Here is a 72,089-nt window from a genome sequence, read left to right on the forward strand (position 1 = left end):
AACATATGGGGTTCTACGTAAGACGGGTGAACTACATCCATCGTAGCTGCGGAATCGCGAAGCACTCGGCACTCTTTCCCGTTCACGAGGAGGTCTCGCATGTAAGGCTCGAGAAGCTTCATGTTCTCGTCAGTGCTGCCTATTGAAAAAAACACAACTTTTGGTGTTGTTTCTGGACACTGCGCCGAAAAGTGACCCGGCTTCTGGCACGTATAACAAACGCGCGCTTGCCTCATCTCGAACCGCTTTCTGCGTTTGGCTGCCGCCGTCTCTTTACGTTTGGTCGGACTGCTTTCACTCGCATCCTCCCTACGCGTGTCCCCCTTTAATCTCATGGGCGTGAACCTCGGCCTCTCAAACTTCGAGCCAAATTCACCCTTTTGACCGTCCTTAGCTCCGCGAGCCCGACGCGTCACAAACTCCTCGGCTAGCTCAGCGGCTTTAGCCACCGTACAAACGTCTGGCCTATCCAAGACCCAGTATCGCACGTTCTCCGGTAACCGACTATAAAACTGTTCTAGCCCGAAACACTGCAGAACTTTATCGTGGTCACCAAACGCTTTCTCTTCTTTGAGCCACTCCTGCATGTTCGACATAAGCCTATACGCAAACTCTGTATATGACTCACTTCTGCCTTTCTCATTTTCCCGAAACTTCCGACGGAACGCCTCCGCAGACAGCCGGTACTTTTTTAGAAGACTCGATTTCACTGTGTCGAAGTCCTCTGCCTCCTCTCTATCCAAGCGAGCGACTACGTCGGCCGCCTCGCCGGGTAACAAAGTGAGCAAGCGCTGTGGCCACGTTTCCCGAGAGAACCCCTGCTTCTCGCACGTTCGCTCAAAGTTAACCAGGAACAAACCAATGTCCTCTCCAAGCTTAAACGGCCGCATCAGGTCAGTCATTTTGAACAATACGCGTTCTCCTGCACCGTGTGCCTGACTTCCATTACGAGCGCGTTCCATCTCTACCTCAAGACGCTTCATTTCCAAAGCGTGTTGACGGTCACGCTCTTGTTTTTCTTTCTGTTCTTTAAGTTCGCGCTCTTCTTTTTCTTTTTGCTCTTTAAGTTCGCGCTCCTGTCTTTTTGCAGTCTCCCTCTCTTCAATGGTCTCAAGGCATTCCGACAGCTCGTCATCCTCAGCCTCTAACTCAAGAATAGCCTTTAGCAGTTCAGGTTTTCTGAGTTTGTCTGAGACATCCAGACCCAACTCTCTTGCAAGCTCCAACAATTTCGGTTTGCGCAACGACTTCAAATCCATGGCTGCTCTGAATGCTGCTTTCTCTACTGCTTACTATTGTCTTGCCGCAAACTAACCCGGCAGCAACGACAACCACAATTACCAGCTCTGTTTCTGACACTAACAAAAGCCTGGCAAAGCTCAGAAGAAGAAAGTCCCGCACTCACCAAACCTCGCAGGCAGGAATTCCGCGCAGTCGTTCCGCTGCAGGCAACCAGTCGTCACACAGGGCTCGTTGCACTGCTCCCGGATCGTCGTTGAGCTGCTCAGCATACAGTCAACTGCATCTCTTCGCTGCTGGCCTCCGTTGTCGCGATCTCACCGCTGGCAGACAGTTGTTTGAAGTCGGAGGCGATCTCACCGCTGCCAACCAGATGTTTGGATCGGACTGCTGGTACGATCGGTTGTTGGGAACTCGGCGCTGACGCCCGTGGTTGTACCTGGGTCGCAAGCCCCAAGGGTAGCGTTGGCCTGGCGGCCTGGGGTACAACTGGAAGCATCCGAAGGTCCCGGCAAAGCATGAGTCGACTGGTAACAACAAAACAACTTGTTTATTTTAACATCGCAAAGAGTTGGCGGTCAGGTTGACCGAAGTAGAGAGACGGGAGAGCACTTTACTCAACAGAAGAAATCGGAGCCCTCCTTTTGGCGTCCGGGGCAGCTGTTTTTATACTCTCGCAGTTGAGGGCAAGAAGGAACCCCTCAAAAGACGAGCACGTGAATGTACAATGGGCTAATGGTGACGCACACTGTCGTAGCGCTGCCGTAGCACCAGGTCGAGCACGATCTCGTAGCACCCTGTCGTAGCGCTGCCGTAGCACCATGTCGAGCACGATCTCGTAGCACCCTGTTGTAGCGATGCCGTAGCACCATGTCGAGCACGATCTCGTAGCACCCTGTTGTAGCGCTGCCGGTCGGGCACAATGACTGTAATGAGAGGATGATCCCTGCTTTCGCAGCGCCTGGTTCTGGCACAATGACTGGAATGCGAGGGTGATCCTTTGCGGTCGCATCGCCGCAGTCGCGCCTGGAAACACCTGCCGATGAGCGTTGCGGCGACGACGATCGGGCCAAAATGTCTGCCGCCCCGCCGCAGTCGCGCCGGCAAAACCACGTGTCGCAGGCGAAACGCAACACCGAGCAAGAAACTGGCTGGATGCGACTTTTCATGCGCAATGGATTGGAAGGCACGGGCTTTTATATTATGAAAACTCCTCTTTGAGTCCTAGCCTACGCGCGGATGTTCTATAGCATTTATGGCCTCAAACCCTCATGCTAGCGTGCGGGGACGTGGCCGCCCAGATACCAATTTCCAAGTCATCAGTTCTGAGGATTCTAAATGACGGCCTTTCACCCGTACCACCTTAACCAGCACCAATGCTTAGAAGATAGGGACCTGTAGAATCGTCTAGATTTCTCGAATTGGGTCCTCACAAAAGCCGATAAGCCACCGGACTCTTTGAGCAACATCATGTGCACAGATGAAGCCAATTTTCGCATAAACGCCTAGGTAAATTTGCTTAATGCATACTATTGGGGTGACTCCAATCTACACTGGGTAAAGCGCAATTAGCACCAGTACCAGTGGTCCTCAATGTGTGGTTCGGAATCTCCGCCGATGCTATAATCGGTCCCATCTTCTTCGATCACGCACTGACTGGACAGCGTTACGTGGACGAGATCCTTGAAGGAGTGGTGGATGAGTTTCTCAGCGAAGTCCCGCTGTCATGCCTTCCACTTCCGTGGTATCAGCAAGATGGGGCCCCCGCAAGCAGCAGCAGCCGAGCACGAAACTGGCTGGATGCGACTTTTCATGCGCAATGGATTGGAAGGCACGGGCTCGTAAATTGATCGGCTAGGTCACCTGACCTCTCTCCGCTCAATTTTTTTCTTTGGGTTTATGTGAAAGATCGTGCTTACATGATCGACATGGAATTCAGATTAATTCAAGGCAAGGATAACGTATGTCTGCCTTGGAATTGCGGCATCGGTCATCAAGACAGCCACTGAAGAGGTGATAAAACGGACCCAGTACTGCGTAGCTGCAAAAGGAGACGTATTGGAACGCGTCCTGTAGGCTGGTGTTTAACGGACCTTACGAATTCATAGATTTTAGGGGCACACCGAAATGTGACGGTTTTTTTTCTCTTTTTTTGTTCAGACATCCTGATTGCTAAATCGGCTCATTTAGAAGTGTTGTATTTACTTTCTTGAACGCGTCGGTTTTGCCTTCTCTACACGTTGGTCGTTTCCCGTTCTGTTTATTTCGCTTTTGTTTTTTGCCACGATCCTGTTTTTCAGGCCCGTATACACTTTCGCGAAAGCTAAAACCGTCACTTTAATTTGGGTTTGGTCCGAAGCAAGTTTCTGGCGCGAAATATAGCTTCGCGCGCACTCTTTCGATGAGGTGCGAGCAAACCCGCGGAATTTTGAAACGTTCTATGCCTATCAAATTGCTTTGCATTTCTTGCGTGGTCAGAGCGGCGCTTGGGCCGCGTTATTAAGGGGCTTTTGTTAGCAATGTGATCGGTAGGTCTTGAGAGACGGATAATAAATGTGATGTAGAAATGAGAGGAAGGAATAGCTGCGAAGCCGCGATACCTGCTCTTGGTGCTCCTTCCGTACTGTTGTCAAGGTGGTGCGTTCTCTCTTGGCGTTCGCGACATCAACGCAGTTGCTTTCAGTCAGCTTACTTGAGGGCGCTGCTTTATGATGCGGGTAGGAGCACTCTCGCGTGATATTTTTCATACTTCGTGAGCTTTCTTTGCCTGTCGGAAAAAAAATTGTACCTAATTAGTACGTTGCTCAAGATACCCCAGTTAGATGTCATCTTGGAGTGCCTACAAATGCCTCATTAGCACTTTGAAAATTAGGACTGTACTTCTCGAGCTGAACAATTAATTGTAATTGCCGAATTAAATCTCAGTAACGAAAGAATTACTGGCGACTATTCCACTGTACTGGAAACAATATGCACAAGGTTTTCTTCGAGTAACGCAACTGCTCTTCTTTTAAGTCTTGGACCATGATAGTTGGGGAACACTGTGTAATTTACTCAGTAACCGAAATGTGGCCAGGCCGGATTCACTCGAAATAAGAATAAACAGCAGTCATGCGCAGCAGCGCTTGTACTCGGACTCACAGAAAAAAAAAATGGCTGTGGCTTAGCTAAGGTTAAGCCCAGGATGCGAAGCATACTAGCCTTTATTTTAGTTGTTGAACCACTGTTTAGCCTGGTGAACTGCTGTTGCTTGGCTATATTTGGTTCGGCTAGACGAAGAAACAACTCATGCGTTACTCTGCTTCGCCTTCAAGAGTGGAACGCGACAGCGTTCCCATCGACCCGCCGACAATGGGCTACGGCGCAGCGACTACGCGCCCCGCATTGGACGCGGTGAGCGTCGAGCAACGCAGCGTTCGGCGAGGCAAAGAAATGTGCGCCTGAGCAAGCGACGCACGCCTGAGCCTTAGAAACAGCTCGTTTCTAAGGCAACACCGCATTCACTAGAGGCGCTTTTGTACCGCTTTGAAGCATCGTACTCGTGGCTCAGTGGTAGCGTCTCCGTCTCACACTCCGGAGACCTTGGTTCTTCCCACCCAGCCCATCTTGCAAGAGTTGAGCCAAAGCCACCTAGAAACAAGCGCAGCTGCTTATATACCGCCGCGACGCCGCGAGTTGGAGCCCCGTTTCTCCTCTGTCGTGACGTCACGGTGTCACGTGGTCAGCCTTGAAGGCGACACCGCCGCGCCTGAGGAGCTGGGTTGAGCTCTAGTAATATGCTTCGCATAAAACAAAAAGAGCGAGGCTGCAGGCTCGCCGGAAATGCGAAGCAACGCAATTACACGAAGGAAGATTACACCACCAAGAGGGCTCAAGCTGTGAAATTGAACTGTCTCCTACTAAGAGGTCATGTATATACTCGTATAATGCCGTCACTTCAGCGCTCAATTCTTTCGGGTCACACGAAGTTTCTTCAAGTGAAGGAAAAAAAAATATGTATAGGGTTCGGAAAGCTGGTCGCCGCCCCCCCCCCCCCCTTTTCCGCCGGAAAAATGAAACCTCTCCGCCTATGGAGCCTGTTGTATTAGAATGTGAAGATATCCGCCCAGCGGTAGATTTAGAAATCACTGGCCTCCTACAAGTCGCCCTTTGGTTCAGCGAGAGCAGGGGGAAAGCAAACATGTCCGCAATAGAAATTAGTAAGAGGGGTTTGGAACATTGGTAGAAGTAGGGAAACGACAAACAACGGACGCATACAAAAATAGAGTTTACAATAGGGGTTCAGAAACTTTAGTTATGGGAAATCATCGTGTTTTTTTTCTTTTTTAACATAAAATAGCAAGAGCTTAGTGGAGCAGCCCCCCGCCCAGTTCCAGAGGGGACGCTTATGACATCCACCCATCTTTCCATCCATCGGCAGTCATCGGCTGCGCCGCGACAAAAGCGTCTCGTTCGAAACTATGCTGCCCCCGCACTTGAAATTAGTGATGAGGACTCGAGTTAAGATTCCGAAGATGGCAGCAACGCGGATTCAAGCTCTGACGGCGAGGATGTTTTGAGTCAGCCTGGGACATTCGCAGTTGTTCACGGGCAAGTTTCGTTAACGGCTTTGATCGGTCTCCTTCCTTGTGCGCCGATCTTCTTGCGGGACCTGAGCGCTCTAGTGATTAACTTCAGGCTGCATACTTCGCTTGGTCATGATGTGCCGTCACCGGCAGCAAAGAAACTTCCGTTCGCGCTAACAGTGGCGTACCAACTATTTCTCGAGTAGGGAGGGGGGGGTAAACCCAAACCGCAAACGATCTGACATTTCTCTCTCTCTCTCTCACACACACACACACACACACACACACACACACACACACACACACACACACACACACACACACACACACACACACACACACACACACACACACACACACACACGCGCACACACACACACACACACACACACGCGCACGCACGCACGCACGCACACACACACACACACACATATATATGTAGCGAATGAGTGCTGCAAAATGTCGCAGTTTCGGGCCACAGGTGAAGCATCGGTTGTGATAGCAAATTACAAATGAGTATAGACTGCCATATTAAGAAGGACAGTAGTTTTATCGGTCGTATAAACTTATAACACTCGCTCACTAACTAAAGGAACAAACATGGTGTCACCGCGCACAGGCAAACATGCACAGATCACACTCGATGACCGTGGACACTCGCTGTGAAAACACTGACGTAAGGAAGCAGCAGCGAGTGAAGTGACCTTCGTGCTCTCTATCATTTGCAACGCAAACTGAGCGGCTAGATCACAGCACATTCAAAGCTACGAGCCGTCGACCCACCTAATAGCTAGTCAACCGAGCGAGAAGAGCAGTTAAGGCCGCCGGACTCCTGGACTGAGAAGACAACCCCCTGCAGAACGGAGGAGCTACCTACGCTCGTGTGCTCCTTTACTCGGGACGTCGTCACCTTGCGGGAAGGGGAAACCAGAAGGCGCTCAATGGCGGCACGGTGACGTGTTCAAAGATGGTATCGCCTTTGCAGCGGTGCTCTAAACGGTTTATAGGGCAGCCCGTGAGGTTCAGTTCCCACTGGCTGCTCCCAGGCTCCCCCTCTCCAGCCGTTCCTTCATGTCGCTCTCCCTCCCTCTCAACGAACGTGCCAATCTTCTTGCTTGACACGCTCATTTTCCACATAAACGCAGCGTCAAAAGTGATAAAAATCGTGATATCGACACGGGGAAAACAATAAAGGAAGCAAGTCTGATAAACAGGCCTATCACATGACGGGTCGTGAAGTAGCGATGCGTACTCTGGCTCGCTTGGGTAATAAATGATATCAGCCGTTTGCACCCAACTGGTACTTCTGTCAGAAGCTTTTCTAGTCAGAGAAATATATCGAGTCACTCTTTGAGTCTATGGGCAAGGATTTCATTGTGTTCAAGCTCATCTTGTTTTCCTTCCTGCGCAGGCAACTCGTAATTACATTCGCAGCTTTACTTAGAAGTCTCCTCCTTCTTGCTCAACTTCGCTGCTTTTTCGAGAGAAGAGCAGCCGCGCCGTCCTGGGCACGTGACAATCGTCGAGACTAAGCAGAAGAAGAAAAAGAGCATGTCGCCGCCGGGCTCTCGGGAACCGTTTCACTACAGAAGACGTCCGACGAGGCCACGAAAGCCGCGATGGCGTCCCAGAAGCGCCAATACTGAAGACAAGACAGGACAGGAGGGATGGGGTAGCCATGGACAACAGGCGCGGTCTCCCATTGCCCAGGTTCACAGCGGCAACGCCACGTCGCAGACACCCACGCCTACGAGGTCGGAGATATCGGGAGGCAGAGGTCACTTCTACAGCGGGCCAGGTGGTGGTCAAGATGAGAGGATTGCCAGCGAGCAGGTGGTCATGTCGCCCTCCCGGCTCGAGTCCAGGATGGCATCGAGACGCAGGATGATGTCGAGGCACCATGCTGGATCACGGAAGGGACACGGGCGCCACCAGGAAATGAATGCCGTGGATGCATATTTCGGGGCTTTCGAGGACGGTGAGATGCATGTTTCCTTTTGCGGCTTTTCATCGGCCCTGGAAATGCTTTGTATGGTCTTGTGTGCTCGCACAGCTTACATTGGTCCCTTCAGGTGCTAATGTGCGTCCATATGAAGAAACTGCTTGTTCTTTTTTGTTTCGGGGGGCGGTGAGGAAAATTAGTAAAAGAAGAGGTTTACGGTGCACTATCGGGCATTAAAGAAACCGCACAGTGAAGCGTACAATGCAAGTGTCCTCCGGTTGAATTTTCCGGGTAATGGAGCCCAGTCCTCCTTGCTTTAGCGTGCATTATCACCTTCAGTTCTGTCATGACGTTAGGCGATACGTTGCTAGAAAAAAAAATTCGGCAGTACCCATCTTACGATGAATGTAGACGGTAATGCATTTAGCATAGAATCAATATAGCGCCACAAGGTATTGTCACCGTAGAAACGAGTTATGTATGAGGCGTGTACTGCAGTGGGATTCCTCTTTCGCACTTCCCTAAAAACACTGGGCGCCATCTAGCGCCTCCGCCGCGAAGCCTGAACGTGGCCTCTGAAATGCATGGCACGCCAGTGCTTACGAACATTGAGAAACACGTCATGCGGCAACCGGCCTCCTCTCTTGCGCTTCTTTCTGTACACGCTGCGGCACCTAGCGGTGCTGCCGAACAGTGCGCGTGTGGCCTCCTAAAGCGGCGATTTGCTATGATTGAGAAAACCTTGGGACGAGGGTTCGATTGAGGCAGGTTGCGAACGTAGTTCCCGCGCCTACTAGGGCGCCCCTCGCGGCGGCGAGCGCGGAACCGGCAGGATACGACCGGCCCGCTTGCGTTCGGAAAGCCTGTCTGTGCACTGTTTCGCGCGTAGCTGTTGCCTTTTCTGAGCAATGCCGAAGTGCAACCCGAGCTGTTGAGTAGTGGGCTGCAACAGCACGTACACCAACTCACGAGGAACAAAGTTTTACAGGTTTCCAAGCCGACCGTATGAAGCAGAACGGCGTCAACACTGGATAGCGCTCGTCCGACGGCATAAGCTGTTTTATGTTCCGGCGTTATGCCAAGTGCGTTATAACGCTGAATTCTTTGCTTTTACAGCAATGATGGCAGCAACGGGACACCTGCAGCCAGTGGCGTAGCTAGGTAGGTCGTCTGGCACCCGGGGCCCATAGATCTTCTGTCCCCCCCCCTCCTCCCCCGGGTTTATTCGAGGAAGGCGAGGAAGGCGAGGATATCAACAACTTCCCTGTGTCTCCAGACGTATATGACCCCCCCCCTCCCCTGTTGCTACGCCACTGCCTGCAGTGCGTACCAGGATATGCAGCAAAAAAGTAGTTTGTTCCCACACTTTACCGCAGTAAAGCTGTGGAACTCTTTCCCAATCCTCTCCCATTCAAACAGCGCTAGGGCTTGCTGAGAGATTTGAGGAGGGGTTGCAGCCGGCTGAGCTGGCATACACCCTTCTGCGCCCAGCATATCAACGAAGGGGCAGTTGAGATCACCAAAATTTTTGACAACGTGGTTTATTGGAACCTCCTTCGCACGCACTGAAAAATCGCAACATAAGGCGCCAATACACTTCGACGTGACCCGGCGCGCGCGCGCGCGGTGGTTGCGCTACGTCACGGCAGGTCGGCTACGCCGCGTCAGGCGTAAATCCGTCCCCCTACAGTACAACGCCGCGCCCCTGCTGCAGCTGTAGTAGCGCATGCGCAGTACACCGCGCCGCTCCGTGGCGCCTGTCGTGGAACATCGAAACAAATCTGTCGCGCGCTTCTCAGTCGGTAGCGACCGCGGGCCGGACTGTTGCTCGGCGTTGGCACGGATGCAGACACATTCCGCAAGACGAAATTAAGCAGGAGACACACGGTACGATTCGGCGTCCGATCCGACGTGCGGCATACTACGATTCGGGGCACACGGTGCGTGCATCCGAAAGATTGAGCGGCGCGTAAGCTCCGCCCAGATACAGCCCCCCAGCTTCACTTCATATCCACACCGAAAAACACAATACAAACAACTCTGCACAACACTGCTTTGCTTTACGCGAATACTGTCAATAAAATTATGCCCCTGCGAGTGACGGAACACTTCACGACGGCGCGTTGTCTACTGACGGCTCCGCCAACAACCAGTGATAGGGCCGGTAGGCCTAGCTAGGCGGACGCTGCGGCCGACGGCGCTGGCGATCCAACGCGAGCTCGTCAAAGAGCGCTTATTTTTGCTAAAACAATTAACACTTTACATTTAGGTCGCCCGTAATTAAATACAATGGTTTACTAGACGCAGTCGTTGCGAAGGGCAAACGTGCAAGCGAAGCGAGCAGCCTCGCTCAGACGGTAGGTGTGTGCTGTCTGCCCGTGAAATGCCCACACGTCGCGGCTCCCGATCTCGCCAGTAGCTTGGTGCTAGTGTATTAGGCGCTGCTTTGCATAACAGGCACACGTTCGAGATAATTTTACTGAAGTGGTAACTATTTCGTGTCGGAAACAAACTGCAGCAGGCAAGCAAAAAAAAAAAGGACTGCGAGAAACCGGCCAGCCAGTGCCGCCTCCGTGGAGGGAACGTCAGAGAACGTCACATGCCAGCCACACTGTCATTGGCTGCGGCCGAGTAGTGAGTCTCTACCTCGACGAGAGAGGGCGCTAGGCGCTAACTTGCTCGGCGTGGTCGGCGCGAAATGCAGTCGGTTGCATTCGGCGCCGGACGACGTCCGAGCGCGCCGAATGCCGCCGGCCGCGTCGGCGCCAGATGCCGCCGGACTGTAGGGGGTCGTGTTTTCGCCAACGTAACGTCGCCATGACGAGCGCGCGCGCGCGCGCGCGTTACGTCGGAGTGTATTGGCGCCTTAACAGTATCGCACTTCCAGTAACTTGGGCGAAAATATTTTCCCAGCGTAGTCTAACACACCTGGTAAGTTCATCCCCTTTTTTGTGTTTGGGGAGAGCAACGTTAGAATACCTCTGGTAGGTCTTACGAGTCGTTCGTACGCCCCACGTTCTTGGATGAGATGTTTTGGATTCGTATTTGCCGTCCTGTATGTACAGGGAAACTACCGCGGCGTCCTTGCACTTCCCTGCGATGCCAGCACGGCTATCGCAGCTCCCCGCTAGGATTTGTCTGCTGTCGCCGATCTTCAAGAATCAATGTCGCCTATAATTTCACGCGTCCACACCGTAGATAACGAAGTAACTTACGCTGAGCTTCACGCATCTCGCTGGTGCATTATTTTTCGTTTGCGGAATAAACCTAGCAGTCACTTCCGATCAGCGCGAGTTCAACACTTCCCTCACGTCGTAGACGTGCCTCACTTCAAGTAGACGACTTCCTTTCTCTAAATTCTTTTCACGAAAAAAGCTATGAAGATCTTGTAATTCCCGAAACCCGGTTAAAATCAATATCGGCACGCTGTTTCGTGCCGTCGCTACCGTTTGACAGGACGACAAATACGCAGCGCGGGCTGCTGACGCCGTGAGTAATCCTACCACATTCGCGCAACTATTCGTCAGATGGCGCTAGGGGTCGGGAAGACAGGGCGCCGCCTAGCACTTGCAACGTGGCCATAGGAGAAATTTAAGGGCTATTTTTCGTCATTGTAGAGCAGCACATTCCCAGTGATAGATACTGTCACGGTTGGCGTGTAACACCCCGAGCAAAAAGGATGGTCGAAAGACCCTGCTCAACCGAAACGGAGGATGGATTCCTAATTTGCCATAATTGTCTCGTGTGGCGGCCGGTCTGGTACGCGCCCCGCAGCGATAACAGGCCCCTTTGTGTGTGCGACCAAGGGGAGACCCTTTTCCACGAACTATCCAACTCTAGGGGAGAACGCTTTCCGCGAACAAACGTCGCCTAGAAGAAAGGAGCAGCCGCAAAGCAACAATGGGGACGTGCAAACTCACCTGGGAAAGTGGGAGCGGCCGCCAAGCACCGTGGGACTCAGTGCATGTCACGTGACGTTGACGTGAGCGAGATCCCGCCTACAATTTCAGTGGGCCTACTTAAGGGGCCCCGCAATGTACTTTTTTCATCAAATCATTCATTCTCTTCTTCATATCCTTCACCAACCATTGAATAAACAGTGCAAGTTTCGCACTAGAAATCGTCTCGTCCTTGCCTGTCGCTCTGGTCTACCGGATGCCTGCAGCCCGCCGACGACGCCCCGCTACCCAATAGTAACGTCGGTCAAGCTTGGAGAAACGGGCGTCGCAACAACACCTAGTTACCCACGTTGGCCTCAAAGACGTTCATTGAAGACCAGCACAGACCGAGGGGCACATACCGAGCGCATGCTCCAAGTCGGCGTCAATGAGTTTCATTGAAGAGATCCACAGTGACTCGTGCCGAGGTGAAACAGGTTCGTTGAAGAACGGCACATATTTTTCACATTGCCACATGCTCGGTGACCTAAGTTTGTCCAACAGTTGGTTTCGAACCCTGTTCCTTGAGCACAGCAGTCCAATGGGCGACCCATTCGAGTCACTATAGTCATTACAGTCATTTTAGAATATCCTTATTTTAATTAATTCCGGGGTTTTATGTAGTGGGGGACTCCGGATTAATTTTGTGCACCTGAGGCTCTTTAACGTGCACCCAATGCACGGTGCACGGGCTTTTTCACATTTCGCCCCCATTTAAATGCAGCTTCCGTGGCCCGTATTCGATACCGCGCTCTCGGGCTTAGCAGCGCAACGGCAATGCCACTGCGCCGCCTTCCTCCACTACTTCCTCCACTATGTGGACTGTGATGAGGAGCACGCCGCGTACTCGCGTTCGTGCCAATCCTGGAAAAAAGAAAAGAAAGAAATTGTGACAATGAAAGTAAAATAAAAAATATACAATTGAAGGAGGCACGCAAGCCGGTGTCCTGCCTACCCAGTCAGTTTTGCCGAAGTGGCGCGTCAGGGGGCAGCGTCACAACGGCGCCCAGCGACTGCCCGGCCCACACAGTGTGAGCCGGCCGTGACGCCATCCGCCCTCTCGGCGGCTGCAGCTACTGTTGCTCGGCTGGCGACCCTTGCGGCCATCAGCTGGTGATCGCAAGGGTCTCGACCCCCGAGACGAGGCCTTCACGTCAAACACAGCGTTCGCAAGAGCGGGTGTCCAGCGCCCCGCAAGAGGCGATGGACACGACTCCCAGCCAAACGGTGCAGCTAGCGCCTAAGGACGACGAGAATCTCTCGACCGCTCCAAAAAAAAAGAGAGATCTCGAATCACAGGACCGGTAAAGGCCTCTGTTAGCTAACTCTCTTTTCTTAAACATACAGCACAGAACTCTTTTAGTATGGCCACTCAAATAGTTGATTGGAACTTCAGAGGTCTCCTCCACAATCTCGATGACGTTAAAGAACTCCTGCGCTAACTTAGTCATAGGGAGCTGTGTGTTCAAGAAACGCACCTCAAACACACACAAACAAATTTTCTTCCACAATATACAATTTTTTTTAAAGACCGTGATAATGAAGTCGCGTCACCTGGCGGTGGGGCTATTATAGTCGATAAATGTGTAGCCTGCCATGAAAAAATGCTCCGTATGCCTCTAGAGGAAGTTGCTGCTCAAGCGTTGTTGTTTAATAAGCTAGTTAATATCAGCTCTATATACATCCCTCCCAACTCTCAACTTCATTAAACCGAATTTCAAAATTGCATCGATGAACTCCCAGAGCCATGCACTGCCAAATTTAATATTTTTCGGGGAGGGGGAGGGGGGGACACAAGGTAACTTTTCTATACAAGTGAGAGGGTGCATCCTTACAAGTACAAATGTGAATAATTCCCACCGTTCGCCATAAAGTCGCATAAACCCACAAAAGATAAATCAAATAAGGCGTATCTCACAGGTACGCCTGTGAGATACACCTCTCCTTTACTTGGCAAACGAGGAACCACATCATATGGACTCGCGCAGGCAATAAGCGCAAGAATAAAACTGCCAAGAACAAGTAAACAAGCGAAAGTGCAAAATAGAGATTTCTATTTGCGTTTTTTATGAATTAGCTGTGAAAGAATTGTAGAGAAATACGTATTTGCGAAATAATCACAGTTCTTTTGCTTCCCTCGTTTACTGCTCTACGAAGTTAAGTGCCAAAACCGACTCGTATTGTTATTTGGGAAGTTGCGTAACCATGCGTGGCTGCCAGTCCCTTACAACCGCGTAGAGCGCAGGACGCTGCGGTTCTAGACGTACTGCGCCCAACGAGGAAGGTTAGAAAAACACCTACATAAGCACAGCAGATAAGTGTATTTGTCAGGCGGCTCGAGTGATAACTGTAGGAGCGTCATTCAAAACACACGGAATCATTCTCCAGTTCTGGATGCGTTTTATCTACTTCCCTTTTAAGTAAAAAGATGTTGATGCATAAATATACTCACTAACAACGGTAAAATTTGTTAATTTTCACTTTTCCTTCCTGTTTGGCTGTTGCCTCGGCTCTCTCCCTTTGTAGACCGCGTAATTTCTCAACCCCTTACGACTCTTGTTTCCAGTTGCTAATTTTGCACGAAAAGTGCTCTACAATTAGGGAGAAGCCAGACGAAGTAACGGGTGACATTCATATTTCTTGTGGGTTTAACGGTTTTTGCAGGGTTTGATGATGGATGCTGTTTCGCTTGATTTTATTTTGCACCTTATCTAACCGATATCACGGGCATATGATTCCGAGGATCTGCCAGTGTCACGGCGGGCCGCCACTCGAGGAAATGAAGCAAATGGAAAAGTTAAACGCAACTGGCGTGTTCTCCGGCCGCAACTCGTTGCACGAGCATACAGACCAGCTGACTACGAACTGAACCCCTTTCCTGGTCCCTGGATCGGTCTAAGCAAAGAAAGTTGAACTAACGAACCTAGGGCGGTGCGCGTGACCGTTGCAATACACGGTGGCGACTGAACGGATCTCGAGTTAAATGCGCGGGCACGGAATCGATGAGAAAACTGGCCTTCACACCCCACGAGATTCCGAGAACTACCGCCATCCAAAAGGAGTGAGAAACCCAGCAAAATGTCAACCGCCGAACAGTTGTCAAGTCTCCAGATTTATTTGGAGGCGCTTAAGGAATGTGAGTGAGGTTTGGCGGCTTGGGCATAGGGGGGTGTATGCCGCTTAATTCAGCCCCCCCCCCCCCTTGGGTACGTGCCTGGTTGTCGGAAATCTAAACGCCAATAACAATTTGTAGGGAGAGTCCCGTTTCGATAGAAGAGGACGCTTAATATAAAACTTTCCCTATTCATCTGGTGCATGCTTACTCAATAAGAAGGAGCCAATGTACTAAAGCGCTGCGCACAACATCTACGCTTCCATTGACTTAAGCATAGTATCCAGCACTCTCCTGCCGTACCTCGAGTGGAATGTCCTTAAGGAAGTGACCACTTCCAGATAGCTCTAAATCTTACAACACAGGATGAATGTTCCCCACATCTCCCTCGGCGAACTGGGAATTATTCCGAGAACGTACACGTTTAGACAGGGAGGACATTGCTGGTCTTAATGTAGACAATGCCGCGGCTTACCTGACAGGTTTTATAATAGATGCTGCCACAAAATGCATCCAGCAAACGAATGGACTGTCTAATAAACAACGCATCCCGTAGTGAAATGATGGATGTCAAAAGGCAAGAAAAAAAAATTACCGACGATTACGTTACTTCCTAATGCGAAATTTGAGCGCAGCAAATAAGCTGTTTCACCTTTTCGATAGATTGAGGCAACGAAATCGAGCAACACATGTATGCGCTATCACAGAACTTTTTTTTTTCACACGTATTCCTTTAACAAAGACTCCACTAGGTAAGCTTCTGCTTCGGCGGCACGCACCTCTGGATTCTGACGGCGACGGCGCTGGGCCTCTGCTCTGGCAGCTCGTTTAGCAGCAGCAGCAGCAGCAGCAGACGGAGGACTTCCATCGGTCGTCTCGCTCATGGCTCAGAAAGAACTGGCAGATAATTTCGCAGTGGCGAACGGCAGCGGCAATTTCGGCTCGGGCGGTGCACATATACAGATCCGCCGCCACCGATCTGGCTCTCTGATTGCCACCGCACAGGGCGAACGGCAGCGGCAATTTCGGCTCGGGCGGTGCACATATACAAATCCGCCGCCACCGATCTGGCTCTCTGATTGCCACCGCACAGGGGTTGCATTGGAGGAGGAGCGAAGAAAGGAACTAAGTTCGAGCCGGCGCTTTGACAACCGGAGACTCGCAGGAAGAGGGGGGAGGGGGGCGGCGTGTACACCCAGCGGCAAACGATGGGGGCAGAAGCGCGCGCAGCAAGCGGACAACACGATAAAGGGAGGAGGGAAGAGATAGCAGCGACTGACTGATGCCGCTGACGCCGATAGTTAGTCAACCCCAGCTGCGGAGTTGGTTTCAGGGACAACGCCGCCGATGCCGACACAAACAATATGATACCCTCGCTTCCGCAGCGCTAAGAACCAGGTCTAGCCGTGGGAAGGTGGTCACGTATTCGCCGACGTGCCGGGGCCTACGTGAAATAACCGGCGCGTCGGCAACTGAAGAGCACCCTATCCGCCACACAAGAACAGGGGGGGGGGACCCTTTCCTCCTCTTTCTGCATGGCGGCGATGGTGTTCTATGCAGTCACGTTATCTTGACTCTCTAGCGGCGTCAGCGGCATCCAGCGGTATCAGTCGGTCGCTGCTAGCGCTGGGGGGATGAAAGGGGGGCGGAGCTGGTTACGAGGCCGACGACAACGCCGACGACGACGCGAAACCCAGGAACGGACGCCAAAGAGCTGCGCTCTAAAAAAACAAAACAAAGTTTGGAACTACTACGTGACTGCCCAACCGCCGAAAACCTCATTAATTTTAAACAAGCAAAGTCGTAGGGCAGAAGAACACGTCGACGAGCTAAGAGAGATACAGTTGGGAGTAGTATATATCCAGTATTAATGTATACACTGATGAGATAAAGGTATGGAACCGGCTTAACAAATGAAAAGGCTGTCAGTCTCATTCTCTACCCCTAGTAGATATCGAAGGAGACGGCCTGAAAAATAAGGCAGACTTTCTAGGTGAGCACTTTGAACAAATTTCGAGTGCATAGCAGTACACACATTTTTCTGTGGTTCAAAGAAAACGCACAGCGATGGCACCTTGAACGCAAATGTGGAAGAAATGAGGCGTACAATCGCCCGTTCGGCTTAACTGAACTTCAGGCATTTCTCACTTGTTGCAAAGACACGGCGCCAGGTAGTGATTACAGTGGTTGGTCCATAATCGTCAGTATCTGATGTTTTGCAGCCGGAAAAAAAAATTTCTGCTGAGGCATACACAGCCAATGTCGGCTGTTATATGTATCAGGAAAACCAACCTACCCAGTGCCATCATATTCACTGACTCTTTGAGTCTGGTAAAGACGTTAATGTCATTCTGCAAAAACAGAAATCCTGTACTCAACGAGCTTTATTCATTTCTGTGAACTACGTTTATGTCAAACCAGCTTGTTGGGATCTGCTGGGGGCCCTGTTGGGTGCCCTGTTGAGTGTTGGGCATGTGGCCCTGTTGGGTGCCCGGCCCTTGATGCCTCTGCAGAGGCATCATGGGGAACGTGTTGGCAGACCAGATGGCTGCATATGTTACAGCGAAAGCGAGCAAAACTTTCATACCTGTCCCTGTGAGAGACTTGAAGCCTTTTCTCCACAGAAAAATTAGGAGATACTGGCAGCGAATCTGGAACACTGAAACGTCGAATAAGCTTCATTTAATTAAGCCTGAGTTGGGTAATTGCCGACCAACAACGGAAAAACACGAACTGAAGTAATTATTTGTTGACTTAGGACAGGCCATACCTAAGGGACCCACTCTTACTTGCTCACTGCTGGTGAACTTCCTGTCTTCGTTAAATGGGGAGGGACGCTGACCGTTGTACGTGTCCTGGTGGAGTGCCATGAATCATAAGCTGAAAAAAAAATCCTCTAGCTTACAGACAGGATATTGCTCTTCATACAGCAATGTTGCTTCATGTGGACTCAAGCAAATCACTTTTAAAATATTTAAATGATGTTCATTCATTACAAGTCCCACGCCCGATAGATTCGTAGCACGACCTCTTAACAGAGGCTACTGCTGCGATAGTAGCATTTGTATGGCACATGCCTCCAAGGCCTTGTATCCTAGGTTGCTGATGTAGCAGCAGTGCCAATGGCACGTACGCCCACGAGAAGAAGTATACGGACCGCGGATTGCGCGATAAAACTAATTTGCTCCTCAGTCTGTGAATCAAGAGACTTGAGTCCATAATTTGTATAACGAATTTTCGAGCGCAAGCGTCAGTTTCCTCTTATGCGTGTTAATTACGAAGAAATTCTGTTTTTTCGGTGACCCTGTGGTTCGTATACTTTTGCTCACGAGTGTACATATCTTAAAAGACCATTCTTTCAAATCTTTTACGTTCACGGGAAACTTTAAAACCATTGTCATAACCTTAATACATTTATGTGTTACGCACTGCACAGTGACTATATTTAGGCCTATATACAGCCGCATTCCATCAATGCTTTCCACTTCATTGTTACATCAAATACTCACAATCACTTGCATGGCGTTCTTTGGCCTGACCTGGCCTTTGTACCATTAAACATCGCATATCATCATCATGGGTACGATTACACCTTATTTCTAAGTGCGCGCAAGAAACTGTCTGCACTACATACATCGCGTTGTTGGTCGTTTAGCATTTCTTGTTTTCATTTTATCTGTTACACCTTATACATTAGACATATGTTTATTCGGATCTATTTTCTTCGTGAACAAAAACTAAAGTTTATTTGACATTTACCGTTTGCTTTTTTTAACCCAACTTGTTGCGCGTGCTTTCACATTTTGGTTTAAACCCGCTACTAGCGTGTGGCTATGAGTGTAACCGATGTTTGCCTACTTCATGTATTGTATAATACAAAGGAACGATACGTTTCCCTTCAACTTGCAGCCTTCGGGGAGCCCTCGCCAGCCGAGATAGGTGTGCTGGCACCCATCGACTTGGAAAGTGGAGCTGGGGCGGTCACGGCTGCGCTGTCGGTTCGCGCAAACATTGGTAACATAACCCTGAAAGGCGGCGCTGGTGGAGCTAACGGAAGGGCACCTCGGAAGCCTGCGATCAAGCGAGGTCCCATCTCTGTGGAGTGTTCCGTAAGTGCAAGTCACGGTCGGTTTCCTCTATTACCGAATTTCCACACACTTATAATGGAAAGCATGTCAGCAAATTTGAAGAGTCTCTTCCGGAACGGTAGCTCCATGATGGCTCCCTTGGTTGCTCCTGCATAAAGCAGGAAGCGCGCCAGCTATGTTCCTTGAGCAGTTTTCAAATTTGCATTGCCACTGAAAGGGCGCTTTGGCTCTTATTCGCACGCAGTTATACATTGTTTCCCGCGCACTACATGCCCTATACGGTAGCGAGACTACAGCGAGGGACCATCGTTGAAGTAGACAACACTGTTAACGTCTATTCTTACTGACAACTGGCGCAAATTGGAGGTGGCGTTTTTTGCGACGTACCTACGCTTCTGTGTTTCACACAAAGAACGAATGACATTTGCTGTACACGCAGAGAGTGATAACAACCTCAGGCAGCAATAAGTAAATGGTTCACAAGAAAAAAAATAAAAAAATATGTCGCAGTTTCACCCGAAAAGGGAAGCACCGATTACGATAGCAATTTATTAGACAGCTGTACGAAGCAAGAATATTAGTTTTATCGGCCGTATCAACTTGAAAACATTCGCTTACCAACCAAATTAACAAGCATGGTATCACGCGCGCACAGGCAAACATGAACACATCTCACTCGATGACCGCGGACACTCTTTGTCAAAACGCTCGCTTGACGAACATCGGTAGCAGCAGTTGTCCTTCGTGCTGCTTCTCGCTTCAACGTGAACTGAGCTGAGCGAGAACACAGCGCACACGAAGCCATCAGCCCTCGGCGCATCTAGACTCTGTCCCGACCGCAGATCGCTTTCAAGATAGGCCCCGCGCAGCCGCAGTCAGCCGCGCCATACGCAGTCGCCGCAGGAGTAGACGCCCACCCCCCACCCTTGCTGCCTTGCGCGCGATGGAAGACGGCGCGCTTCCTCCCTTGCACGTGTGAGGTCGAGCCACCAGCCTTCACGGCTGAGCTTTACACGCTTTCACTCGCACCCACAGCATACTGCGCGTGGCCGTGATGTTATCGCACTTCGACTTTATACGGAACATTGCGGCGACGCCAACGATGACGACGATGTCGGTAATGCCTCTGAAGGGTCCATATAATTGCTATGGCAACAAAAGACAGAAAATACTGTTACTGCATTTTTTGGCTTACCAGAATGTTTGTCCGATGAGTCAGCCATGGCTGTAGCATTTGCATTGTCTGTAGTTTACGAATACCTTCCAGCCGTATACGCCGTGCCAGAGTTACACATCATCAAGTGCGGAATGTATATGCCCCGTCCTGCTAGTGCTGCCACTGAGTTTATTATTCATTGCTGTACAATATTGTACACAACTCCACATTGCTGTACAGCACTCTACAGGAACTCAACAACGCACGTGGAGGCTCCAGCGCCAGTTGAACGCACACTAGACCACCTTGCTTGCGTAGCAAAGCTGATCGAACGCAATAACCAAATATGAGGAGGCTTCTGCATTCTTCCTGACCTGACAACTGTTGTATTCGGGAGCCTAAATAATGCAGTTGAAGACTCATACAAAAAAAATTGCAAATTATTACTTTCATTCGCGTTCCTTGAGGTGCTTCTTTAAAGTTTCGCATAAGAATGCTCAAAAGCCATTCGAGCACTTACTGATGCTTTACATCCAAACAAACACCAGTGATCAGAGTGTAATTTGATGCATCACGGTATACGTTGCGACTTCTATGTTTTGAACTAAAACGTTAAACCATAAAAAGTCGCAGTTTCGTCCGAAAGACGAATAATCGATTGCGATAGCAAATTAGTAGACAGCTCTACGAAGTAATGATAGCAGTTTTATTGGCTGTATAAACGTGAAAACATTGACTTACTAACTGAATTAACAAGCATGGTGTCAGCGCGTACCAGCAAACATGAACACATCACACTCGATGAACGCGGACACTGTATGTCAAAAGGTTGGCGCGCGCAAGCGAGGCAGCAGCAGCGAGTGAAGTGACCTTCGTGCCGTCTATCGCTTCAACGCAAGAGCGGCGAGAATACACCGCGCATAAAGGCATGAACCGTCTGCAAATCCCTTTCAAGATAGGGCGCGCCCGCGCGGCCGTGCTAAGTACGCGCTTGTTGGCAAAGTCGAAGCCCCCCTCCCCCCTCCCTCCCGTGCTGCCTCCTCGCTTTCTTACATTTATCGCGTGCGTGATTGAGCCGCGATCGTCAGTTCCCCTTGCGCCCGGTCGCGAAATGCGCAGTGGCTGCCGTAGCTCTACGCCGCCACCCCTCCTTCCCTCCCATCCCGCCACGGCCTTTCCTACGATGGAAGAAGGCGCCTGCTCTTCGCTTTCTTCCTTCGCGCGCGCCAGATAGAGCCACGATCGTGGGCTTCCCTCGCGTGCTTTCACTCGCACATACAGCATCCGACGTGCCGCGGCGGTGTTATCGCCCTTGGACGTTACACGGAACATCACGGCGAGGCTGCCGACAACGGCATAAGTGCGCCTGGACTGTCCTTATAATTGCTATCGCAACTATATGGACACATGAGCACATTTATAGCGGTAACGAAAGAGTTCAAGCGAATAGATTGCCTCCTCTCACACGATAGCAATCTCGCAGCTGGGGAGAGGCGAAGAGCGTGCCGATGTGCAGAGAGGGTTTTAGTGGGGCCTAGCTAGCGGAGTGTAGGTGGATCACCGGGGGAGGAGAGTTGTGCCTGCGCCGACGATAGGTGCGCGAGCAGCGCAGAGTCACAGAGGAGATGAAGAAGTGAGCAGGTGGATCTGGCGTCTCCGATCGGTCCGCTTGCCCTTGCTTAGCTTGCGATGGCTTTTCGACGATCGCGGTGGCGTGCAACGCGTGCCAAGAGCGCCGCCCAAAAGGGATCCTCACCGAAGAAGAGTTGGCAAAGCCACGTCGTGTATGGGGTGCCGAAAAGGCTCGACAACATTACGCTGCCAAGAGGGGTGAGACGGCAGCAACGTCTGTATTAGACGAGGAAGCTCCGTGCTCAACGCCACGAACGGGTAAATCAGCAACCATCTTCAACAGCTGCGCTAGCGATTACTCCGATAAGTACTTCGTTAACGCCTCTTTCAGTGCGGTAGGCCTGGTCAGCTGTGGTTTCAGTGGGACACTCAGTATAGAAAGATATTGAAGAATCAAATTTTGACTAGTTATTGTAGCACAAAAACCTCTGTTTTCACTCGTCCAAGACATTGCACAACTAATTCATGGATTTACAATGGACGTTTTTTAAAGCCTTAAGGGACATATCTTCGGACTCTTTCTAATACACCCGTTGCATTTGAGTGATCCACGGACCATTCAACGGAATAACAGCTATTCGCTTATTTAGATATTTTTTTTATCTCCGATGGTTTCTGTATAACTTTTTTCGTTATAGCGACTTAATTTTTTTGCAGGAGCGCTTAATAAATGAGCAGTTACGTGCTACTGGAAACGACATTTCATATATTTTTAAAGCAATAGCGGTTAGCATATATTTCGAAATAAACGTAAACACTCCGATGTTTACAGCCGTAGCCATATGTATATTCGTTGGTTTCGCGTCCATGGCCTCCGAGATCGGGCGGCGCACGCTGTCACTCCCTAGCCGTTCCATTGAGGCGCTCCCCAGGTGTTCGAGCGTAGTAGACGCTAGTTCGACAGCGCACGCCGCCTGACTGGCTTTGGGGGCCTACGGTAAAACCACAAATGAGGCAGTGCAAGATGGATTGGGCTTCTTCTGAAGTCAGAGAAGCACGGAGCAAGATTGGTTTTGAAAAAAATGACTAAGGAACATGGATGAAAAGAACTGACCAGTCTTAGGATTGCAGTAGCCAACATGTTGTTTGTCTCGCGCAAGCGTAGAATGCGAGAACTATGCAGGGAAGATAGTTGTGATCGTGATAGTGATAGAAGTTTTTAATATGAAAGTTAAGATCGAGATCAGATAGGCAACATACGTAATAATACAGTATAGTGACAGAAGTTTTAAATATGAAAGTTAAGATCGAGGTCAGATAGGCAAAAGGCTAGAGGGCGATAGATGTAGTAAAACCCGATGATATCAAGTAGGCTAAGGTCCCCGCCCCGTTTCAAAGGGAACGCCAATAAACATTATTATCGTCATCATTATCATCTGATCGACATTACGAGGCGCGCTGCCTTTACTTGAATTGGAGGTCTCGGCTTCCGTGGTGTACATTCGATCGAGAAGAGTGTTTGCTGCAACCAAGTGGGAAACCAGGGGCCGAATTCTCAAAGCTCTCCGTTCGTAAATGCTTTCTGTCATTGGACGGCTGCCATCGCTAATACTATGTCCACCATCACAGTTAAGTTGTCAGGCTGAAATTTTCTCTTGCGAACTTTGCTAGCGTAATATTCTTTTGTGAATACGAGCCTGTAAAAACAGAAATAGGTGCGCAAACACTGTTTTACGTAACTCCTTTGAGCACGGGCGTGGGCTAAATAAGTGTGTGGTGCCTGCTCATGCGCATGAGCAGTGCGTACATCTCATATTGAGATGGGGCGCTTTCGCAGTTTTCGTCACTTCGCGAGACAGACAAGCGAAGTGGGCGTGGCCCTGAAATTTGTAACCAAGCACGGAGTGCTAATATAATGCTAATAATAGAAACAACTGGAATGCATTTTAGTTATAGCGACCTAGATCTCCGCAAAGAGAATTCACCCCACCTATGCGGCGATTCTTGCTAACGTGCAAGTGAGAAGCGCACTCACTGCTACTTGTTATGTCGTTTGCCTGTTGAAGTACCCCGCTCATGAAAGTTTTCCCCATCACAAGCACACTCAAGGAAAATTGCCAGCTTTGAACGCAAATCCGAGGCTCTCTTTCATTTAGGTGGAGAGTGTACTACTGACCCATACTATCTGTTACACGTTACTTGAAAGGTTCAAAGGCTACCGTGAATGTCAGCGACAGAATGCCAGCGATTGCTCGTTTTTTCTTATAGCGACATCTGTATATGCCGCATAGAAAATTGAAATTGAAACCGTGGAGCTTTACGCCTAGCTTCGTCGAAAGCAGGTGTGGCCTTGGCCGCCGAGGAGTGCTGCATCGCGGGTAGAACCATGCTCGCCGTCGTGCAGCCGTCGTCATGCTATGGTCGATGTCGTTATCGTCTCGTCAAGCCACCGACGACTTTTTTTTTTTCCATTGAGAGAAGGATAAACTAAAATGACTTTGGCTCTCACAAGCCTGTGCACTTAAAGGGGTGCGCAATGTAATACGGATCGCATACCGCCTCAATACAGCGGGATATCTTGATCTTCAGTGTTTTGTGTTCTTCAAGTTCGTATTAATCGAAAGGTTTTGAAAGGTATTTCATTTTTACGTCTGAGTACGGGGGATTGGGGTGGGGGTCGTGCTTTAGCACTCCTTCAAGTTGCCTTTTAAAGCGAACACATTTTTTTTTTGCCTTTTCGCCTGTTTTCGTGGTGGGTGGCGGTCGGTGGTCGGCGAAAGAGAGGAAGCGACGGTGTGGCCAATTTCATGGAAGTTTCCTAGCTCTACGCATAGGTGGACAATCTTTTTTTCCGCGGAGGCGGGGAGTGCTGGGGGCTCGACCAGCTTTCCAGGTGCCACCCATATATATATATATATATATATATATATATATATATATATATATATATATATATATATATATATATATATATATATATATATATATACACGAGAAAAAATGAGGTTAACCTTGGGGCCCGTTTTTATTAGTCATATCATAAGAAGCCAACAAACACTGACCCCAAAGACAACATAGGGGAAAAAACTTGTGCGTAATACATGAAATAAGGAAATGGTAAATTAATGGAAATGAAGGTGGAGGAAGAACTACTTGCCGCAGGGGGAACGATCCCACAACCTTCGCATTTCGCGTGCGATGCTCTACCACTTGAGCTACCACGGCGCCGTTTCCCCATCCACTTTCTTGGGTATTCATGTTTCCTAGTAGAACCCTGGGAGTGTTAGCCAGAGCCACCACTCACAGACCTTGGCGGCTGTCGAACATCCTTTCTGCCGCAGGCGTCGCGAGAACGTAATCTTGCAAATATATATATATATATATATAACCTTTAATGATAGCAAATTATACGGCAGTCACACGAAGGAGGATTACACCACCGAGATACGCCAGTCTCTTGGTGGGGCAAGGAGACTCAGGCTGTGAAATTGGACTGTGTCCGGCTCTGAAGTCTCGTAAATACTCATATCAGGACGTCACTTCAGTCAAAAATTCTTCAAGGTGAAGCGAAGTTTCTTCAGGTGCAACTGTTACTAATACTGCTTCACCTTTCCGGCGAAAGCGCATGGCTTTTTGTTTTTTTTTCACAGCGAAGCTGTTAGCCGCTCGTTGGTCGGCATTTTTCGTGCCCGCGTCCGCGTTCAAAAATACGAGCCGACTCCGGAGGTTGTGCAATACCGGGCCGACCCGCGGCGGAGGTGAGGCAGGCTTCAATAACTCAGAAAAGTGAAGGGAAAAGTGCATATATTTTTTTCTAGTCACGCATACAACACACAGAACAACATGCGTTTCAATAGAGAACCAGCACAGAACAAGCATTTAACCATATAATTGATGATAAAGCGCTACTGATAGCAATGCGAAGCATTTCGCGCTCCCCGCACACGTTTCCTGGTAAAGATTACTGCTGCGCAAGCATCCGTGGCGACGGCAGCTTGCGATGTGCGGGGTGACGTCACTGGCCTTTCGTATATAAAAGAACTAGCCTAGCAACTGATTTCAATGTTGTTCCAGCGCCACTGACATCCACTTTCGCAGGCCCGGACCGGGATTGAATTTTTTTTTTTTTTTTTGCTGTGAGTCCGAGTATAAGCACTGCTGAGCATGATTCGCATTGATTCTGATTTCGAGTGAATTCGGCTTATCCTCATTACGATTACTGAGTAAATTATACATATTTAGGACCTCTGCATGTAAGTGGCGATGTTTCCATCTTTAGTAAATGTTGTAAATTATTAGAAGAGTCTTCTTTTAATGAGCTGTTAGTATTGCCAACTGACAAGAGAAGCAATACTGAGACACATGTCATTCATGTGCATTTCACACGCCGTTGATGAAAGACTCAGCCGGAGGGGTCACTGAAGTCTGCAGGTTTTTTTTTCAAGGTCAAAAAGCACGCAAAGCAGTTTGAAGCGAGGTGAAGATACAGCAACATATTTATTCTCTAGACATAGGCTATCGACACCAGTAGAAATATATGTTAGTTGACTAGCTCCTTCTCTTTAAAAATATAATAAACTTTGTCCTGGGTATACAGGTTGTCCCAACTGTCACGAACCAAGATTTAAAAATACGCAAATGCCACGTAGCTGGACAGAACCAAGACAGTGTTGTTTGCCATCGCTGGGAGATATTCATATTAGTTTTTGCATTCCGCCTAATTACATAGTTAGTCCTAATTAACTAATCCTGTATTGGTTGGCTTGCAACCACTCTCAGATCGCCGACGCACGCTATCACTAAAGTTTCTGCATTGCATTATTTACTCATCTTACCGAATTATTTCGCCCGCACGGACACGTTTAAGTACAATTTCCTTCCCTGTGTAATTGAATACTGGATTCTTTGCCTGGCTCTACTCGTTCTCTTCCTTTAAACTTATATTTAGCGACTATTGAATAGGTAGTTAGTATTTTAATTTGGTTTGTATTGTTAATATTGCCTCTATTATTTCTCATTTACTGCTTTTCACACCCACTCCTGCAATAGGCCAATAGGGCTGCAGTATTTAAAATACAATAAAAATAAATTAAGCGCTCAAATAATATAATTAGATGAAAAGTGTCAGAGAAAATTGTAGAGCAACATGAAAAGCTCCCTATGCAGCTTTCTGTTACTTAATACGCGCTACACAGAAGTCTTTTTCTGGGCGCGAAAGAAGCCTGCATACACACGTAAAATTGCTGTGTGACTGGGCGCTCGAGGCATATTGCGTCTATTCGCGACAATCTTTCATAATCGAAAAAAACAGGTTTATGCAGCATGTATTGAGCAACAGAAAGATTTATAGGGAGTTTTTCATGTTGCTCTACAATTTTCTCGTTGACACTTTTCATCTAATTATAATATTAGAAAAGTTGATTAAATAATTAAGACTAATTATGCAATCAGGCTGAGTGCAAGAAATAATCTCAGTATCTCCAAGCCACGGGAAACAACTTTATCTTGATTCTGTGCAGCTACATGGCATCTGCATATTTTTTTAAATCTTAGTGCATGATAGTTGAGACACCCTGTATATTTACATATATTCTGTGCATGGTGTTCACAGTGGAAATTTCAAAAAAAAAAAACGTTGTTGAAGTAAAAAAATAAGGCTCAGGCAGCCGTTGTTGGTGCTTTAACACGCTTGATCTCCTATTGTAAGGATTTGCAGAAATAAAGCGAAAACATGAATTAGCAGCTGTGGATGTCCGCGTCAACAATGATGCAGTAAGCTTTTAGCCGCAATAAAAATTTCAGCAGAAGGGTAGAGGAAACTAAAAAAAAACCTCAACTGATCTGGATAACAGAAAAAAATTGGCAATGACACTATAAGGGGGCGGGGGCGGGGTAGGCTTCCACTCCGGAGGGGCTCGAGCCCTGGAGACCCCCTTCCCCCCTTCTCTAGTAGTCAGCACCTATGGCTCTAGTGATTTTGGACCTTGTTTAGGAAAAAAAAGCAAAATCTAGGGAAAGTTTATGCGAATACGTACAGGAAAAAGAAAACTACAATGACTAGGGCACCTCGATATGCTCCTCGTTCGCCGCTCTGTACTGGGTGGAGACAACCGCGGCGTCTACTACGGCGTTGGGCACGCGAATGGCGGATTCACACGAGCACCGGCAACGCATCCCTACGCAGTCCACCAAAGGCGTCTACTACGGCGTCCACCATTCGCGTTCCCAACGCCATAGTAGACGCCGCGGTTGGCTCCACCCTGTAGGAGTAACGGGCGAGGAGGACATCGAGGCGCCCTATCAGAGACGTGTGAGGAACAACTGCAGCGACACCGCGATGACTGATGCGCGCAACTGCTGACGTGACGGCGTGTTTCGGTTTCAGTCGGCGCAAATTGGCATAAGAAGTATAACTTGTGGCCGTACTGCGGCGCTGTGAACGCCTCTCGCATAAACTCCCTCAAAGTTTAAAAACAGCGCCGTCCTTCGTACTTCGGCCTCGGCGCGCGGGCCTTCCGCCTTTCTCCCTTCTTGGTGGTTTGGGAAAGGACGCTTATTCTGCAGCCCATATGAGAGCACGGTGCAGCGTACTGGGGACGGAGGGGGGGGATGGAAGATGAGGGGATAGAGGGGGAAAGAGAGAGTAGGTGTCAGACTGTATACGACAGCATCATCCAGGGACGGAGATGGCCGGCGGGCCAGGCAGGGCCCATAGGAGGCCAATGTCTAGTGGCGATCTAGGAGCCCGTTTGTATCCACATATTCAGGCAGGCTTGCCGATGCTGGAAGGTGGTAGCCGGCCAGGAAGAGCAGGTGTGTGCCTGAGGAGCCGGGAGTCCTTTCCGTCGGTGCGTGGCAGAGACTTGAGTGCGCTCTTGGGCTAATGCAGGACAGGAGCAGAGCAGGTTCTCGACCCGCGCCCTCTGCCGCCCGTCTCCCCTTCTCGATTGGACTGCCGCCGTCACGTGACAGCGCGAGCATTTACATTTTGTTATTTTTGCATCAAAGAAGAAAGCGCGCTTTCAGACGTTTCTCCGGCGCCATTTTCGATACAATGAATGAATACGCGCCGTAGTATACGTAGTATGCGGTTTATATTGTGACGGTAGCTTCCGTCGTGAGCGCGTCGTTAAGAACAGCGCGCTTCGTTGGCACTGTTTCCACTCGTCGTCATGAGTTGCTGCGCCTATGGTTGCCGTAATCGCTTCAATGAAGGGAAAAAAGCGTTTTACGCTGCCGTCCGGCGAGCGTGATGTGGCGTGCAGAAAGATACGGATGCACCGGATCGGTCGCGCAAACCACAACGGGGCGCTGTCCGCGCGCCTTTGTGAGGTAAGTAGGAGGACTCTAAATAACACAGTGAATCCGACGTATTTATTCTCAAGCTTTCATACCGCGCGATATTACCGCGGATGTCGTGCACTCCGTCATTGTGCACATTTTCGGTACATTTTTTTCTTCCTTGAGCAGTAGTGCGCAATTTTTTTAATGCGTAAACATTCTTTGGCGAATACCACAGGAAAATTTGTCCGTGACGCAGAAGGTGTAATGCCTTGTATTTGCGCAAAAATGCATAATTTGCGAAGTTTAGACGCTTAATCGTTATAATAGTGCAAAGTATAAACCCCATGCAAGCGATCTTGCGCGCGACAGCGACAAGCGAAGCGATGGAGATGGCTGTCGCGTTCGCTCGTCGCCTACAAGTCGTACCCCACGCGAGCGATGACTTCGAGCGACGTCACCCCAGTGTTGCCGGTATGAGGGCAGTAATATAGGCGCCGAAACTAGCGTGACGCGAGCTTTATTAACTTAAGTTGACGTGTTTTACTGTAAACAGCAGCATAATATATTTCTGAAGGTCTTCCAGTAGGTTCTTATCCTTGCACTATAAAAATTCAATCGTTTGCTCGTTCCGGGCCACAATCGGTAATACTTGAATGATGTACATCCAGGGGCGCTATAACGTAAAACTATTCCAAACTTTTCTATTCCAATTCTGCAATCAACCCTCCGCGATTGGTGAAGAACTTTTTTGGACCACCCCCACTTCACCTGTCTGTCACGTGACGTCACGAAAACAGCGATAGCGCCCCATTTGATATGACGTGTAGATACTGATTATGCATGATTTCACCGAACAAAATAAAAATAGTTATTTCTTATTCGACGCATTTTTGCCATTAGCCCTCGGTTATTGGTCAAAAGTTTTCGCGCTGCATCCACTTCACCTGCCTCTCACGCGACGGCACAAAACCGCGACAACTCACTGCGTCAAAGTGACGTGTACGCGCTAAAGATGCATTGATAAGTCGAACAAAACTAAATTTTCTTCTGACTAGCCACAGGCTGCCCCGTTACGAAAGGAATAAAAGATGGCTGCCGCCGATCGCTCAGGCACTGGCTACTCGCACTTACCGGAGAGCATTGGTTTATTTGGTTGAATAAAACTTTTTGCGTGGCCATCTAACGTTTTCGAGCACTTTCGGCACGTTTACGACCTCGTTCTGCCAACTCTTCTTCGCTGAGGATCCGTTTTAGCGTCATTCTTAAGCTTCCGTTGCATGCCGCCGCGAATGTCGATGAGCCACCGTAAGCTAAGGGAAAGCAGACCAATCACAGACGCCGGCACCACCCTCTTCATCCGGTTATCGACTTTCAGTGCAGTGACTCGGCCCCATCGAATCCCTCTCCACATGAGCGTGCTCCTCGCCTCATGTGAGTCAATTAGATAAGACAAGCCGCTCAGTGTAGGCAATGTTATTCGTTTTTCAAGCAAACTAAAGTGACCTTCTATCAACGAGGAGAGGGTTTGATTGGTCTGTTGAGACAACCCTGCGGGTGACGCCCGATGCTTGCGTCGGCGGTTACGCAAATTTGACGTAAGGAGATTGGAATAAAGACATATTGGAATAGTTTTACGTTATAGGGCCCCAGTCCCGGTTTCGCGCTATTGGTTAGTCGCTAATAGCACTTCCGGGCGACGAGCGACGAATTCTCGATTTGCAGAACCGAGCGATCGCGCGACAAGACCGATCGATCTGTTCAAGTGACGGCCCGATCCGTTGCTCGAAGCTGTCACTGGTCGCTGTCGCGCACAAAATCGCACTCATGGGGTTTAAGCTTAAATGTAGGTGATTGGTAGCTTTGTAAGCGATAAGGAACAATTGAAAAAAAAAAACAGATAAGAGAGAATACGCACAGGATACATAGAGCTTCGTAGAAAATACATGGGGAAGCTAAGAGTAGGGGTGAGCCAACGTGAATTTTGAAGGTCGGCCAACTTGAAGTTTGGGAGTGGGCCAATCTAAACTTGGGAGTGGGCCAACTTGAAATTTGGGGGTGGGCCAACTTAAATTTGGGCGTATGGTTACGCATACTTAGTACTCAAGAGGAGTTTCCGCATGCTTCTTGATATAGGAAAAACGGAGGGATACTCATGCGTTTTTAAACATGTGTGTTTACCGTTTAAAAAATACAGCGCCTATTAAACTGTTAGAATACACAAGAAACAAATCAGACTTGTACCTGATAATACTTTAGCAAGAAATTGCTGCTCCAGCTTTGAAAATTTTCTGGGAAACGGTGCTCATTCGATCAAAATTGACGATATATTTACTTTTTTCATTAATGTTTGTCCACGACGAATCGCTTTCGGGGCGTATGATTAAATTACGTAGAATGTTTCTTCTCTTTTGTTTAATATTTGGGATCATTTTTCGGATGATCAATTTGAGCCTCTGATTATGCGCGATTTCGCCAAAAAGCTGGAGCCGGACGAGGTACCCATCATGCTCTAGGCTCTAGGCTCCAGGCTCTGAGCACACCATGCCCGAATGGCTGATGTGGCTTCAGTCACCCCTTTCGTTCGCCTTAATGACGTAGCTGTATAACTGATCAGTTAGAGTCGGCGGTACCCAAGAAAGATTTGTAGCTTCTGTTTCTGATGAACACTTTGAGGCAGCCGTGCTCCACAGCTATTTGCGACGATTCACAAACCGTGCTTAGCGAAAGCCTGTACCGAGACGCGAAGGTGTGCTCCCACGCTATCCCTGTTGCGACTCCAAAACATACATTCTTTTTACATGTTCTTCCCGTAAAATTTCGTTAGTACCGCTTTTTCTTCTTCCCATAGTTCAAGTAAGGATCTCGGATGTAATTTCAGTACGACAGGAAATAAATAGGAACTAAAACAAAAGCACCAAACTAAAAAGCCGTCATCCCACTCGCATTAACGCGTGGCGTCGTCTTTTACACTGAATCGGACAAGGGAGCACGCGAGAGCGCGCTAAGAGAAACGAGCGCGAAGCGGGAGAGAGCGGCAGAGATGGCGCTACTTTTAAATATTGAGGGGTTTTACGTTCGCCTAAACATCCTGGAAATAGCGAAAGGCGTTGATCTCGCCGACGAGCTACGCGATTGGAAGACAACTGCAGATCGCCGTTTGGACCACGAACAGCTGCCAGACCACACGCGCATCGTTCCCCGTTCTGAACCGGCGCGCACGCTTGTGCCCCGGACGTGCCCCTTAAAGTAACGATAACTGCTTGCGCTTTCGCCAGTTTCTTCTCAGTTTGTTCACACCAAGGGAAAGGAGCTTGAAAGAGCTGCCGAAATTTCGGATTGGCCGCCTAGTGTCACGCAGCCGCTTAGTGTAACTGGCTCGTAGAGCTCGCACAAATAAATATTTTTCTCTTGGCCCACACCAGAACGAGCAGCCGGCAGGTCTCGCTACATTAAGAAGATTTGAGGGGGGGGGGGGGTTACTATTGCTAAGTAAACGACAAGGTGTGGATTTCCTGGGCTCGCTAATGGAGCATAGCGATACTGTCAATTTATGTGCCCTTTTAATGAAATATTGATCTGTAACCGTCAAAACAACGTATGATGTAATACGAAGGCGGGTACAGGCGGGCACATATACCTAACGCATTATGCGACAACGTGGTCGGGGCGCAGCGTAGCGCGCAAGTTTACCCGCAACCGCCCATAGACAGAGCAGCTTTGTACAGTCACATTGTAGAATCGCAGTGGTCACGTGTTTAGGTGAGTTTCGGCATTGAGGAACTAAAACAAGTTGGATGCCTATCTGCATGCTTTGCTGCAAATGACTTGAAAGCGCCTATAACCCGCCGTGGTTGCTCAGTGGCTATGGTGTTGGGCTGCTGAGCACGAGGTCGCGGGATCGAATCCCGGCCACGGCGGCCGCATTTCGATGGGGGCGAAATGCGAAAACACCCGTGTGCTTAGATTTAGGTGCACGTTAAAGAACCCCAGGTGGTCACAATTTCCGGAGTCCTCCACTACGGCGTGCCTCATAATCAGAAAGTGGTTTTGGCACGTAAAACCCCAAATAAAAAAAAATAAAAAAGAAAAGCGCCTATAAGCGTGGTGGTGTTGCGCGTCGGTACGTCCGGGCATCCAAGAAAAAATAACGATTGCAGATTTTACATTGGGGTCGTTAATTGACTCGCTGTTTTGACGCCGCTACATTCTGCAAGGACCGTTGTCCAGTGTGCCAGCTTCCTTACAATTCAAATGAGGTTCTGTGCCATTCTTGGCATTTCACTGTTGTCCAAATCTGTTTCGCATGTCGAGCGAAGTATAAACGGCTACTGACGTGAACTGAAACTATATTCTGTGAATATAGTTTCAAACAGGATGCTGTGTTAGTACGAAGAACTATGGTTAGCACACCCTGCATTGCAACAACATTGCAATTTGAATGCAGCGACTTCATTATTTAAGTTCATAAAAATGAACTGGGAAATAATTTTGAATTATAAATTCGCAGTATATTTGAACTAAAAGTTTATCTTTACGAAAATCATATGGACGAACTTAACAACTGTATATTGCAAATATCTAGAGAAATCTAGGGAATTTCCTTATCCGATTTAGGGGAAAACTGGCTTCCGAGTTTGGCAGCACTGGGGGACGGGGACTGTCGCGCCTGAGCTTTCGTTCGTTCGGGCTATCCGCTTACATTGACAATCATCGTCGATGTTTCCTGCACAAACTTTTTATGGGGTGCGGAGGAATATTAACTGGAACGCCGATGTATTCCGTTGCACATGCCCTACGCGTATTTCAAGAAACTGGTGCCATGGCAGGCTCATGATTTTCTTTGAGTACCGGCTGGCTTGAATTCTGCAACTGCAGCTCAATTCTATAAATATTAATTAAATACTTAGCAAACAATTATACTTAAGTTGTTCATTAAATGTAATTAGTCACCGATTCATTCATATGTGTGTCACTTCGATGGACATGTCCAGATCGGGACGTCCGCCGCCGTGAATGAGGATGTTGCCGTAAAACATGCTCTCCTAAAAGCTCTGCATGCGGAGTGCTTGAAAATCACCTTATACACAGACTGGCCTCGACTTGAAGCTTTTTCTCGCTCAACTCAAACGATTGGGACGCAGAGCTGACCCTCGACCGTAAAAGACATTGCATGCGCTTCAATTCTAGGTGATTACTATGTCGAGGAGTTGCTCCAGCTTCACTCCAGTGCAGTCGAGTAGGCGCTGAGAGAATCTCGCATGCAAAATCTTTTTTTTTTAGGAACCGCCGTTAAATGTCACCGAATCGCAGTACACGACTTCACTCGAGGAGCAGCGCTGCCATTCACTTCCTTACAGGCGCAAACATGCCAGAGCGAATACACCACATACATACCACAACATACCAGAGCAACACGATGAGTCGTGTGTCCGCTGCGGCAAAAGTGCGGAGACGGCTCAGCACATTGTAGTGTAAATATTCACCAGCGAGGAGGAGCGTACGGAACGAATGTCCACCTTTCAGCAGCGCTCAGGTTCAAAGCTGATGGGAATGTTCAACTGGCCAGTGTTTGAGATAAACAAGGTACATTTTGTCTATTTGATGGAAAAAGAGGTCGGAAGCGATGGACCGTGGGTCGTTACTGACATTGGTAACCTCACGATATAGAAATATATAGACTGCAATAGATGTAGTAAAACCTTCCTAGCTCAAGTAGGCTAAATGTCTATTTGTCGCCGCCTCGTTCCAATGGGGATGACATTAGAAATCATCATAATCATTGAGTGAGCTGGTGCGTCGAGTGGAGGGGCGTCTTTAATACGGGTGTTAGTCGTCCCCGAAACAGTCGGCGCGGGTGAAAGTGTCGCGAGACGCCAGCGCAGGCGCGCGTGTTCCTGTCACACGTGTTTGCGTGGGTTCCGCGTGCAGGCCCCCGCCTCCACGCCGGTGAACGTTCAGGCAAGCAGGCTGCGCTCTGTGCCCCGCAGGACCGTGGAGATGGCCCTCGCTCTCGGCGTCTTCTTCGCCGTCACGCTGTTGGTCGTGGTCCTCGTGGCGCAGGCGTGGATTCCGCACGCGCCGCACACGGATCCGTTCTGCCACAGCGACGAGTGCCTGTCGCACGCGCGCCTCATGGAGTCCAAGCTGGACGTAGCGGTGGACCCGTGCGAGGACTTCAACGCGTACGCATGCGCCCGCTGGGAGCCACCTTCGGAATACTACAGCTACGCCACGACCGTCGCCAACCTCGCCGTCGACAACTGGTACGACGCTCGAGCTTTTCATGATTGGTCACTTCTGTAACAGTGGGCTTGCTGTTCCAATTGGCTTCCTGCGCGTAAATTAGAAAAAAAAAACTTTCTCGTTCCCACTCCGTTCGCGTGACGTCGAAAATGAGAGCGGCACGTAACTTCAGTTACTGTGGCTGCCGCTGTATTAAACATGAACCCTGTAACATCCATCGTCCAAGATGCAATTTGTTTGACTCTGGCACTGGTATTTGGCAAATATCTTTAAGGCGCGATCAAGAGACACGGCACAAAAGGAAGGTCAGAAAGAGGACCGGCGCTATTTTCGTACTCGTATAGCGTCTTCGACAGGACAGTTATAGGGAGGAACCCGGGTGGGTAAATGTACGCCGTGCTTTTCAGTCGATGTCTTAACAGCACTTCGCCTTGTTTTCGTCCGTGTGTTTATTTAGTATTTCTTTTTTTTTTTTTTGCCCCAGTTGGCGGTGGCAAGTGCGGTTGCAAGTACGCCGTTAACTCGTGAAATAAAACCGGCAAATGGCGATGAGCTTCCTTCCTTACCGCATAATAGCGCTTTTGGTGACCCGTCAACCGGTGCCACGTATACGCAGACTCGTCAGTGTATAAGGATACAGGCCATTAACAGTGCTCTTATCGTACATTCGACTGCATGGTTATACCTTCGAGAACTCTTTTTTGTAAAGCAGTCCGAGGACGTGCTGTACATACGGCTGGACGAAATCGGGTGCTTTGAACACATTCGACTCTTTCATTCAGAGTGGTATGCTCCAGCTTGAAGTGCTCGAAGGCGCTGTCACCTTCATTGTGTGCGACGGTGACTTAAGACTTACGGTCACAGATAGCTTTGAGATTGCCCTCACATTGCTTTGAGAGCAGTTGAATGCTTTGCTTGGACTGTCTTTATTTAACTACATTCTCGAGAGTGCTCGCCATCACTGCAAAACGAGTCTAGACGCGGTAGAAACCAGTCGAATGTACTATTAGATTTAGAATAAAATGGTAAAGCGGAGCGCCGGTTGTTTTATATGCGTCGCTGTGAGCCTGTCAAGCAGACCCTGCTGTCCTAGGAAGTTAGTCCTATAGAGAAAAGCAGTTGCAGCTTTCACTTTCATAATACGAGGTTGAATGACACAGACATTATTCAATGTCTTGAAAAAATGGACTTGTCGTGTTGATGCGCGCGCTCGCTGGTCACGTTCATTAAAATTGCCATTTTGCAAGCTTTAGGCGGCGAATATATATATATATATATATATATATATATATATATATATATATATGTTTACGATCGGCTAGCGGGGTTAGTGACCTTTTAACCTCTCCCTGCCCCCTGCGAAGAATCGCTTCGTGAGGCCAACAATGCGCACCCCTCGGACAGATTGCAGCGCCATCAAGGCAAGGCACGTTTGGCGGACCGAGTATTGTTTGTTGGTTCACAGTCACCTTCACGGACCAATAGGAGCAAGAAAATTTCTGGAAAAAGGTGTTCTAAGGCGTTTTCTCACGGCCCCCGGTAATCGACGTGGCTGCTAACTGCGGGGCCATCTCAGCAACCAAGACGTACCAGCTTGAGTCAAGCGTGGCAACCCCTGTCTACGAGGCCCCACTCCTTTCGGTGTGCTCAGTGAAACAAAGGTGCGAGAGTGAGTGTGCGAAACTTCGCCCTCAAAGGCGCTCTTTGGACGCTCCGATTGGACAAAGGTTGGAGAGCAGTTTCCCTGGTCTAGGGATCTAGGGAGGACAGAGGGGATTTTAAGCAGACGTTTTCGGCTCCTCGGTGTGCGCTTCGTTTTCAGTCTTGCTTGATCGATGAAATGTAATGTTCTCGACTCTTCATGTAGATATTGTAAATAAACCCACTACTCCTCGTTCTCGATGAGAATAAGTTCCTCCCTTCAAGAACGTTCTTAACGTGGATGAATCGGACGACGGCATGGGCCAGCTACCCCTTTCTAAATGCCCTACCCCAACTGTTACAATATATATATATATATATATATATATATATATATATATATATATATATATATATATATATATATATATATATGTGTGTGTGTGTGTGTGTGTGTGTGTGTGTGTGTGTAAAGGAGAAGAAAGGGGGTTAACCGAATGGCCCGATATTCAATAATCACAGCATAAGAAGCCAACAATGACAACACGGGAAACTACGTGCACTTACTAACTGAATTAAAGAAATGATAAATTAATGGGAATAAAAGTGAATGAAAAAACAACTGGCCGCAGGTGGGGAACGATCCCACGTCTTCGCATTACGCGTGCGATGCTATACCAATTAAGCTACCACGGTGCCGTCCTCCCATCCAGTTTCTGGAGTTTTTTATGTGTTGCTACTAGAATTAACCCTGGAAGTGTTAGCCAGCGCCACCACTCACAAATCTTGGTGGCGGATGTGGAACACCCTTTCTGCCGCAGGCGTCACGAGTACGTGATCTTTTTGGGTGAAGGCAACTGTTCAATAAACCCACACGTGCTACCTGAAGGCATCGATGTTGCCGGATTCGAGACCCTCGTTATGTAATGAACGAGAAGAAAGGGGGTTATGCGAGGGGCCCGATATTTAATAATCACAGCATAAGAAGCCAACAAACAAAGACAGCAAGGACAACACAGGGAAAATGACTTGTACTTGCTAACTGAATGAGAGAAATTATAAATAAATGGAAATGAAAGTGGATGAAAAAGCAACTTGCCGCCGGTAGGGAACGATCCCACGTCTTAGCATTACGCCTGCGATGCTCTACCAATTGAGACACTCCCAGGGTTCTAGTAGCAACACCTAAATACCCCAGAAAGTGGGTGGGAGAACGGCGCCGCGGTAGCTCAATTGGTAGAGCATCGCACGCGTAATGCGAAGACGTGGGATCGTTCCTCATCTGTGGCAAGTTGTTTTTTCATGCACTTTCATTTCCATTCATACATAATTTCTTTAATTCAATTAGTAAGTCAAGTAACTTCCCGTGTTGTGCTTGCTGTCTTTGTTTGTGGGCTTCTTATGCTGTGATTATAATATATATATATATATATATATATATATATATATATATATATATATATATATATATATATATAATCAGCCTGGTTACGCCCACTGCAGGGCAAAGGCCTCTCCCATACTTCTCCAACTACCCTTGTCATGTACTAATTGCGGGCATGTTGTCCCTGCAAACTTCTTAATCTCATCTGCTGTTAGATTTGTCGGACGATCCCACCGCTGACATACAGTTGTAGGAGTTGTCGGACGATCTCGCCGCTGCCACCATTTGTAAGGGTTGAAGGTCGTAGAGAGGAACTTCGAAGGAACTAGGCGGACAGGGTTTATTTACAGTATTTACAGTTTAAACAAGAGATACATCGACAGTCTAGCGTGGCTCCCAAATGGAGCTCGCAAGACGAGCATACAGCACACAGCTTACGAGCGCACAGCTCACGAGTACATTGACGAGCACACTACGAGCACGAGCACACTGTAGCAGCGACAAACAGCTGCTTATAAACACTCCGTTCGACGTCATCGTAGACTACCCGCCTTTTTGGAGGAGGAGGGCTCCACACACACACGTACACACTTTCACTGCCCCCCCCCCCTCCGAGGGCAGGCGACCTTCGCAGCACTCGGAGCTGACCTTAGCAACGCGGCCGTCGTGGTGTCCATTGTCCTGCGTCCCCGTAGCCAGGTGGTCACGCCCGACCCCCGCCGCGTGGCTGCCTGTTGTCCCGTGTCCGGCGCGTCTAAATTCCAGAGCTGCCGTAGTCCGCACTTCTCTGAAGTAAGTTCATGGTTGGTTAGCGCTGTCCTCGCTGGTTCTCTGAAGGGCGCCCCCACCGCGGGTCCATCGAAACTCGTGCAGCGGGCTGAAATAGCTTCGGAGAGTAGTACCACTGCAGGCCGATCTAAACACCGCCCACCTAACTTTCTGCCGCCCCCTGCTACGCTTCCCTTCCCTTGCAATCCAGTCCGTAACCCTTAATGACCATTGGTTATCTTCCCTCCTGTTTGCATAACCTGTCCATGCCCCATTTCTTTTTCTTGATTTCAACTAAGATGTCATTAACTCGCGTTTGTTCCCTCACCCAATCTGCTCTTTTCTTATCCCTTAACGTTACACCCATCATTCCTCTTTTCATAGCTCGTTGCGTCGTCCTCCATTTAAGAAGAACCCTTTTCGTAACCCTCCAGGTTTCTGCCTCGTACGTGAGTACTGGTAAGACACAGCTGTTATACACTTTTCTCTTGAGGGATAATGGAAACCTGCTGTTCATGATCTGAGAATGCCTGCCAAACGCAGCCCAGCCCATTCTTATTCTTCTGATTATTTCAATCTCATCATCCGGGTCCGCAGTCACTACCTGTCTTATGTAGATGTATTCCCTTACCACTTCCAGTGCCTCGCTACCTATCGTAAAGTACTGTTCTCTTCCGAGACTGTTAAACATTACTTTAGTTTTCTGCAGATTAATTTTTAGACCCAGCCTTCTGCTTTGCCTCTCCAGGTCAGTGAGCATGCATTGCAGTTGGTTCCCTGAGTTACTAAGGCAATATCATCAGCGAATCTCAAGTTACTAAGGTATTCTCCATTAACTCTTATGCCCAATTCTTCCTAATCCAGGTCTCTGAATACCTCCTGTAAACACGCTGTGAATAGCATTGGAGAGATCGTATCTCCCTGCCTGACGCCTTTCCTTATTGGGTTTTTGTTGCTTTCTTTATGGAGGACTACGATGGCTGTGGAGCCGCTATAGATATCTTTGAGTATTTTTACATACGGCTCGTTTACACCCTGATTCCGTAATGCCTCCATGACTGCTGAGCTTTCGACTGAATCAAACCCTATCTCGCAATCAATGAAAGCTATATATAAGGGTTGGTTATATTCCGCTCATTTCTCTATCGCCTGATTGATAGTGTGAATATGGTCTATTGTTGAGTAGCCTTTACGGAATCCTGCCTGGTCCTTTGGTTGACGGAAGCCTAAGGTGTTCCTGATTCTATTTGCAATTACATTAGTAAATACTTTGTAGGCAACGGACAGTAAGCCGATCGGTCTATAATTTTTCAAGTCTTTCGCGTCCCCTTTCTTACGAATTAGGATTTTGTTAGCGTTCTTCCAAGATTCCGGTACACTCGAAGTCATAAGGCATTGCGTATACAGGGTGTCCAGTTTCTCTAGAACAATCTGTCTACCATCCTTCAACAAATCTGCTGTGACCTGATCCTTCCCAGCTGCCTTCCCCCTTTGGATAGCGCCCAAGGTTTTCTTTATTTCTTCCGGCGTTACTTGCGGGATTTCAAATTCCTCTAGACTCTTCTCTCTTCCATTATCGTCGTGGGTGCCACTGGTACTGTATAAACCTCTGTAGAACACCTCAGCCACTTGAACGATCTCATCCTAGGACATACTGACGTACAGCATAGGGCATACTGACGTACAGAAGGCTCGGAACGTGCGGAAGAGAGTTGATGAATGGTGAGCTTTAGGGATGCATCCCGACGTGTGCTCTCCATATCTGATTTACGTCACGTAAATCAGATATGGAGAGGACACAGGAATCATTGTCATGGTCAGCGAAGCTAGCAGGGTCCACCAGTTGGCGCGAAAGACAATCGGCATGGTGATGTAGCCTGCCAAATTCATAAAGGACCTAAAATGTATATTCCTGTAGTTTGAGAGCCCAGCGACCAAGTCGACCAGTTGGGTCCCTGCACGACGGCAGCCAACAGATAGCGTGGTGGTCGGTAAGAACCGAGAATGCGCGGCCCTAGATACACGGGCGAAATTTCGCGACAGCCGAAACCAACGCAAGGTACTCGCGTTCTGTGATCGAATAGTTCCATCCAGACGTGGAGAGAAGGCGGCTGGCGTATGCAATAACACGTTTTTGGCGGTGCTGGTGCTGAGCGACGACGGTGCTGATTCCATGCCCACTAGCGTTTGTGCGAACTTGATTAGTCGGGGACGGGTCGAAGTGAGCCAATATAGGCGGTGAAGAGAGCAAGTTAGTCAGCGCCTAGAATGCAGCCGCTTTGTCGTTGCCCCACAAGAAGGGGACGTCTTTGTTTCGAAGGTCGGTTAAGTGTTGGGCTATGATGGCGAAATTGCGTGTAAAACGGCGGAAGGACGAACATTATCCCACAAACTCCGAATATCTTTAGTAGACGAGGGCACCGGGAAGTTCTCGACGGCGCTAATCTTGCCAGGGTCAGGTTGGACACCTGTAGCACTTACAAGATGACCAAGCACAGTGATTTGTTGTCTGCCGAAATTACACTTTTTGGAATTGATCTGGACTCCCACTCCACGAAAGAGCTAGAATGGTCGCCAAACGAGTGACTTTCAAACGTTGGAGGAAACACAATGACGTCGTCTAGGTAGCAGAGACGAACCATTTGTAACCATGAAGGAGAGAGTCTATCATGCGTCCGAAGGTTGCGGGGGCGTTGCACAGTCGTAAGGGAATAACTTTGAACTGATAGAGGCTGTCCGGTGTGACAAAGGCAGTTTTTTCTCGGTCCAAGTCGTGAATAGAAATCTGGCAGTAACCCGAGTGCAGGTCTATGGATGAGAAATACCTCGCACCTTAAAGAGAGTCAAAGGTGTCATCGATTCGTGGCAGCGGATATACGTCTTTGCGCGTTATTTTATTTGAGGCACGACAGTCGACGCAAAATCTCCAGCTGCCATCGTTTTTTTTTGGCTAATACGACTAGTGCCGCCCACGGACTGGAAGAAGCCTCTATGACGCCTTTGGAAAACATCTTATTGACTTCGCATTGTATGACCTGGCGTTCGGAATGGGACACACGATATGGTGGCCGTCTGATAGGAGTAGCATCTCCCGTATGTATTCGATGACTTACGAGAGACGTTTGACCCAGGGGGCGGTCATCGAAGTCGAAGATATTCCTGTATAGGTCGCTAGAAGGTGGCAGAGTTACGCGGCTTGACAGGTTGGAATGTCAGGGGCAATTATCTTGATAATTTCATGGGGACTGGACTCGCCATGCCGGTTGCGAGAAAGGACGAACAAGTTTTAGCGTTTAATGCCGCGATGTCGCATGCATCAAGCGTTGACACGTTGGCCACTGAGATGCCTTGCGGCAGAGCTTGGGTCGAGTTGCTGAAGTTGAGGAGAGGGAGCTGAACGTGGTTGTCGATAACAATCGCGAGGGTGTGCAGCACAGCAATATTTCGCGTCAACAGCACGTGAACTAGTGGAGATACTGCGTAGTCGCCGTAGGGGACTGGTGATGCTGTCATAAAGGCAACACGCGTGGCGGCTTGCGGTGAGAACCGAACGTAATCGAGAGAGCATAACTTGGTGTGACGGTGAAGGTGGAACATCAGCAAGTTGAGGAAGCTCAAGTTGAATGACGCTGGTTACACAGTAAATGAGAGCGGCATGCGCCGACCAGAAATCGAGTCCGAGGATGACGTTGTTGGGGCATTTCTCGATGACAGTAAACAAAACAGATATATGTGGTGCCCGACGATGGTGATACGGGCTGTGCAAATTCCGATGACCGCGGTACTACATCCATCAGCGGCGCGAATACCAGTAGCTGCGGTGATAAGTACTGTCTTGAGGCGGCGACGAAGTTGATAACTCCTCACGGAGATTTGTGCCCCAGTATCGATGAGTGCGGGAACAGTTAAGCCGTCAATGTCAAGGTCGATCAAGTCTCGTCGTGTCCACTACTGGCGCAGCTAATCCAACATCACCTAGATAGCACAAGGCCTTTTCACTCCAATCCATCACGTCATGTTACCTGGTCCGACTACGATAGAATATAATGGGGATACTCCCGAGTTGGCAAAAGTGATTTTGACGTCACCGCTTCCATCACGCCAGCCTTGTCAATGGAAATTTCACGCCAGGTAGCGTGACATCATGGATGGAAGTAAACAGGCTCTGTGCTATCAAGGTAGTGTTGGCTAATCGTGCGCCTCTCTTTCTTCTTTTTTTTTCGCGCATGTGCATGGACTTGGGCCGGAGGAGTTTTTGGCGTACAGGCGACCGACAGACGGACGCATGGACGGACGGACGGACGGACGGACGGACAAATTGCTAGCCATGTACAGTTTCGCTGTAAAAATCGCAGTTTCACTGGAAAGGCGAAGCATTGATTGCGATAGCAAACATTTAGATAGCTATACGCAGTAATGATAGTTGCTTTTTCTGCTGTAAACATTCACGTACTGACTAAATTAACAAGCACGGCATTAGGTGCGTGCAGGCAAACATTAACACATCGTATTCGATCACCGCGGACACTCGTTTGTCAGAACACTGGCGTGATAAGAGCGGAAGCAGCGGCGAGCGAATTCCCCTTCGTGCTGCCTCTCGCTTCAAACGCTAACTAGGCTCGCGAGAACACAGCGTATGCTAAATCATTAGCTATTTAGGATCGGCTAACCTTTCAACTCACCGCAAATTACCACCAAGCCGCGCTAAGCGCAGCCGAGGGTCGAGTCGAAGAGGAGACGCGCGCTACCCTGCTCTCTTCTTCCCCTGCTCCTTGCGCGCGCACATCTTACCTTCCACGCCTTCCTCCCTTGCACACGCGCGAAGGCGCCGTCGCTTCAAGCCACCATGCTTTTCGGCTCACTCTCGCAAGCTTTCACTCGCGCCTACAGCTTACGGCACGCGGCCGCGATGTTATCGCACTTGTCCTTTATACACCTAACATCGTGGTGGAGCTGACGGCGTGATTTCGCCTGGAGTCTCCATATAATTGTCATCGCAATAAAAAATTATTCAGAGCCCACGCACAGTGGAAATCGAAATTATGCGAAGAATTTTGCAGGCAGCTGGTTATGGCATCAATCCTTCGGGGGTGCGCCTCGACCGGCTTTTTGACTTTGTCGATGACTATGAGCAGGCGCTCATTGTGAAGGTGGGACGTGCTGAGGATCAGAAAGAACTTGGGCTTGCCTCGCTGCCTTTTAAGAGCTTTTTTGTGAGCATCAGGCGCCGGATTGGCGCTCGTGGGGTGGGAAACTTGCTTTTGAATCGTTGTTCGTACGGAGGCAACCATCATTCGGTGTCCCACAGCCGATATACACGGATCTTACGCGCGCCAGCTGGTTCGGTGCGGGCAGTACGCGAGAGATGGAGGCGATAGTCGGATGCATGACGGAGCTCGAATGACGATGATGCCGCGATCACGCCGGCAACGCGAACATGAGCATATACCCAGAGGCTCAAGTCGGGAGGCACCGCCAGCCCTGCGGGCGGAGGAGGAGGATGGATAGATGGATGGATGGATGGATGGATAGATAGATAGATAGATAGATAGATAGATAGATAGATAGATAGATAGATAGATAGATAGATAGATAGATAGATAGATAGATAGATAGATAGATAGATAGATAGATAGATAGATTCAAATAGCTTGAAGTTCGCAATGTTTCGCATTAAGAAACATCCTATATTATGTGTACAGGTTTTACATCGTGATTTATTCAACTTAGTTTGATTACGCAGGACAGACATGCGCTGACCGGCACTACCTTGACGATCAACATTCAGTGATACATAAGTCGTTTATTCATGTGGTCATTCGGAGAATCCATTCGATCGTCAGGCAAAAAGGCAGTAAATTAACGCGTATTAGCGTATGGCCCGCGGTGTGTTTCCGTACGCTATAGTACAGCAGTGCTAAGACTCTCTGTTACCTTCCCTTAAACACCGCGGCAATATTTTGGAGACATAAATTTCTTGGACATTCAGCGTCGCGTATTCCAAGTTAACCCTATGGCTCAACGACGATTGATTGAATATCGCCTTGAATGTCATGGAAGTGTCCTTGAGTGAGCCGGCTGGTTGCAATATAGAGATAAATTCTAACTGGACCCTTGGTTCCCACTGACAGGACAGCTATCCTGGCCATATTGTGGTATATATTGTTCATTGTACAACGATAATGAAGTATGCGAGAGCGTTCATTCGCCCAGGAAGGAGGGCACAGGTTAACAAGTATCTGTCCTTGAACTTTCCCTTATATGCAGGTTCATGAACTTTCGCAGCATCGTAGCAAAGGGCATCGAAGATCTTCCCGCCGGCCTCAAACTTCAGGCCATGTTCAACGTCTGCGTGGCCAGCGTATTAGATGAGTCCTCCAAGCGCATGCTCACTGACTTCATGAAAGAGCGTAAGATTCCGTGGCCCGACGATCCGATCCCAGAAGCCAATCCGCTTGGCGTTATTCTCGACCTCGCTTACAACTGGGCAGTGGATCTTTGGTTTGATGTACAACCGCTGCACAGACCGAAGGGAACTACCGGACTTTCAATAGCTTCTGGTAATCTCGTCAACCTATGGGGTAGCTATTTTAGAGATGCCGTTCCAAGGGATCGCTACGTAGAATACTGGAACAGCTTTTACGTGGCATTTGTATCGCCCGACGACCCAGGGGAACGCGCAGCGAGTGAGATTACTAGAATCGCCGACATCGAGTCTGACATCGTCGCCAAGCTATCCAATGCGTTTGAACGGCGGGGGAAGGTGCCTGCCAGGTTTAAGGTTGCTGACATCGAGAAACATGCCGACAGCTTTTCGTCAGGCGAGTGGACAACAGTGCTCGAGGCCAACGTCCGTTTGTATGAAGGAATGTTGAAGCCTTCGGACTACGTGACTTTCAGTGACATTGCCCTCCTCCAAGCGACGAACGAGTTCTTCTCCAAGTACAGCAGAACAGACCTGCTGCGGCACCTGTCCTGGTTCTTCATCCAGATATTCGCTCCGTTTGGGGGCGTAGGATCTAGCCTGGCCGACTCGGGAGACGATAGTCGCGCAGTCATGCGCCGGCTCGTGTTCTGCGTCACTCAAGCGGAGGCGGCTTACCGTGTGCTCGTGGCGTCGCTCTACGTGCAGCCGCGGTTCGCCGCCGAGGAGAGGCTGGCAGTTGAGGCTCACTTCGACAGGGTGAGGCAGGTGACCATGGAGAAGATCGCCAATCTGTCGTGGGGCGACAACCTGTCCAAGTACATGTGCACCGTGAAGCTACAGGAGCTAAAGACGCTTCTCTGGCCGCCCGTAGAACTGCTGGCTGCGAACGGCCTTTCGGACCTGTACGCCAACTTCGCGTCCAACAAGAGCACCCCGTTTGACTTTTGGCACGACGCCCACGAAAACTTGCGTGCACTGCGCGAAAAGCCCCACTACGAAATGCCGCTTACTAAGCTTCCCGTCGGCTCCGTTCCGCCTCTGGTTCGGTACGACTACCTACGAAACACAGTCGGTGTGTCCGCGGCAGCCCTGTCGCCGCCACTGTACGCCTCACGCAGCACCCCGGCGATGATGTACGGAGGCCTCATGTTCTCGTATGCGCGTGAGTTGGTGCGGGTCCTGGACAGCACTGGCCTGAAGATTGACCCACAGGGCGACGTGGTGCCTTCATGGGCGTCCTCCAGCTGGCAGGAAGGCGCCTCTAGGGCCAGCTCTTGTCTGGCTCCCGGCTTTTCGTCGCCGTTCCCGGAGATCCCGACGCTCGAAGTGGCTTACGCAGCCTTCGAACGAGCCTTAAGCAGCGCCGCCAGCGGCGGGAGCCCGTGGCGCACTACAGACGCGTTAAGCGAGCAAAGGGTGTTCTTCATAACCGCCTGCTTCACGCTGTGCAGCCAGAACCGCACAGCGGCCTTCCTGCGTGGGGACTGCAACAAGGCTTTCGCACACTTCCCCAAGTTCGCGGAGGCGTTCGCCTGTGTACCAGGTTCGGCTATGAATCCGCCTAAAAAGTGCACCTTCTTTAACTGAACCCTTCAGTAACCCAGATTTTGTATTGATGGCCTGCCTGGTGCCTAAAGTAGACTAACTAACTCGACCGCGGCTATGGACCGCCATATTATGCGGTCGTGTCCTTTGTTCCTAATTTTCACTTCAGACCACTTGTCAGTAACGGGGATATCTATTGTTCTAATTGAATATAATTGAGTTTCAGACGTATAAACTAAGCTTCTTCTTTTATGTGCTACATTGCAGTGTACACATGAAGCCTCCTACACTTAGTCGTTTTTATTAGATCCCCGCAAATATTTCGGCCGGCGCAGCACATTTTCGTTTTCCATTTTTTTTTTTGCATTTCGTCATCTGCTAGCATGAACTCTCGGCAACGCCCCCGCAATTGCGAAACCTGCCACTCATCGGGACGGCTGATAAATGAATTGAAGGGGTCAAAAATAATCCTCACAAGATCCTACGTCACGTAGAATGTTGTAGCTTATAAATAGTAACCTTTATTATAGTAGCAAGTGCCCCTTGAAAGGAACGTGCATATATGCATGTAACAAATCTATACCAACAGTACTTCTCTTCGCAATTTGTCAGTGGTTCGAGCCGAGCTCCGCCCATGTTATCGCCTTATGTCTTAAAAAGAACATTATGGGGTTTTACGTGCCAAAACCACTTTATGATTATGAGGCACGCCGTAGTGGAGGACTCCGGAAATTTCCACCACCTGGGGTTCTTTAACGTGCACCTAAATCTAAGCACACGGGTGTTTTCGCATTTCGCCCCCATCGAAATGCGGCCGCCGTGGCCGGGATTCGATCCCGCGACCTCGTGCTCAGCAGCCCAACACCATAGCCACTGAGCAACCGCGGCGGGTGCCTTATGTCTTGACAAGGGCATTAGAAATAAATAGAAAGAATCTAGCGAAAGGGGTCTCCATTATAACAGCCCAAGGCTTGCTAATTGTTGCTGTGCAACTGTGCCGGTGGCATAGAACACAAATGGATGAATAGCAGACGCATTCCGTTTATTTATTTCTTATTCTTCTTTGTATTATTAATGCGAAGCGTTATATAAAAGCTATCGGAAAGTTTACGCAAGGTCATTTTAAATTTTTCGGTTCACATTAATGAATTCATTGAAAATTATTTTCGCCTTACAAATCCGGCGAAATAATGCTACAGTCTTAAACTAGACCTAATAATGTTTATAATATCCGAAAACTATCTGGATATGTGCAGTTCTTCATTGAAATTAAGAAAATGAATTCTTGGTTTTGTGAGAAGTGAAAAGTGATAACTTAGGAGTTTGAAAATAGCCAATTTGTATCCTTTATATAATATATGCTCATTTAAGGTGAGTAACGTGCCCATGCATAAGCTTGGGGGCTCCGTACCCTTCACGCGCGAATAAGGAGCCGCTGTATAATGCTTCGCACCGCGATAATTCCTCTGAAGGGAGTTTCAGGCGTAATATTATTGTTACTACTATACTACTAATAATATTACTTATCATAATAATAATCTTTATTACCATAAGTATACATAGCTATTGTCAGGCCTGTCTAAGCCTACAAGGGCTTATGAGACATGGCTTTGCAGATTTGGCAAGGCAATACATTAAAATAGGAAAACAATCACATATCAAAAAAAATAATGACGCTGTTAGGTAAAGCGCGCGACATTACATTTGGCTGCGCAAGTTTATTACAGCAGTACAAAGAGTTCAAGCTTACCTAAAAACCACGGAGTAAGACATATAGGAGGTGAAACTCGCCGTCAGCGCGAGCGAGCGCGGGCGACCAGATAAAGTCACAGTTTTTGCATGCGCCGACGCTACCGTATACAGTGGCGGCACCATGCGGCGCGTCGTAGAAGCCGCAGCGGAAAAAAAAAAGGTCAATGGTGGCTGCCCGGCCGCGCCCAAGAACTGAATTGAGAGATTGCAAAAAAAAAAAAAAAAAAAAAGCAGCTCCCGGCAGGCGGCTCGGCGGCTCCGGTAGCTCCGGCCACTCAGTGGTAGAAGTGAGGCGCGCACGTCCGAACGGGAGCAACACGCTCAACCGGTTGCCCTGGCAACCGAAACGGCGGTAATTTCTTCCCATGCCGCCAGGTGCTGCCAGCATGAAAATATATCCGCGGGCTTGTGACCTTTACTGGTCGCCGCAAACAGCGGAGTTTCCACTCCTAAATATTTCTTGCTCCGTGCCTAAAACGAACAAACGGACACACAAAATGCAAGAATTCAAACCTTTGTAACAATTTCCACATAAATGTTGTATGAGGTAAGAAGGCAAAGCTAATGTGAATATAGAACATGTTTAATCTACAGAGCACGGACCATTCTTTTCAGTGATTTTTTCGAAGTTGCTGTGAAAATGTCCTCTGGTAGATTGTTAAACAGATTAGGAACGTACACACATCGCCGGGTCTCACCGTATCTCGTTGCGGAACGAGGCGCAGTGAGACGCAAACCCGAACAGAGCATGCGCGCAGGCTTATGCTGAACTTTGAAATCCGAGTCCCAAAAATGACGCAACACCACTGTTTGAACAAACAACTAGCGGAACAACGGAAAACCTACGACGGTAAATATGTTTGGAGATGAAAGTAGAGGCGATTTATACGCTACACTTTGCAGCATGTTTTTTTTTAAAAGAGCGTCCACCCGGCTCTCCCAACGCAAAGAAGTCGAAAATTGTGATGGCATACCATAATATTCCGTACGCAAGAGCGTTCACAATTGCTTTTTTGACCGAAAAAGGAACTATACTTTTGCAGTGAGTAAGTAGCCAGGGAACACTTCGAAGTTTACTACATAAATACGCTAAATGCGTTTCCCACGGCAGGCTTTAGTCAAAAAATACACCCATGCACTTTATTGACTGCACATACTCCAGTGGAGTACAACTACATGGCGAACAAATCTTATTGTGCAAATACGTATGCTCATCTATCGACGTCACCTTCAAAGGATTTCTGAAACAAATCAGCTTTGTTTTTTAATTATTGATTACAAGCAAGTTTTTAGAAAACCAGTCATTTACGTTACAGACATGTCTTAGTGGCATATTGATCGCCGATTTATAGCACAAATGATTCGCTAGTAGAACGGCGTCATCGGCGTATTGAAAAATTGTGCAATTTGAAACAGTGGACGCAAGGTCATTCAAGAAAATGTTAAACAGTAGCGGGGCTATGATAGACCCTTGAGGGACTCCAGCTATAATAGGCGAAAGAGCTAGAGTGATTGCCTAATACTACTGTTTGCGATCTATTCGACAAATAACATTTAAGGATGTCATAAAATCCTCCCCAGAAGCTCAATAAATGTAATTTGTTCAACAGAATGTCGTGGTTAACTGTCTCAAAGGCTTCAATCTTATCTAGGAATAATGCAAAGCTAAACAAATTTTGGTTGAACGTGGAAAAAGATTTCATCAGAAAAGGATTCTAAAAGTAAGGTAGCACCTTCACCAGCGACAAAACCAAACTAATGAGATCACAAAATGAAGAACTTGTTAATGAAGGAAAGCATTATTTCCAAGAGAAACTTTTCTAACACTTGGGACAGTATAGGCAAAATATATATAGGCCTATAGTTTTCAATTAAATCGTTTTTTTCCCTCCTTTGTGAAGTGGCTTGACTAACGCAGTTTTTAGCTTTTCAGGGATAGAGGAATCGTCCAGAAACCCATTAAGCACAAAAAGAATGCCAGACAGCGTCTCAAAGTTTCTTTGGAGCATGCACGCTGAAAGGCCATCAAGACCGGGTGGTTTGTTCTGTCGGAAGCTGAAAATGATCCTACGTAAATCAAGTTCCTGCAACTTCGGCAGGAAGGCGGAAGTAGATACATATTTTTGGAGCGTACAGTCCAGCGCATTCCCTTGAGCTGCTCCGTCAGACGAGCGAGGCAAGATGACGGTGAATTAATTTATTAGCCGTTGTTGCGGGGTCGTTCGAAAAGGAATCAATGGCAGATCTCATGTCTGCTTTACATCGAAGGGGATTTATTAAAGCCCAAGTCTTTGCCGGGTTTCTCAAGGCTGGATTCAATTGTTGTAAAAAGGCTGCCGTTTTCTCGATCTAATAAAGGCGACTGCCCTGTTTCTAGCTGCTGTGTACTCTGCGCGAAGTATTACATTTTGGGGGGAACGTTTCGAACGTTTCCATAACACATCTATTTCCGCTATAGCCCGAATTACGTTACCATTTATCCAGTTATGATTTTTTCGGCGTTTCCTTGTTACAGTTTTTCTTTTTGTCGAGTTTTCAAATATCAGTATTTGTTCACAAAGGCAGTCGTAGACATGTGCAGCCTTTGAGTTCATTAACGTAGACCAATCAAACGCCCTGATTAGGTCATCCAGCTTACTCTGGTTTATTATAGAAAGCTTGACAATGTTGTTACGCGAGTTCTCTGCGCAAGCACGTGTTTGCTATTGGTGTTGACGACACAAAACGGCAAGCCACAAAACAATGATCTGCCAAACGTTGTTTTATGACACATGAATCTAAAGAATAATTTGAAGTACGAACCAAAATATGATCTGTGCATGAACTGACTACATGCCCATTTACCAGGTCTTCTGTGGTTGAAATATTCAATCCCGTGGGAAGATAAAAGGGATAAGTAGTCTGCTACCACACCCTTCGTGTGACAGAGCGTTTGTGTTGAAGTCCCCAGCTAGGTATATTTCATTCACCGGGCTGAATCGTTGCAAGAAGGCTTTCAATTATATTAAATAGCTACTGACACTATTTGATGGAGGACGATAAACCGCGAATACGGATATCAGGAACCGCCCCTGAGCCACATGGATAGCAAAAACACGTGAATGGAACATGAATGTGTGACACGTACGTCATACACGTTTTCTGACGAAAATAGCAATCCCTCCTCCTCGCCGATGTGATCGTGTCACAAAGTGCGATTGATAACCGTGCAGAACAAACGTGTCCAGGCCTCTTTCAGCGACGTTAATTTCTGTATTAACAAACAAATGCACAAAACTAAGTGTTGAAGTGACAATCATTTTAAATTCATCCCAGTATTTCCACAAGCTTCTAATGTTAAGAATAATACTTATGAAGTCACCTTTAAACGTGTGATTGCAGCTCTCACAGACCGACTGAATATCAGGAAGCTCTTGGCAAGTGCTTGCCATTATGCTAATTAGACAATCTTATGTTAGACAATTATGTCAGACAACCTTATGTTAGACAATTATGTTAGACACTAACAAGAATACAGGCCACTAACCTCAGGAGAGTACAGACTAGATCTGTACTTAGTCCAAAAAGGCTAGCTGCAATGACCGGTGGTGAATATCCACCAAACTGCAAACATTGTAGCTGCCCCCTGGCGGACCAAGATCACATCTTGTGGGATGCCAAAAGAACCCTCCCCCAAGAGAACTCTTTAAGCGAGCTGCCACACATGACGAGTGGGAGACGAAGACGAAAACTTCCAACCCGCAAGACCAGATACGGCTGGCGGAATGGGCTGATAGCGTCGCGGCAAAGCAGACGCCACGCTAGCCCACACCGCTGGGAAAGAAAACTCCACTGAAACTTCACAATGAAAGTTTTCTCTCTCTCTCTCTCTCTCTTTCAACGTCTGCTAGCATGTTGATTCGAATCAGAGCAGGGGATTCATCTTTCTTTGCGAAAATCTTACCGGCTTTGACCCAAGTGAAATTGTATCCCTTTTCTTTGGCTACTGTCCTTACTCGCCAAGCAAATTCTCGATTTTGCTTGGTTAGATATTCATTGAAAAATAGTTTTTGCGGTTATAGAGTGATAGAGCTCCCGCGACTTGCCATGAGCATAGAATCATCTTTCCTTAGCCGTAACGGACGTGAAGGGCACCATGACTGAGCATGGAGTCGCGTTTTCCTTGTAAGCGATGAACGCCCACCACATATCTGATAGGGTGAAATCCGCCAATCCCAATTTTTCAGCGAGCTGCCCAGCGTCTGCTTCAAGTCTTCGTGATCTTCTTGAGGAAGGCCGTGAATTTCTAGATTAGCATTGCGGCTGTATTGCTCACTGTCATTTTGAGCATCGTGCAGATGCTCTGCACGATGCTTTGCCTGCATTTGCACTGTAGAAGATAGAGCGACAATCCCAGATTCGTATGTAATTCTGATCGAGTCTTGCATTTGTTTAGCTGGGTGATAACCGACTCGTATTTATTCGACACACAGACATTATTTATATATATATATATATATATATATATATATATATATATATATATATATATATATATATATATATATATATATATATATATACTGTATTTGCTCACATAATGATCGCACTTTTTTGTCAGAAAAATTGACGCAAATTCAGGGGTGCGATCATTACGCGGGTTAAATTTCCCGCGAAAAAAAAAATTTTTTTCGTACCGCGTTTGCTGCGGGATCTGAGATTGCGGGTGCGGGACACGAAAACAAAAATGGCGGCTGGCGGAGCAAGCCGAACGCGCCGAACGCGATTTTTTTTTTCTTCTCGTGAGTACATTACGTGCATTGAAACAGTTTCTTCCGTATCAGTGATGAATAATATCGTTAATATCGGCAAGTTTGCGGCAATAACGTAGCCATGTCCACTTTGAGGGGACAGAAACAGGTGGGCGCGCTTAGCTGCCAGTGACATAGAAATGCATGGCCGACGTGCTGCGCAAACTGCGGCATCTGTCTTCACTACTATCCTAATACGGCACGCTTCCGCTAAAGCTGCGCGAATATCTTAGCTGTGTTACAAGCGTCGGCGTATGAATAGGGTACACTTTTAACGTATCAGAGTAAACGTGGCTACTATCATTGCCGCCCGCGATTTGTTGCGTGCTCACGAGTGCAGATGAAAAGGATCGAAATGCGCCTTTATTGCTTTTGTTGGCATCAACCATTATAAAGCCAACCCATAATAAAGGCAAGTTTGGTTGTACCTCATTTTGTCACGGAAGTGCGGAAAGTGATGACAGTAATGAAATGAGGCATCTACTTAAGAATGTTTGGTGCGTGCAGGCCAGTTGGCTTGTCTTGAAGAGTCGTTCGCGTAGCATTCGACAGATGGTAAGCGCGATCATTATTAGCTAGACTTAGCACACGACATATCGCTGCGGCAAGTTCGGGGTGCGATCATTACGCGGGAAATAAAAAAAAATCGAATTTTGACGACAAAATTTAGGGGTGCGATCGTTACGCGAGTGCGATCATTATGCGAGTAAATACGGTATATATCACCGCGTCCTCCAGATGTTCAACAGAATGAGTTAACTTAGAAAAATCTTTGAGACCTATAAGTGTGTCCACTTTTGGAGCCAGGGATGGTAAGCAGAGAAGACCGTCTTTTATCTCCTTGAGCTCAGCCGCCAGTGACCCATTGGGGATCGCGTTTTTCACTACATGAGAAATATCAGACTGAAGTGGAACCAGCCCGGCTCTTTGTAGTTCTGCAGGTTTTGCAAACCGAAGCTTCTCTTTGAGACAACCCCATTGTGGTGAACGCGTACTGGACATTACCAGAGCAAGATTGGCCTAAGTGATAGGAATGGTTACTGCTTCAACACTTCATTAACTTTCCATGAGTGGGTGCCTGTTTGTGACACACAATGCAATTTCCATCATCGCCAGAAATGGTGAATTCGCGAGGTAGCAACAAAATTGCAATCAACAAAAATTGCAGTTGTCGCCGATACAATCAACAAAAAATAATAGAGTCGCAACACTACCTGTTGAAAAACGAGGTGTCAGCGTTGGGCGAACGTATCGCCGTCAACTGCGAGGAATCGTGGGCGTCCGGCCAATTTATATAGGTGCCCCTCTGCCAGAGTTTCCAGGTGAGTAGACGATTGTCGCCGAATCCAGCAACTAGCAACCCAGTCCTGGTGCAGCAAAACGATGGACCGGTCCTGCGACGCTTTACGAGAATCCCGGAATTCAGGAGTAGCAGCAGGGGCGGAAGCTTGAAGAATCGGCAAACCAGTTGCAGTGCAGCCTCAACATCTTCCCGCGGCATGTCTGTAATCTGTTAAAAAACGAGGTGTATCGGCGCCAATTATTATTATTATTATTATTATTATTATTATTATTATTATTATTATTATTATTATTATTATTATTATTATTATTATTTTGAGGCTCCTCTTCTGCGTGTTTGATTTGTCACTGAAGAACCTACTTGAAGAAGCAGTGTAACTTTTTGAACACGGTAAGAACCCTGGTAAGCTCGCTTCTGCTGCTGCCCATGATGTTCTTCCGCACTATGCGACGCGAGCGATGACGTTACTACGGGCGCAACGTGGACAACAGACGCCAACCATTGAGCCATCGTTTATATCACCACGAATCACTCGATAGCACTCCCACGTACATCCTTCCAGGTGTTATAGGAGACGAAGATGCTGCCGTTAACGCGTCCCGCCTGTCTTTTGTCGCTATCAGGGCACTTGGTCAGTCGCCGGCTTCGAAAAGTTACCATAAGCACATCAATGAAAGAATAAAATGAGGCGACAGGCAGAACACTGGTGAGAGGAATCGATGAGTTAGGGAATGGGGAAAGTAAACATCGTACTCTTGATATCTCCGTTAATGTTTCTTTCCAACATTTCTTCGAGAATGTGCATCTGGAAAGCACCGGAATTATTCTGGCCTGTTACTCAGCACGTAGAGCACAGACATCGCCAATAGACTCGTACATGACTGCTAGCATTTATGAGAGAAGCAGCGGCCTAGCAATTCCGAGCCTGCACGGTGACGTTTGAGCAATGGAACAAGCCTTAACTGTATACGCCCTGAAGACATGACGCGTACTTCACTGCGTCAGCGACGCGAAATCGTGGCACTGCCGGCTTATGCAGCGAAAAATGCGGCGAGAACAGTTTCTTCGTTAGAAAGGTACATAACACCTTGCATCATGATTGCATACACACAGTGTGTGCATTTTATTGGGAGGCCCCCTCCGGCGTTTCCTGCAGTTGTTTCACATTGATGAGCGTGTGCCTTAGGCTGGGCGTGATAACTACTTCATGGCGCCGGTTCTTCACCTTAAAGTAGATATTGGGCTGCTCTCTCGGACCGGCGCCCATGGTGCTTATGGCCTCGCTGCAGAGACCGACGGCTATCATGGCGTACCAATTGGCGTCGATTGGTGCCAACCTCGTCGACCTCTTCGGTCGGGGTGCCACAGTCCCTGTCTTCGAAACGGCACGATCTGAATGAGCCATGGTGGGCACGCGCGGAGGCGCCTCGGCGACGTCGTGAGTTCATAATAGATGGCAGAAAGTGCGTTGAGCGACTACTGATGGGCACGGTGAACACCTAGACAAGCGCGGTGGAGTTGCTTTAGCTATGCGTTGATGCACCAGGCCGCTTTGGAGCAGTGGTGATCGTGGCGCTTTGAAACAGTGGCAATGCGGACGGACCGACACGCTCGTGCTGCGTGCCTTGTCTTGTCTCCAAATAGTGGCTCCGTATAGTCTCCTGTACGGGGGATTGACCAACAAGCAGGTGGCTTCAAGTATGTTGATCAGAATTAAAACAAAAACTAAATTTTCATAGCAGAGCGCTGGTTAAAGAAATATAATTTGGAAATTAGAAAATAAAATACTGCTCAGAATTTCGAGATAGAAAAATTTAACATATAGGAGTGTAATAATAGGAATAATTGATAATCTTAGAAATCCAGCCAAGAACTGTTTTTGTACGTGTCTCTAATATAATTGCAAACAGCGAGAAAAGCATCCCTTTGTCTAGATCCCAGTGAGGTCGCCCCCAAAAGAAAGAATGGTTGGCGAGGTTACCGATAGCACAAGTTGTCAATTTCTAAGCGTTTTCTCTGTCTTAAAAATCCTCACCACGAGAGAAAAAAATGTTCGCTAGATTCAGGTGCATCGCAGCAATACCACAGAGGGGACACAGTGAGACCAGACCTGCGTAAGTAAAAATTTAGAGGCGCTATATGGCATTTCGATTTTGTAAAGGAAACATCAAACGTCACTTATTAATCCACGTGAGAAAAGATGGTGGAATTCAGAAGACGATCTTAGAACGATTTTGCGGAATTTTGCGATAAAGTGAAATTTATGTACTTAGCCGCTGTTACATAAGCAGACGTACGAGTGAATAAGACGTTTCATTCAAGTGCGACCCATAATGTCCTAGTACCCAAAACACGTATATTTCTCGGAGTACGGAGGTACAGTCGAACAAAATGTTCGCAGAATACTTGGATTTGAAGGTGCAGTAAGTGCTGTGCATACAGACGGCGAGTGGGTCACAATAACAGCTAATGAATCGTTTTGGAGAAGTTTTCGTAATGCTAATACAATCACTAATATATATCTGTCTGAAATATGGGTTTGAGGTCGGGAAGACGAAGAGAGTAACACCATTGAGGAGATTCAGAGAAGATCCCCACTGCTTTCTCATCGCACATAGCAGAGTCAGTAGCTATTATATCGTCTGTGATTAGCTGGTGTAGGTGGTCTTACGATGGATTAATTAAATGTCTGCTAGGTAATAGTTTTTACCCGCCGCGGTGGCTTAGCGGCTGTGGTGTTTCGCTCGCTGCGAAGCACGAGGTCGCGGAATCGAATCCCGGATGCGGTGGCCGCATTTCGGTGGGGGAGAAATGCAAAAATGCCTGTGTCCCATGCATTGGGGGCACGCTAAATATCCTCTGGTGGTCAAAATTAACCCGGAGCCCCACACTAGGGCGTGTCTCATACTCAAATCGTGATTTTGGCACGTAATACCCCAGAATTCAGGCAAATTTAGCATCATCCGGAAATATGTGCTCGAATTTTGAGGTTTGGAAAGGCATTATTCGAATGACAAACTTGACGTATGGACGCAGTTGTAACTGTGCTTGCACAAATATCTGGCGGCTGTGTAAGCTCGACAACGGTACGTAAAAAAATTAAAACGGTTAGAGCAAAGGTAGAGGAGGCGCCCTTCTGGCAGAGAAATATACTCACTCTGGGAGTTAACTGAGAATCGGGCAGCACAAATATAAGAATGACATCATCTATACTGTAAGGGCATAATCACAAAGTAGACACACAAAACACTTCACAGGTGCTACTAATAGTTAGTAGAGCCTGTGACGTGTTCTGTGTGATCAGTGAAAAGAATACTTGGCATAGGATAGGATATTATGTATGCAGTGAAGGTAAGAAGTGTAATAACATCAGCAATTTTGCTGATGACAAACCGTATCCTCCACCAGGTGACCCCTGCTAGATATGAAGTGTATCCACTGGTTGCCACCGTGCCTTCACTTCTTTCTGATATCATCCACGTCAGCCGACTCAAGCCCTACCTTTCCGGAACAAGTGAGCCGCACCAATAAGGTGCTTGTTCCGCCGGGAGTAATGTCACAGTCTGTAATGTTGGAAGAAGAGAACGTGGATGGTGGCCTTGCAGACGACATAGCAGACTTTGGCTGTCACTTTTTTATGCTTGTTGGCTCAGCCGTTAAAAGCCATCTGTAAATACACGTACGCGTCTTCCTTTGGTTTCACGTACGTGTAAATACACGTGCGCACCTCCATTGGTTGCTGCTTTTAGTTTCCGGATAGGGGCTTATGGGCCAGCCACGGACTGGGCCAGTGTATGGTCAGTGCTGCGGCGACAGGTAACGTCCTAGAGACGGCGAACGTGAGAGTCGTCGAGGTCTCCACTGAATAGCTGCGAGATAGTCGGCGATGTCTCTAGGTCGTTCGCTGTTATGATTGGGGGTTCAATCCCATCGCTCGTGATCCGTTGTCAAGATTGGAGTCGGGCATGAATTAGAAGGTAGCTGGCCCATGCCGTCGTCCAACTTATCCACGCTGAGGACGTTGATGAAGGGAAGGACTGCTTCTCATCGAGAACGAGGAATAAGGGTTTATTTACAGTATTTATATCATTCTACCATGACTGTCTGAAAAAGTACATCAGTCTAACATGACTGCTTGAGAGAAAGTGTCTCAGTCCAACATGACTGCTTAAGAAAAGTGTGTCGAGCATCCGCACAACAGCGGTTTTTAAACAATCGGTCGTCCCGTGATACAAGGTGACGCTAACGTTCGTTTAGTCATCGCAAACTAGCCGCCTCTCCGCGGCACGGTTTACACACACACACACGCATACACACAGGTGCGATGGTCCGGAGCCGACGTCAGAGGGGCTTCGTAGAACTCGGAGCCGTTCCGGGTAGCGCGTTGTCTTGCGTCTTGGTCGGTGCGTGGGAAGGAGCGTCCGTTGGCGTTCCCGCGGCAGCTCCCCCGCCTGTAGGATATCAGGTCCGCTTTGTCATGTTGCGCACAAAGCCTGCTTCGTCGAACTCCTTCAGTCACAACGCATCCTAGCTGAAGCAACGGAGAGTGGAGGATGCGCGTATTGATACCGACACAAAGTCGACTTAGCCACGCCGTGGCTAGAGGTTGGCGGCGGCATTCCAAGATGAGGTTGCCACCACTGGCGTAACTGGCTGGCAAACTTGCACTGCAGCTGGCCATTCTTAGCATCGCCCAGCTGTGGAGGCGGCGTGTTGACGGCGAATCCTCGTATTCCCATCTCACAGTATGGGCATCGGCGGTACACGTGGCCCGTTTCTCCGCAGTGATAGCAGAGTGGACAGTGGGCGGGGGCGCGCCAAACGTTAGTCTTGCTTTGAATGCGGCTCGGGGCAACGGGTAGGCGTGCTGGCGGCGGTGGACGACATAATTGCCACGTTACCGGGCCTGGGCGCGGAGGGGTTACGCGACAGAGGGTGACGGCGGCATAGCTCATTGCTTCTGACTGAAGATGCGGTAGTGCAGGAACTCGCAGTAATGTTGGAGCTCTTGGCGGACGTTGCCAGAAACTGAGTCCACCTGGGGCTGTGTCGCAGGGAACATATGTCGTAGGTCTTCGCGCAGAACTTGTGTTATTTTCTCCCGCCAGTCATTGGAGCAGAGGGCTTGAAATTCTGCAGAGTCTGGCATCGAGCGGTGATTGAATTGTCTGATGGGCCTTTCCAGCGTCTTCGGGATTTCCATGGCCTGTGACAGAAATTCTGCTACGGTTTTGGATGGATTACACATCGGTCCGGCGAAAAGTTCTTGTTTCTTACCGCACATGAGAAGACGTACTCCCTTCCCTTTGTTGTGACTTCGGGGTGTAGGACGAAAGACGGACTCGTTCCGTAGACGGAAGAAGAAACGAAAAACTTTATACAATATTTATAGATAGTGGATGATAGCGTACAGGTAGCAGTAGGAGCGCATCAGACCGACTGGGCGGCTGCAAGCGGCTCTCTCTTCTCACAATGGGCCGGTTCTCCCTTAAATCCCTTCGGCGATCCCTCGTCGGCAGGAACCAGGCGGGTACAGGGTGATGACCTCGCCCGCGTCGAATTCTTGATTCGTCGCGGAGATGGCTGGGCGCGCTTCTTGAAGTCGCCTCCCGTGTCGGATTCTTGATTCGTCGCGGACAACTAAGTGGGAGCTCTCGTCACCACGTGGTAGCCACGTGGTGCTCGTAATATGGGACAACGCTTTCGTACATTTCTGCGTCGGCGTGACAGGAAAGACGAGTCATCTCTTACATTTGAGCACTGCAAATCGTTATGCAGCATGCAAACAATAGTTTAAAAACTTACTTCTACCAGTTTAAAAAAAAATTTAATTTAAAATTACTTCTACCAGTTTACTGGTAGAAGTAAAACATTCATTGTAGACAGAGAAATTGTAAAAGGCCACTGAATAGAAAAAACAACACAAAAGTTTAAGATCCTGGCTCACATTCCCGGGCCAAATTCTTATCTTTCATATATATTGTGGACGCCTCGACAGCGAAGGCCACTACAACAAATTTGCCTGCACAACGAAGTAATTTTGGCGCCCCCGATGGCTCATTTGTTGCTCTACAACTTAATGCACAACGCTGTACCACCCCTGTTATACCCAGGCGTCACGAAATTGCGCTTTCTGCTAGCGCTAACGGTGGCGTTAGCGTCGCAATTGCCGAGCACGCCGGTGTTTGAAAAAAATCCAACTGCAGTGCTCCAGGAGTCGCTGAAGTGGTACGTACGCTCTCAGTGCAACGCATCAGAGGACGTGACGGCGCAAGAATACGTCGCAGATGATAACGACTTGATGATGAAATCGTAATTGACCATCGGTGGCGTCTTAAAAAACATTTGAGGCAGAAAGGAAGCAAATGTCAACGAGGGCAACTGTGATCAAGATTCCTCTAAAGAACAGAAGAATTTTGACGGCAACGGATGCGATGGAGTTTTCGAGGATCTGCAGCTTTACTTGGCATAAGTCCTGCATTTCGCTGCAGGGCATGCTGTGAAACTCGATGCATAATGATTGGCTGCAGTGGCACATTCTTGCTTACTGTGCTCCCCCCCCCTCCCCGCACACACACAAATAGTGACTTATTTCGCTTAGCTTCTCTTGGATTCGTATTAAATAAAGGCGTTCTTTTGCTGAGCTATACGGTGACCTGTCTGATGAAGGGTTTTGGAGGTCCCTAGCATTTCGTTTTAAAGGCATTTGACTGTATATAGGCGAGGCACCTAAATGACTTTCTTGAGAAACAAATAAATAAACATTAATTAGTGCACAATATGGTTCCTGGTGGCTTGTGGTAATGCGGGTCATGATGCTTATCGCTGTCGGTGGGGGAGCTGTGTGTTCGGGTTTCAAAGCGCGGTGTCGAAGACTTCCATGTTGACGTGTGGCGAATGAGGCGGATGTAAGGTCGCCATCCTGTCGATTTGGTTGTCGCGAGCAGGAGGTTGCGGGAGTCGATAAACATGGTCGCCCGAACACTAGCTTTATTTGTTGTCGTTTTATCTTTTGGGACACCGTATTCTGTCCTCCGTAACACACACACACACACACACACACACACACACACACACACACACACACATACAAAGATATATATATATATATATATATATATATATATATATATATATATATATATATATATATATATATGTGTGTGTTACATAAATTAAAAATTAGCGAAAGAATCGCGAAACGGCGAAGCGTGGCTGCAACACCGAAATGTTAACTGAGAGCAGCATGAGACGACGAAGAGGCGAGTAGTAGCAATGTTCACTCATGTTATATGATGGTGCGTTTCGATGATGCCGCTGCTTCGCGGAAGATGAGCACTGGCCCATGGGTGCCGAAATACGTGACGTAATTTAACAGTGTCACGTTTGGTAGTCCTCGTACGTAGACGTGGTCGATGACGCAGCTTGCTCTCAACGCCAACCATTATCAATCGTGATCTGGGGCGGCGTCTGCGCCCGCGGCTGCACATGGGGCGGCCACGCGAGCGCTATCTTGAAAGCCAGTGCACCGAGTGCTGATAGCTTTGCGCTGTGTTCTCGCCGCTTAGTCCGCGTTGAAGCGAGAGGGAGCACGAAGGTCAATTTGCTCGCGGCTGCGAGCGCCATTTCGAAAGCGATCGTCTTGCGTGACGCACGGACGGACGAACAAACGGGTTTCCTCGTCGGATGGGCATAAAAATGCTTAGACACTTAAAAATCAATAAAATTGTTCGACCGCAGGATTCAAAGAGATGACCCTCAACACAACAGCCCGATGCCCTCACCATTAGACCACGGGCGCATAGCCCAGTAGGTGGAATAGAACAACCTTGAGCATTTCCCACGTGCACGCCAACGCGTTCAGAGGCCTGGTGCGTTTTATTACAATATCAACTATACGAATAATCCATGGGATCTTTACCGTCGTCAATAAAAACACATAAAGGTACTGATTGCCTTAGGTGTAATACGTTTCCTGAAGAACATCTCACGTTAGCGGTATTCGCTTTGCCTTTGCGTCAGAACGTGAACCCCACTTGGCGAAATCGGTCTAGGCGTGTTCGTGTTCCACCGACTGAAGCAGCTGTATTCGAAGGCCTCCAGTTAGACAGTTTTGCTTCCTGGAACGAATTGTAACATAGCCATGCGGACCTTGCCAGCTTGGACCGTCGTTTTCCCACACATAATTATACTCCGTTTCAGACATCAGGTGCGACGCTGAGGAAACTGCGCAAGAAGTTCGGTCACGATTAGGGAGTTCTAGAATTGGGAAGCCAAGTGATTTGGGGACTCAAGAAAATTGCACGCCGCACGTGCGCATGTGCAGAACACAAGCCAATCTTGTGTTCTTGCGTTCGCGTTGACCCAAAGCCCAAAAAATGGAAAACTTGTGTTGTTCCAGGTGATCTCAGGCATATTTAGAGGCAAGAGATTTAGGCCAACGTCAGAAGACGCTAGCTCAGCTCCGGTAGGCGTCACTGAACCAGCCTTGGCTTAAGAAAGCGTAGAAACAAGTTGTACAAACAATAACATATTCATTATTTTTATTAGAAACTATCCCAAGCCTTTTTTAATTTTTGAAAACGCATTCCTTTAGGTTTGATTCGTAAAAAAAAGACTCTTGCTCTTGTGTACTTCTTTTTTTCTTTTGCTTTGAAGAGTCTTCCATTTTCACCACTGCGTTGCCACAACACGCAACGCAACGCTGCCCTTGTCCCAGTTCAAAATCTCCGACACTCCTCCGAACACAAGAGAAACCAACACAACGTGTCTTGCGGTCCCAATTCTAAAACTCACGAATTGATCATTCCGCGCGTTCCGTCAATACTTCGGTGGGCGCCAACGGCGTTTGCTCGCGCGAGCATCCACGTGAGGCTTCCGCGACGGGCTGCCAAAGAAAGAAAAAAAAAGTGCAAATAAAAACAAAGAAAATTAAATTTATCTAAAACTAACCATCAGCAGCCGTATACCCCACTTTGTTTGCTTCTATATATGCTTTTCTCATTCAATACTGAGCCCGTATGAAGAATACTTTCGCAATACTGTGATAAAAACATCGAACTATTTCCAAGTACAAACGCAGCCACTGCTACAAGCCTCTCTTATCTGCACTGCGTTGAGCGCGATGTCTGAAACGGAGTATTTATAATAGCTATGGTAGTGCCCGTTGATGCGGAGTTTCTCTAGCGAAGCATCACGACGCTCACACCGCGCGAACATCCATACGCGTGATGTGATTGTCAGAGCACCAGCCGAGAAGCTCTCGTGAAACGCTAATCTCACTGTGAAGGAAAACGCATCTGCATATACTCGCCAAGACCACTCCGTTAGTTCAGGCGCTGGTAAAAACGTGCTACATGCATGTGCGGCGCACGCTGCGCAACTCAACGCCGGTGACGGCCATGACACGGCACTGTGAAAACGGGAGAGGCCGAGGCGAAGCGAAAACGCCGACGCAACTGAGCAGTTAAAAAGCGCGAAGCGGACGCACACATCGTGCCCGCCATTGATTGTTGTTGCGTACTCCAGGGTAGCGTATAGTACTGCTGCCGAGTTGTAGTGGCGCCTGCCTATCGAAGCTCGACCGACGTTACTTATTGGGTAGCGTGGCGTTGTCGGCGGGCTCCAGGCATATGGTAGACCATGTCGACCAAGCAAGGGCGAGACGATTTCTACTGCGAAACTTGCACGGTTTATTCAAAGGTAGATGAAAGAAAATGAGAAGAGCATGCAGTGATCAAAAGTACATATCGGAGCCCCTTAAATAGGCTCTCTACAATCGTGGGCGGGATCTTGCTGCCGTCAACGTCACGTGACTGGCACAGAAAGACGGCCCTTCCTCCTCTGGTTATACCGAGTCTACTGCAAGGAGGAGGTCGTCCCGCCTCCTGGAATTGTAGACGCCTGTCCGTCCCTTCTGCGCGTTGTGGGTTCGTGGAAGTTCTCCTGTAGTTTGTTCGAGGAAAGGGTCTCTCTAAACTCGCACACACACACAGAAGAGGCCTGTACACTGCGGGGCTTCCGCCAGACCAGTAGACACTCGAAATGGTCATGGCGAATTAGGAAGTCGCGCTTCATTTCGACGAGGCCTGGTGGAACAAGGTCGGGTGAGAGAAAGTTCTTTCTGCACGTGGTGCGGGACGCCAACCATCGCAGGAGAAGTCACGCCTCATTTCGACGAACAAGGTCGCGTGAGATGAGAGAAAAGTCATTTCTGCATGTGGTGCGGGACGCCAACCATCGCAGGAGAAGTCACGCCTCATTTCGACGAACAACGTCGCGTGAGAGATGGTCGGTTGAAATTCCTTTCTGCACGTGGTGCCAGACGCCAACCCTAACAGCGTGCAGCAGTATGGGCGAAGGCAAGGTAGACACTACAGGGTAACAACGCCGACAGGAGCCTGTAGTTGGAGCCGATGCTGCTTGTGGCCGTCGAGTTCTCCTGTGCATACACGTACACGCGCCACAGCACTCGTGTATACTGATAGTCAGTTTATGTTTTATGCAATTCACACTGCCACTACAGCCTTACTTCGTGTAATATCCTTACATGTTCCTATCGCGTTCGTTGCTGCGCCCTCAGGGTGACATTGTTGTTTCTTCGATAACTAAATCAACAGTTCTGAGGACACCCAACCACTTCTTACGAGTGTTGAATGCGAACTGAACGCCGCTGAGCGCTCCTGCGAGTTTTCCGCTGCGAGTAACGTTTTCGAGTTTTGCTGAGGGTTGCTTATCGAGTATATATAGAGTTTAGCATGTTGGCGGCAGAATGGAATCTTTGGCGATAATGGTCAGAAATCAAGCGCAGTTATTTTAAAGCAGTGCGTTCGCTAACGTCTATGACGAGAGTCAAGCTCACGATGTCATCTTCGGTGTCCACGATGTCTTCATCCCCATACAGCTGGTCTGCTGCCTGCCACTTCGCGCGTTTTGCTGCGTTCTTCCGCTCCATTACTTTGCCTGCGGTGTACTTGCGTGGACGGCCACGCCTCCCTACTGCCGAGGTTGCGGCCGCCACCGATGTAGATGCTTCAGACTCCATAGCCGTACGTGCTGCCCAATCCAGCCAGCAGCACCAGCCTGCAGTGCCCACGCCGCACGCCACCGACGTCCTGCGCGACGAGAGACCGAGCAAGCAGCAGCGACCACCAAGGCTGGCAGGCGAGCGCTGCAGCTAAGCCCAGTAGGGGATAGAGTTAGAGATCGGGACAGCGCGCCGGCCTTCGAGAGCGGCCTTCGGTGGCGTCGTGGCGATGCCCTCTTCCCTCAGGCAACACAGGGCGCGCTGGGGCAGCAGCAGGTGTTCCCTTTCGCGCGCTCTGCTCCGTCGAGGCGTGCTCGTCTCGTAGCCTGTACGTCGCGTGCGTAGCAGCCAATGGGAATTTAGGTGCCGTTTCGATGCTACAGACACCGGCTTTTTCGCTGAATGGGCCACTTGATACTTTCACACGAATAAAGTTGTCCAACGGCCGGATTCAAACAGAGGACGTCTAGCACGGAAGCATGATGCTTTACCCTAAGGCCACGGACGCTTTTCCTTCATAACGGCGTGCCTCGTAATTGGATCCTTGTTTTCACAGCTCAAACAACACGTCATTACACGTCAAAATTTGGGCCGATCTCGAAATTGTGCAGTCTCAAAATGTGTACCGATCCCAAAGATTGTGCAGTAAAGAAATTACGAGTCCGACACTCTTCCTCCTCTTCATCTCACGCGAGGAGTGACGCGATTAAGTGCAGTGTCGGGTGACTCCTCCCCTAGTTCACCCCGAACTCCCTCAGGAAGTATTTTTCATAAACTTCAACTGTATGTTGAATCGCCTTCCAACTTTTTATTCTTTCTCTCTCTTGGGGGTGGACAGCAGCAGCACAGCCGCGAAGTCGGTTTTTCTGCGAGGAGTGATGCTTTCAACTCACGGGATCAAGGTTTAGCGAATAAGGGCGCGAGCCGCCTGTCAGAATGAATGCTCAAATCTCCGCGTCCGCTCCATACATAGCAGTGAACGCTGTGGAAGCTACGCAAGAAGTTCGCTCAAGAAAAGATATAACTCCGCGCGCTCGGTCCATGCTTCGCTGCGTGCCAACAGCGTTCGCTCCGGCGAGCATGCACGTTAGGCTCCTGCGACAGGTTGCAAATAAAAAGAACCCCAAACAAACAACAAAAATAAAAATACAAATGATGTAAAACAACGCATTACCAGCCGTATGCCACAATGTGCTTGTTTCTAATGATGGCAACTTGTTTCATTGATTACTGAGCCTATATAAAGAACCGTTGAACACAATTGCGGCAAAAAAACAACAACTAACTAACTATATCCAAGTCCGAACGAAGCCACCGCAAGAAGTCTCTCTAGTTTCCACAGCGTTGACTGCTATGTATGGAACGGAGTACAGGTATCTGTACCCGCCGTGGTTGCGTAGAGCCTATACTGCTGGGCCGCTAAGCACGACGTCGCGGCATCAAATCCCGGCCGCGGTGGCCGCATTTCGATGGGCGCTAAATGCGAAAACACGCTTGTATTTCGATTTAGTTGAACGTTAAAGAACCCCAGCCGGTCCAAATTATTCGGGAGCCCCTTGCTACGGCGTGTATAGTAATCAGATCGTGGTTCTGACGCGCAATACCCCATAATGTACCACCAGCACATTCCTTTACCTGCGAGTGTTGCTGAAAGCTTGCGCGTGACCGCGTGCACGAGGCGGCTCGCGCGTGGTCTTTAGTTGGGCGTTGCAGCGATGGTTCCGCTATCCGCGAGAGAACACCATCATATTCGTTGCGTGAACGGGATGACCGAGGTTTGCAGCAGTGCGAGAACACCATCAAATCTCTCTTCTGAAGAAAGGTACAATGCTTGCTGAAACTTCGCTCACGCTGAACTAACAACACTACGTTTTGTCTAATGAACTTCTTTTGAGCTTCGAACCAATACAGATTATTAAACGAATTATTGCCCGAGACGCCATGCGATGCGCACTGGAAGTATGAAGTGATGTAGGGGACTATAAGAATAATGTATCACGAACGACGTAAGATTAGAGTGTACGGTAATTAAGATTCCTTGTCAAAAGTTATCACTATATTGTTGGAGTATATTAGAGCCTACATGTTTCTCATGGTTGCAATGACAAGAAAAAGACATGAAGACAAAACATGAATACCACAAGCGCTAGTGGTGTACATTTTGTACGTCTTTTTATGGTCTCATTTTTCCGGTCTCATCACTATTGCTACTAGTCAGAAATTTTCTTCGGGGGAGGTGGTGGGGAGGGGGGGGGGGAGGCCGCATGCCGCAAAGGAAGAAAAAGAATATTTGCTGACGCAATCTTATATTGACCGTCGACAGTAATTCATTAACCATTGAATCAGCGTAGGAAAAAGCGCATTGCCACTGTCAAAACTAGTTATCTACGAGGCCTATAGTGGGGACTCCTCTTTTGCACTTGATGATGGTGATCATGATTTATTGGCGTGGTCTTTGAAACGGGGCGGTTGCAAACAGCCACCGAGCATGCTTGACGTAATCACGAATGCTGTGCATGCTTTTTATTCTAGCAGTTTTGCATACAACTCCTTAATTTTTAAAGCGAAGGCCTTTCTAGGCTCATGGTGAAGTTTGTGTCAGCGGACCATACCGCCGGGGTGTCCGCCGAGGCGTCGTCACGCCATATTGTTGCGACTCGGGGTCCGAAGACGTGGGATACTCTTTCCTCGTGGAGGAGTGAGCGAACGTGAGGCTGGGTCCGATGTTCAGGACGTTAGACAAACACGTATATATTTACAAATGTACAAGACAATGCAAAAACAGAAACGTTGATTATGAAGTGGTAGTCACCGATTACTCCCGCCGTCCCTAGCTCCTTTTATGCCTTGCGTGATCATTGTTTAGTCAGTTCCCCCAATCCGGTGTCTGGGTGGCCGATGACATCAGGTCCCACCAATCCAGTGGAGGCCGCTGACATCAGGTCACAGTAATGTGGAGGTAGGTGGCCCTTTTTGCTGGCACCGATCGTACTCCGAAAGGTGATGGCCGAATCATCGCACTGAGTGCGTCTCTGGCTTGGACAAGCCAGTTTGTGCTGGTTACAAGTGACAGCCGTATTAATGCTAACCGCTGAAACCCCTCATGAACAAGATATTCCCGCGCTGGTCATAATTAATCTGTGTTAAGATCCATTTTGACGAGGCCGTCGGCCCGTTTCCCATAACCGTGCGAGCGGTGACGCAGGGGTGTCGCGGAGTGAACGGCCGATCACAACAATATGAAGACCGATTAAAGACAGACTAAAGAATGAAAAATGATTGATAGTGACAGTTAGTGATTGATAGCGCTATAATAGAGATTGGTAGAGGTTAAGAATGACTAGTAATTAGTAAAAATGAACGCTAATGACTTCTAATGACTACTAATGACAACGAAACGACCAACATGTCTAACGACGGCTTGTAATGACCAAAGTTGATCGGAAATTACTAGATTGTCGAGTAATCAGTAGCAATGACTAAAACGACTATAATGACTAAGAAATGACCAATATGTCTAACGACTACAATCAGTTAGAAGTGACTAAAAATCCTTAACAATGTCAAGTAATGACTAATAGTGACTGAAATGACTTGTAATGACTACTAATGACTACCAAATGACCAATATTTCTAACGACAACTTGTAATGGCAATTCATTAGTAATGACAAGAACGCTTAGTAATGACCAGTAATGACTAATAATGACTGAAGTGAATTGTGTTGACTATTAACGACTACGATATGACCAACACATTTCACGACGGCTTGTAATGACCACAATTGATTGAAAATGACTAAAAATGCTTAGTAGTGAGCAGTAATCACTAAAAGAAAGAAGAGGCAAAGAGAAAGAGGCGAAAGATAGGAGGACGAAGAGCAGGCTTTCGCCATTAACCTCTTAAGAGAGATCTTAAGAGACCCAGTAATTTTTTTTATCTTCCACGAAACCTCTCTATCTGCGTTGTACCGCTACACATGCTTGTAATGGTCCGGTCTTATCAATTTCTTCCCTGTATTTTTTTTATGCACTGATACTCTAAACATCTCTTGCTTACCTCGACTGCTTAACCGTTGATGATTCCGCCCGCTTTAAATCCAAGCGCATCTGAAAGGTGTACGTTGCCTACGGGGGCTCACTGGGTGAATCACTTCTCATTCGATTAGAATGCGCCGAGTGGTTTCTGCATTCTTGCTGCAGCATGCCCATGTCTCATATTGTTGTGAATGTTTCCTCCGGTATGTTTTTCTCTTTAGGCGACCAGATCGATCCTCAAATAACAAGGCACTGCTCTTTGCGTCATCGTACAGATGTTCCTTTCTCATTTCTTTCCTTCCAATCTAGTAAATCTCCGCGGCCTTTCTTATTCCCATTCTTTGTTTCCCTAGGAACACTCCCGCCGTGTAGTGGAGCCGACCAGAAGCCGTCATTTGATCTGCGAAATACATGGCGCACCGGTGCCTGCCAATGCTGAGAAACGCATAACGCGGCAACCGGGATCCAATCTCGCACTTGTTTCTCGACACGCTGCGCCATCTGATGGCGCTGCCGATAAGACGGCGCGTGGCCAGCGAGACAAGAAGCATGGCGCGCCGGTGCGTGCGAACGCTGAGAATTGTTCCCTCGGTTGCCGAACACTCCGTGGCACGTACTCAGCGACCCAAGCTAACGGGAAGTTCATTGAGGAGCGGCACATACCCCATGCATTCATGGCGCAGCTCGCTTAAGCGTTGGCGTGAAAGGCGTGCATTGGAAGCGGGACACACACAGTGCGTTTGTGGCGGAGCCTGCGAATGCGTCGGGCTGAGGTCCTTGAAGAACCGTTGCTACGCGGGTGCTGTACCGGGTGACTACGCCCTTATCTCACCCCCGACTCGCAAAGGAAGACTTTTTCATCTACTTCAACATCATGAATCGTCTTCCAGCTTTCTACAGAGGCGCTGTTATACGATAGGTTCAGGAGATTTGTGTGCGTAAGCAAAAAAAAAAAAATAAAAAAAAAAAATAAGGCGGCCACCACATAGCTAAAGGAGCTAAACCATAAAGCGAGAGGGTATAGCCGGGTATGCCCCAGCTGCGTTTAAATGCGAGAATTGTCAAAAATTATTGTGATAAAAAATGTCGTAATAAAAATGGCAGTGGCTTAGCTCGGCTATGCCAGGATATACGTAGGGAAAGCTAAGGCATAGCATGGCTAGCCTTGGTTAATCTTGATTGAAAGTCCAGGTTAGTCTGGTTGTCTACCTATGTTGCGGCGTTTAGCCTGTCGTTCGACGCGCTGTTCGTCTGTTTCCTGGGCGATTTCTTTCCTCTTCATCTCGTTCCGATATCGATTACAGGCGTCCTCCTGCTTATCAGAATTGTCGCCATCCATACTGCCGCCTCAACTGTGGCTGCGACGCACGCGAGCTCTCGTTTTCAATCCTCCGACATGTTATCAGGCATGCGACGCAGCTGGCGAAGCGAGCGGAGGCGAGCACAAAGACGAGGAACGCGGTGTGACGTCATACCAAACGGCGGCTGAGGTAAAGCGCGGCGCTGCGCAGCAGCGGAACACCTGTGCCTCGGTGTTACTAGTGGCGCATGCGCAGTAGTGACTAAGGAGCGAGAGAGAGAGAGAGAGAGATAAATATCCGCGGCGAGGCGCGTGTTGTGACATCATGTGCCTCCTTGGAGCACCGCCACGGCGAAATCGCAAGTTCGCGGCCAGTAAAGCTTTCGCTTTACAAAAATAAAGCAAGAATAAACACTGTTTATTATGGATTCCGGTTTGAAGTCACTGGCTCTACGCGAATCCACGTAATCTTACCTCAGCTTCCTTCCACTCGTACAAATGGTAGGCCGCGTGAGGTGAAGACTGCGAAAGAACAGCGCGGCTACTAAGAACACCTTCGTGAACATAAGCGGGAATGTGCGCGGCGACGACGGGCGGCACGTAATACGGACGAAGATCGTGCCGCAAACGCCAAGTGCATGCACCTTTGGTTGGATCCCCCCTCCCGACTCAACTCCCATCGTAATTGTGGGTGATTTCAACATAGACGTGTTCGATATACATGCCATTCTGCAGATTATCTCTCTGATTAGGTTATGCAGTAACACACCCACACCCACTCCTCTCTACGCCTCTGCATTTCAGCTGGACTCGGCCGTTGCGAAGCTAACCTGTTTTGTCGAATATGGCTAGGGGCGGCCTTCGCTAAGTTTTTTGCATTGCGAATCGGATGGGCCGACGACGCCTCGTGTGATGACTGTGGTAGCGAGGAGGCTCTTCAACACCCTCTCTGTGACTGTCCTCGCTAGAATTTACAA

The 72,089-nt window shown here is 48.4% G+C and overlaps 1 protein-coding gene across 1 annotated transcript; it reads left to right on the plus strand.

Annotated features, from left to right (window-relative positions):
* Positions 1-7,107: 7,107 nt before the first annotated feature.
* Positions 7,108-46,946, plus strand: LOC142575099 (endothelin-converting enzyme 1-like). The gene is made up of 4 exons (XM_075684117.1): positions 7,108-7,782; positions 18,706-18,905; positions 34,825-35,159; positions 45,200-46,946. Exons 1-4 carry the CDS (start codon positions 7,356-7,358, stop codon positions 46,944-46,946), a joined length of 2,709 nt encoding a protein of 902 aa, XP_075540232.1. The 5' UTR covers positions 7,108-7,355.
* The last annotated feature ends 25,143 nt before the right edge of the window (positions 46,947-72,089 follow it).

Source organism: Dermacentor variabilis, chromosome 1, assembly GCF_050947875.1.
Source record: "Dermacentor variabilis isolate Ectoservices chromosome 1, ASM5094787v1, whole genome shotgun sequence".
In the NCBI taxonomy this organism is placed as follows: Eukaryota; Metazoa; Arthropoda; class Arachnida; order Ixodida; family Ixodidae; genus Dermacentor; species Dermacentor variabilis.

Excerpts from the sequence above, each read along its gene's own strand:
- LOC142575099 (XM_075684117.1), top strand. The coding sequence starts at position 7,356 with ATGTCGCCGCCGGGCTCTCGGGAACCGTTTCACTACAGAAGACGTCCG. Across the intron at positions 18,906-34,824 it reads CCATCTCTGTGGAGTGTTCC|GCCCCCGCCTCCACGCCGGT; the intron begins GTAAGTGCAAGT and ends TTCCGCGTGCAG. Across the intron at positions 35,160-45,199 it reads AACCTCGCCGTCGACAACTG|GTTCATGAACTTTCGCAGCA; the intron begins GTACGACGCTCG and ends CCTTATATGCAG.